This window comes from Podarcis liolepis, assembly GCF_965112155.1.
Source record: "Podarcis liolepis genome assembly, chromosome: 11".
Classification (NCBI taxonomy): Eukaryota; Metazoa; Chordata; class Lepidosauria; order Squamata; family Lacertidae; genus Podarcis; species Podarcis liolepis.
In genome coordinates, this window is record NC_139565.1 from 33,050,627 (window position 1) to 33,122,715 (window position 72,089).

A 72,089-nucleotide genomic window follows, 5' to 3' on the forward strand; every position below is an offset into this window, starting at 1 on the left:
AAACTGATCGTTGAAGTGTCTAAGGCAGAGTGAAAAGCCTCATTTACAGTTGACAATAAAGATTAAACAAATGAGGATATTCTCTGTGTGAAAAAATCTTTATTTCTTTTGCTTCTTTTGGGGGGAAAAATGTTGCTGAGAAACTGAAAGTTAATTGGCCATTACTTCCTCCAGGGCAAAGATCATGTTGCTTTGACTGTGATCTTAAGGTGGAAATCTTAAGGTAGAGTTGGGATTTATAAAGAGACTGAGCTGTTAATAACATCAAAAACATTCAGTATGGCAAATGTGTCTTTGGATCTCCCAGTGACTGTTGGTATTGTTTGACAGTTGATGGCTGAACAATTCCAGCATACCAGGCCATATCCATCAGCTTCAGCCAGCACAGCCTGTTGACATGGATTGGTGATGTAGTTCAACAACATCTGGAGCATTACAGATCACCCTGTTTTAATAATTTCAGAAAGTTATTAGCGTAAATATTATCCATGTAAGTTTCATGTATATTATACTATGGAGAATATTACAATGATCTTTTCTCCCCTTGTAATCCACTCCACATTTTATAATAAACATAATGCAACCATATGCCCATAAAAATAGTGGCTGCTTCACAGTCTGGCAATAAAAAAAAACCTATGGGTATCCGCTCTACATTATTTTGTACGATTTGTGTCATTAGCTCTCAATAGGTCTGTATAACCATGGCTTGTCTCTAACAATAGTGAAGGAAATACAAGTTCCATTAAGTTACAAGGCTGTCCCTCAAGTAGGGTTGTGATTTCCGTTTGGTGGGAAAATATAAAGTAACATAGAATTCGGACAGATTCTTTCTACTTGAATGTATTTCTTATAATAAAAGATGTAGAACCTGAAATCAAGATAACAAATATAATCCATTAAAAAAATCCATAGCTCATAAGCAAAGCTGTTGTGCTGTGATGAAAAATGCATTTCTTTTTCCCTGATATGAGTAATGTATTTGTTTATTATGTGGGCTGTGCAAGATTTATAGTATTCTTAACAATTCATTTTCCTGCTTTTTAAGTGCTCTGGGTTTCTGAAATGATGTAATAGGTAAGCACTTAGCAGCCATAACGATATTCTTAATGACTTTTTCGGGTGCTGGAATACTAATGCCTGAAGTGGATTAATAGCAAAGGCTGGTGAGTTTTGTCTGGTTCGCTTTTACTGAGGTCAATAGGTTTATATTTCATCCTGAACTTTACCTCAAAAGGTGTGCTATTTAAAACAAATTAAAAGTTCGTGGCTACTTACCCCATGACTCCAAGATAGAAGGTAGGAAACATTAGTGGGGAACACTAACATTTTTATAGGCTTGGAATGGGAGTAAGTGAATATTATTCTGCATGCAATGCCAGAGCAACAAAAAGTTGGCACAAGACACAGGATACTATTATACTGTCACTCGTTTTAGATGGGATTCAATCATATCCCAGAAAATTCAAGTGGTGCAGTTATAGCTGATCTGGAATTATTGCAAAACAAACCCACTCCCCCACCCCACCCCTTGCAAACTGAACTTTTTGCTATAAGAAATTAACAGAAAAATTCATTGGAAAGTGTGAGATAGCAGTTGCTTGATGCAACATTGTATAACCTTGCTATAAATTAATCAGGATGAATGTTCAATAAACAGGTCATCTGGAAGTGGTCGAAGATTCAACAGAGAGCCTAGCACTTAGTTTGACATTGGAATGGATTCTCTCAGAAGGGGGTAAACTCTCCTTCCTTGGAGGTTTTAAAGCAGAGGCTGAATGGCCATCTCTCATGGATACTTTAGTTGAGATGCCTGCATTGCAGGGGGTTGGAATAGATGATCCCCAAGGTCCCTCCCAGGGACGCGGGTGGTGGCACTGTGGGTTAAACCACAGAGCCTAGGACTTGCCGATCAGAAGGTTGGCGGTTCAAATCCCTGCAACGGGGTGAGCTCCCAATGCTCAGTCCCTGCTCCTGCCAACCTAGCAGTTCGAAAGCACCTCAAATTGCAAGTAGAATGGCTCCCTCGGCCAATAAAGTGAGATGAGCGCTGCAACCCCAGAGTCGGCCACGACTGGACCTAATGGCCAGGGGTCCCTTTACCTTTAAGGTCCCTCCCGACTCTACAATTCTATGATTCTAACCCTTTCTTATAACTATGCTGTGGAAGATCTTGCTCTTTGAATGAGGATGTCTGACAGTATAGTAGGCCTTGTCAATACTTCCTGTGGTTATTTCACATCGTGAGCATTGCTGTTTTACAGCGGACACCTTTGTAAGTGCTGAATTGTATGCTTGCCTATTCAAGAAGAACGTCTTTCACAATCAGTTGGGCACCAGAGCTGCATTCAAGGTTCCTGAGACTCTCTGTCTGAGGTATGCCCTTTCACGGACCCCCTCCTTTTGTTTATGTCAGCTATTCCTTTTCTTTAAAGCATAGCTAGAACCCTTTACCTGTCCCACTCACACTGATCATTTCGTGTGTAAGAAAACTCTCCCTCCACATTCCTGTTTCTGATTTATTTTATTTATTTTAGTTTTGGTCTGTTACTGAATAACCTCTGTGGGGTTATTTGCTCTTCTTCTTTAAAGTTTCCTTCCCTGTTTGTCAATTTATGTGCTAATAGCCTGCCTGTCAGCCCAAGATGGTAGTGACTAACAAATATACTGCCTGTTGCAACTGTGAACTTTCTCTTATTTTTTGCTTTTTATGACCCACATGTATTGTCTAGAATAAACTTCTTTTTTTCTCATTGTTTCTCATTGTTTCAATGGCTGAATGTTTAGTCGTCAAGGAAGGCTTGTTTAAAGAGCAATGAAAGGAATGGAACATCAAGGAGTAACTATTGGTAACTGCACCAACAAACATATAGTGGTACCTCAGGTTATAGACACTTCAGGTTACATACTCTGCTAACCTAGAAATAGTACCTCAGGTTAAGAACTTTGCTTCAGGATGAGAACAGAAATTGTGCAGCGGCAGTGGGAGGCCCCATTAGCTAAAGTGATACCTCAGGTTAAGAACAGTTTCAGGTTAAGAACGGACCTCCAGAACGAATTAAGTTCTTAACCCGAGGTATCACTGTATATGAACTTCAAGTAAATTACTCAGCACTGGACGATAATCCAGTGAATGTGTCAACGGAACTGTCTCTGAGTCCCTTGAAATGCATTGTTTGAAATTATATGATATGACATTAATGTTCTATCTGTAGAGTTCAAGCAGTGTTGGTTTATTCTTACATGCAAGACACAGTTTGATGCTGCAGTCTTGAAGAGAGTAATAAGTGTGAAAGACCTAAGCAGCAAGTCAATACTATTTTTAAGGTTTCTGGGAAATCACAGGCCAGTCAGCTCTTGATTTATAATGAGACTGCTTTATGTATTTGCTTTTCAAAATGTTTTCTGAAATGTGTGCCTTTATTTCTGGCCTAATTGATGTGGAGGTTTTATTTTTATTTTTTGTTTTTAAAAAATAAAAAGATAGCAGAAGGGGAGAATGAAAGGACACAGAGATAATGTAGCAGAGGATTAGAGGCTTTGACAGTGTCCTAATAACGAATGAGGGCAAAACAGCAACAACCTTCACAAGTGTTACAAAGGATCAATTCCTATCTATGCAAATAGGGATCTTGTAAGGAAAAATCAAATTCTTTCCCACTGAACATGCATTTTTAAATGCAGGGCTATTTAAGAAACATTTTTAAAAGATTACAATGAGTGATATGAAAACAAAAGTCACATTGTGTTTTGTTGGTCTGCTACATATGCCACCACCAATGTGTGAATACTTGATTGCACGGGGATGACTAGACTTAAAAGCTTTTTTCTTTATTTCTTTTTTTGCCTTACATACTCAATGTATTCTATTTCTAGAATGAAATCTTTATTCCCCAGTATTACTTGGTAACAAATGCTATTTTGTATTTTGTATTTTTATAAATAGTGGAGGGGAGGAAATCCTGGTCTGGAAGGAACATTTTCACCATTTGGTGTTTACAGAAATTAACATCCAAATAAGTGCTTGCCTTCTGGATCCTTCTCCTCACTAGCCTTGGAGCTTAAAGAAAACATTTCAGAAGAGGGAAGCATTTGATAATTTCACCACAATCCTTCCCTGCTTTCCCACAGTGTTTAGGGGGGAATCATTTTACGAAAAGTTAATGTTGTGCCTCGCTGGAAAACATAGAAATAACTGGCACTGATGCTTAGTAAGCACTAAGTTAAAGCTGGCTAGAAAGTATAATTACAAAATTACCACACAGAAACATGGCCCAAACAGTCTGCTTTTGGTCTTTGATTTTTCCCTAGTCTTTCCAGTTCTTTATAACACATACAGGGCCAGTCCAAGACACTTTGCTGCCTGAGGCAAAGGACAAGATGGTGGCTCTCTAGTGGCTGCTTAATTTTGCTTCAACACTAGTAAAGGAATAGAATCCTCCACTACATCTAAGGGCAGCCTACTAGTGGTCACGGGGATAGTACACACAGCTTTGTCTTCCAGTGGAGGGAACAGGTGGAAGGCTCAGAAGAAACAGCTGGAATGAATTCATAGCATCTGGCATTCGAGGCAATTATATCACTGGGCCTAATGGCAGAGCTGGCAATAAAAACCTGGGATGGACAGCTATCAGGAGTAGGGGTGGGAGAGCAATTTGATTTTATTTGCAAATCACACTTCTTGAAGCAATAGGTGAACTGAACCACAGCTACCCTTCAGAATTTACACTTTTCTGAATTTTGCGATGCAGTTTTCCAAACAATGTGCACAAAAATGCATATGTTAAGAAGAAGTGTGCACAAAATGCATGTAATAGTGAAAAAGATGTGCAAAAAATCCATTAAATTAGGGGAAATTGCTTGCAAAAGTGTGTATATGTGTTTGTTAAAGAAATTCTCATTAAATTTCTGTGGGTCTACTCTGAGTATGAATGAAATTGGATGCAACCCCAAGAAATGAATAAAGGCATGGACTAGAGTCTACATCATCACATTATTTAATGCTCTTTATTTCTACTGCATTTGTAAACTATATCCAGACAACTGCAGTTCTTGACATTGAAATTCTAACACTTGGATAGGTTGTGCCCTGGGGGTAGAATGCTCTGAATCAGGGGTTAGAGTCCAGAGTAGGACCTGGGATGGAGTTCTGCCATCTTAGCTGAGTTAAGCTGGCGTTTTCCGCAAAAGCTGTCTGATAAATAGAGTGGGAGGTTGAGGAGGTGATGGTGGGGACTTAGGCTTTTCTGCTTACTTTCCTAGAGATCTCCTAAAAAGGAAAATAATAATAATACTAGATTGATGTTTCAAGATATGGGAAGTAAAAGATCCAGTAGCATTCTGTGGGAGTGACTCTGTCCCTTCAGCACTGCCTCCAACATGCAATGGCAGAGTTGTGTAGTCAGGATGGGGGTAGTAGGCAAAGAGGTGAAAAATTGCATCGCAGCGGTCGGATTCCATTCTGTATACTATCATGCTGCTTATTTCTCTCTATATCAGGCAGTGCAAATCTTTTATGGAAGGCTGGTTTCTCATTTATTTGCTTGCATTTTGCGCACATCTAGTACCCAAATGGTTCCTGACATGAGATTTTGTGCTTTGAATTCTGTCTGCAGGAACAGTGCATGATGGAATGTCGAGAGATGCTGTGCAAAGAGATAAAACTTTATTACCACACATATCTAAAGTTAGTTAGGGAAGTCTGTCATGGCAAACTGAGTGGGAGTCTGAAGTTAATGAGCTGCTTTCAGCGTGATGGGCTTCTCTGAGAGAAGGCGAGCTTCTGCATAACAGTACCCTTGGAACAAAACAATCAGAGACGCAGTGGGAGGCATCATAATTAATAAGGGGCAACAAACACATTGCTGTTTAATCTAACATGACAATGCTGAACTGTAGACAGTAGCAGCATGGGACTTCATTTACAAAGACAGTCTATCATTTGGTCGCTCCAGAAAATTAGAAAGTATCAATCTCATCAGCAACTTTAAACGGTGCACAGCTGCCAAGACCCCAAACTATTTCAAAGTTATACAGAAAGATTTCAAAAAGGATAAAGAGGGTGGAATGGGGGAGGGAAGCGAGAAAGAGCAAAGCAATTTGTTTTGGTTCTTCCCTGCCAGGATATTTGTGTGTGTGTGTGTGGTTGGATCTGCTTTGAATTCATTCTAGTTGTGCACCTGCTTTGTGCATCAATTTGGATCTAGGTTTGATGAAATTGGCCCATAGGGTGCATGCATATCAAAGTGAAAGCTAAAATGCAAAGCAAATGTTAAATTGGCTCAAAGCAACTGCCACTGTACTCCAAACAAGCAGGAGGGCAAGATGAGAACAGTTTCCAAACCAAGCTTTTAAACAAGAAACATCTAATGTTTTATTTTAGCTGGCCTGCCTGCTGCTGTCTATGCCCTGGCATTTCAAAGGATGGAGTAGCTACTCAGAGATGACAACGGATCTCATGAGGGAAAGTAACATTTAAAAAAGAAAAACAAAGATGCCATCTTTTTTTTTTTAAGTATATTTTTATTAGTTGGAATCACATCATATCTTTAGAAAAATGTAAGGCCTTAACCACTTAAAAAGTGTGAAACATGACATATTTCATATGCAGTACTTCTAAGAAAAGAGTACAATCCCCTGATAAGTTCTCTTCTGCCAGCTCCACTGAAGTGAACAGAAGAGTCCTTAATAGTACTGTGTGAAAAAAATGTCCAGCATTTCTTTTAAAAATAATTGTCTAGCAATTAATGAGAAAAAGAAATTGCATTCATAAGTGAAGAACGGAGAGAGCTATTTTTGGTGAAATTCTCATGGTTCAGATGCAGGGCCATTTGATACACAAACCTTACTTTTGAGGCGGTTAAGAGATGTTTTCGAATGTGATTTCTTTCATTCTACAAACCATCTCACCAGTGCAGTGGGGAAGAAACAATGGCTTACTCCCACTTTTAGATCCATCTCTGCAAATAGCCAAGAAAACACCTTAAAAATAACCCATTGACTCCAATCAGTCTTGCGTCTATATTTATAGTTGGTTGTCATGTGTTGGAGAGGATGTAACAAACAAGGAACCTATTGGCACATGTGGTGATCTTGCAAACATGTGTATAAATGTCGAGAAGAGGTAATGAAGAAAATTTCTAAAATAATAGTTGTCTCTTTTATCAATTTATCAATAGTTAAATATGAACTTAATATGAAGATCATTTATCATTTTTTTATTTGTAGTTGCTAAAATGAAGATACTCCCCCTTCCTCTGTTTTAGCAGGTTTTTCAAAGTCTCCAAAGCCCTGCTGAAATTGTGGGTAGGGAATTCTTCATTTTAGAAGCACCTTGCAAGGTGCTTTGAAAACTCAAAATGTTTGATAGGCTTATGTTCATTATTTGTTTACTCACGGGATAGCACAGAATATAACATGCATTTATGGGTAAGGAAAACTCATTTTTTGGAGGAAGAAACTCTAGTAGTAATCCTTCTGCATCCTGCATCATATATTTGTGGAAGTGTCTAGATCATATTGTAGATTACATCACTGTGCTTCATTACAGTCTCAGAGAATCCCCAAGACTACAGTATCATACATGATTTGTACATGTGAAACAACCAACACAGATCAGACATTACAGAGGACACTTTCATAGCAACCCTGGTTTCTCACTGTGGGAGGTCACACAGTCAGTCAAGTAATATCCTTGCAGAGATGAATCAGGCCTCAGAACGAAAGCAATTCCTGGAGCAACTCTGACCTGCAATGTGCACACCCAAGGCTTTCTTGTCTAAAGCCTTCCTTTGATTTAAGGCCCCTTTCACTTGTAGGGCCTGGTGAATGAACTCCTTTCCTTTTGCAGAATAGTCTTTTAAATTCAATAGCGATTGGAGAAGGCTAATCTCCACTATAGCTATTTTGCAGCCGGGCTTTCAAGTACTAGATAGGTAATCTAGAATGATTCATACCCTCCTACAGCTGAGCATCACTTTTGTGATGAATGTGCAGGGAACAGCTTGATGCTCTGCCCTGATAATAAAGTTTTAGAACTGGTTTACAAATCTTTTACTTGAACTCAAGAAGCATAGTAATGTTAGACTTCCAAATAGATCACAATCAAATTAGATTTTGTGGCACAGACTGTTTTCCAGTAAAGTGTGTCCTGATGTAAACATCTCAAAAGACAAAAGCTTAGTCAGGATTTTAAAAAAAGAAAACCTGGCTTTTTTTTTTGTAAGGCATCACAAGTTATCCCATTTATACGTACCAAAACTGATAATGTAAAATTTAGGGGAAAGCCTATGGGTTACATGATTATGTTTCAACAAGATTAACCCGCAACAAAATGTTGTATTGTAGAATGTTTGTGTTCTTCCTGCAAACTCCACTCCATTCCCCTATCTCCCAATTCTCTGTTTTTTCACCCACAAAAGTCTGTATTCTTTTCCTTGTGATTACAGTTTTGAAACCCTTGGGATTTGTGTAGGGTTTACTCTTTAGCCTTATCTTCTCCTGAAGATATCCCACAAGGCACAGAGGTTTAGGATCAGAATTTTGGTTTTAAATGGGCTACCTCCCCAGGCTGACAAGCCCCATCTGTCCCTCACTTCCCTCTACAGCACGTGCAGAAACCACCTTCTTGAATCCTGGGATAGCACAGACAGGATAGCGTGAGTGTTTGGTCTCATCCACTCAGTCTGCCAGAGCCTGTCTTCACATGCAGGTGAAATCCCTAACTTGCTGGGGATTTGAGACCCATCAGCTACCCTCACCTGGTTTAGCCAGCCAGTTGAAGCCGTTTCCTTTAGTGTCACTGCATGCGGATAGCTTCTAGGAGCCACTGGCGAGATTTGTTTGGGGTGGCAATACCTCAGTTGGTTAGAGCATGCTGATGATGATGCAAAGGTTGCAAGTTCACTCCCCGTATGGGGCAGCTGCATATTTCTGCATTGCAGGAGGTTGGACTAGACTATCCTCAGGGTCCCTTCCAACACTACAATTCTGTGATTCTATGATTATAGGGTGGGGAGCAAAGATGGACAAACTACCCCCAAAGGAGCACAATGTGACCCCCACCAGAGGTACTACCCCCCCACTAACACCCCATACACAACACAACCTTACTAAGCATGTATAGAATATGCATAGTGGTACCTTGGGTTGCAAACAACTTGGGTTACAAACACTTCAGGTTACAGACTCCTCTATCCCAGAAGTAGTACCTCGGGTTAAGAACTTTATCTCAGGATGAGAACAGAAATCACACAATGTGGCACGGCAGTGGCGGGAGGCCCCATTAACTAAAGTGATACCTCAGGTTAAGAACGGTTTCAGGTTAAGAACGGACCTCCGGAACAAATTAAGTTTGTAACCAAAGGTACCACTGTACTTTAATGAGTAGCTTACAGAGGGAGTTATCTGCTTAGCTTCTATTGCAGTGTCTACAATGTGTGAAAGGTGTGTTAACAGCTCCAATTGTTTGCAGAAAAAAATGTCTCAAACAAATTGACACCCATCTAGGAATTCAAGCTGATAGAATGCTAATTTTAGCAACATGTTGGTGCTCTCATGCATATCAAAGATGTTAGTATCATAAAATAATATGACTATAAAAACAACACAGATGTTTGGGAATGTGAACTGACAAGTGTCATGCCCTTGCCAGATTATGATTCTAGCCATCTTGGGCTGTCAGCAGTTTGCTCTGTTTTGCCAAAGATTTGATATCATTCTTAATTTCTTTATTACTTCTTTTTATATTTTAAGTATGCACAATGCATTTCCAACTTTGTTAGCTGAAACAGATATTGTCAAGGTGTTCTTGTCATTAGTGTGGTGCTCGTTTTTTGAGAAATCTGTGGATAGTGTCCAGCAAAGGCATACTCAGAGTAGGCCCATGGAAATTATGGGTCTACTCTGAGGAGGACTCTGCACACTTAGTGTTTATATTGCTATGAGGAGCCACCACAGAGCTCAAACTTGATGCTCAGTTTCACTAGGGTTTGTTTATTTTATTTTCAAGTCCATAGTACTACTGGGGCTAAGTGTTAGGTTCATATTGCACCACTGCTATACTAACTGCATTAGTTTCTGGTTTGTTTCTATATTTTATGCAAAGTGCTGCATTTTTAGTCCTTTTCATGAATGTACACATCCCATATAAAGCAATACTTTAACACAGATCTGTTCACAACCACATACATGCACCCTGCTTGTTGAATGGCAATGGATATTGTAAACATACCAATGAATACTGGTTGTTTTTCTAAGAAATGTTTGTGTGATGCCGTCCACACTGTTCAGATTTGCCAGGTTTAAATGTGAAGATGAACTATTTCTACTAAATGCTAAATGCCCCTGTCTTCCTAATATGCTTGAAGGGTACAATCCAAAGGCCAGCTGAAGGGTCAAAGGAGACAGTGTAATTGCCTCTTCACTAACAGAGAGCCAGGCCTATCTGTGGAAGAGCATTTGTACCAACAGAGTCATGGAAGATTCTTGTGGTACAGATGGCCCATCTGTGATGTTTGGCAGTGGTGGGGGTCAAAAACAGGGCTTTCCACAGGCATGTCAAGGGCATGGGCTCACAGGATGCTATGCCCTGTTGTTTTCCACACACATTTTTACAAGGTGCCCCCAACTGGAACAATGGACAAAATTCTCCCCTCCCCTCCCCTCCCCTCCCCTAGCCTAGCCTCAGCAAACCTTAAATGACTAGAGACCCAAAATACCTGCTGGAGCATTTCTCTCTACATTGATCAGCCTGTGTTGAGATCTGCAGGAGAGGACCTTCTTACGGTCTTGACACTGAGAGAAACCCATAGTGTAGTAACATGGGAAAGAGCCTTCTCTGTGGTGGCCCCTTGGAGGTAGAGTTCCCTCCTCATTGTGGTACAAATGGAACATTTAATTATACTTTGGTGCCAGGCCTTTTGAGCAGAATTGTGAGATATAAAGTAGCAGCTGCCTGTTAGCTGTGTAATTGTATTGTTGCATTATGTTTTAATAGCTGGGATTTTTTTATGGTCTTATTTTAATTGAGACTGTGTTTATTTTACTCTTCGAACCAGCACAGAATCAGTAACTGATGAAGCATGAAATACAAATAAAAAACAAAAACACAACATAAGGAGGGGATCATTGTCTAAAACTAAGTAGTAAAGAGGTTGCTAAAATCTTCCGAATCCTTCTGCATGTGCACATCTTTCTCAATGTGCAGTTTCCAATCCAGCAAAGGAAATGCTCTCTGTGTACATTATGAATGTAATGGGGGGGTATCAATAAAAGAATAAAACATTTTTTAACTCTTCAGAGTTAATAAGCTGAAAGAACTTACCCAATCCTAAGAATCAGGCAATGCCTGTATTATAATACTGCACTTGTAATATATTTGGTTAAATTAACTTCCTGTGTCTACTTCTTGAATGGTCCACCTCACTTTGAACCCTGGCCTTGGCTAAGAATGGCTGGTATAGGTTCATCATCACTTGGCAGAAAGATGGCATCTGTTCCATTCAAATGATGTGTGCCATGCTGACTTTTGTTCTGAAACTCTGTGAGGTTAATTGAGTGGATATGAAGAATAAGCCAGGCTAAAATTGCCTGTGCTCTAACTTGCAAAGTGCTAATCCTCTGGACTTAATTTAAGGCTCTCCTATTTCGTGCATTAGAGTGAATCATGTCATAGGCAGTTTAAAGAAGGAAATACTAATAAAAAGACAACTTAATTTTAAAAAGTTGAATGGGAATGAGAATTTCAGTACAGCACATAGCATGGATTTCCTGTCGACCAGCAAGGATAAAGAACATAAAGCCAAACTGTTTATATTGCTATGCAGAAGTGAAACGAGTAGACGCTGCTTATCTCTAACGAATAAATTTGCAATTTTGTCTAACACAGAATGCACAATTTAACTTTTAAAATGTTTGGTGCCCCTCTCTTTTACTTGGGTAATGATATATTTTAAAATGATGTTCTCTGCACACACTCATTAAAGAAATGTGCATTTTTGTGTGATATGTAGTAAGTAATTACAGGGTACATTGGAATGATTGCTGCTGAATGTTATGCCTATTAGTAATCTTGTCAAGGAATAGACTTTACTAGAATAAATTAAACTTTAAATTCCAGCTAGAAATATCTTTAGGATTTTATTTTATAATTAAGGTGTTTAAGTTTAATTACTGGGTCGGGGGGGGGGACCTCCCTAAAATCCTGGACATGCAGGCTGCAAAGATGTGGCCAGCTGGCCATGTGCAACGCAATGACATGCCAAAGCTTTAGTCCTGAATGTGATATCAGATACACATGACTGGCTAGCTTCGGGATGAGGCAGGATTTTCTGTAAATACAATGTACCAAAGTGGTCATGTGTGGAAACCCTGAGGTGTAAAATCTGAATTGTTTTTCTTTTCAAGTATGATGAGCAATGCTGGATCAGACAAAGGCCTAGTTTGTCCAGCATTGTATTCCAATAGTGGCCAATCAGAGATCTATGGGAAGCCTATAAGCAGGATACATGAGTACAACAACGTTCTCTGACTATGTTCCAGATCCCCTAAGTGTCATTATTTTCCAGGGACAGTCCCAGATTTACAGAAGCTGTCCTGGTTTCTGATTTGATCCTGGAATATCCCACTTTTCCTTAGGATGTCCCTATTTTCATCAGAAAAATGTTGGAGAGTATGGAAGGCACCTGAAGTATTAGAAGACACCTGAAGGCAGCCCTGTTTCAAGAAGTTTTTAAATGTTTAATGTTTCATTTTTATATATATATGTTGGAAGCTGCCCAGAGTGGCTGGGGCAACCCTGACAGATTGGTGGGTATAAATGTTGTTGTTGTTGTTGTTGAATAGGATGTTCCTATTTTCATTGGAGAAATGTTGGAGGGTATGATGTTCTGTTAATACAGTGCTTAACAGAAGCAAACTATAAAGATCCCTGACCCAAGGATCTTACAGTCTGAATTACAGGTCAACAATTACAATCCCTCACATAGGACTGGCTCAGAAATGGGCTGAGTTATCTCCTCAAAGATGGGAAATATAAATCATTGTTTCTCCGAACCAATTAGATGTGTCTGAGGACAAGGCTAGCAATGGCTGCTAGCTATGATGACTGTATTATAAACTGCCTTGTGATCCTCAGATAAAAGGTGCTATAGAAATTTAATAAATAAATAATAAATAGTTTAGTCTGGTTCTACTGTCAGAGGCCTTCCTAGGAATCACAGCTGGGGAGATTTCTGTTATGCTTGGGTTCTGCTTTCAGGGTCCACAGAGGAATCTGGTTAGCCACTATGAAAACAGGATGTTTGGTCTCATCCAGTAGGGCTGCTCTTATGCCAGCACCACAACCCCAAAACCCTTCCCTTTAAAGGTGTGGTGATGGCAGGAACAGCAGGGACATGCAGGGAGTGGGGAAGATGGAAGCTGTTTCCTTCCCTAATCCCTCTCGGTGTCCTGGTATGCTGCATAGGAGTGCACCATGAAGCCTGGTGGTTCAAGGGAGATGTTATTCTTCTAAGTTGCCAGGATACTGAGGGGAAGGAAGAGGAAATTGGAAGACCAGAAAGGTGTCAGCACAAAAGTGTTCTGGGAGTAGATTCCAAGCATTGGGAGAAAGGGAAATTGGTGATTAGCTGTTTTCTCCACCACCACCTCCAGCGAAAAGTTCATACAATGGTAATATCGCAATTTACAAATGAGGCTAACATCACATAGCAGCATAGGACAATAGGTCCATCTAGCTCATTATTGTCTGCCCTAATAGCAGGAGTGTGGCTGTGACACACCATCACTGCTGCTTACCAGGAAGGTTCGGAAGGGTGGTGGTGGTGTTGAAGACTGACAGCAGCTCTCAAGGGTTTCTGACGGGATTATTTCCCAGTTTTCCTTAGAGATAAAATCAAATCAGAATGCAAAGCATGTGTTCTTCTACTGAGCTCTAGGCCCTCTCCTCATACGACTGAGTAGGAAAAGCCTGCATGAAAGCAGAAACTGTCTCAAAAGACTTTCAGCTGTGCTTTGGAGTAGCATAGAAAGGTTCCAGAAAAGGATCCTAATTTAATGACCACAGACATCTCGTGGCCTAATCCACTTGTTCATTAGATCTGGATTCCTTGTTCTAGTATCAGGACAAGGGATGACAGTTGTCCTGTCATCAGGCCTGTTATATAAATGTGGGAAGGTAATGGCAAAGCCTTTACCTGATCAGCTCATCTGTAATAATAATTATCTCAGGGTTAGGTTTTTTCCCCTGTGTAAAAAATTACTATTCATTTTTTAAAAAGAGATTGCAAGAGAAGTGATAATAAATGCACATTATACCAATGAATGGGAAAGACAAAGGCATTTTCTCTTGCTGATAATTTCTTAATCAGTGAATGCCATTCAATTTATCTATTATACCAGTTAGGAAATTGTCGGTTTGATATTCCTATGTATTCTGTCCTTCATGAGCAGGGCAGAAACAGTTTGTTGCAGCCTTTATATTATTATTTTTATCAGCAGCACAGCATGTGCTGACAAATTACATTGCCTTTCAAGTGCTAGCATTCATTAGATATGATTAGTAGATTTTTGATGTCATTGTGGCCTTGGTATCACATTAAGGAATAAGAAAAAAAAATCTAAATATCTAAATATGCAGAAAGTTAGACAGAAGATAGACTAACCATATTGAGTGAAAGAAGGTAGTTTTATAGGAGTCCCTCATAAATCATGGAGCAGGGGCTTAGGGGCACTCTGTTAACCCTAGCCAGACTCCTGAGATTTTTAGCCTGTATCAGTGAGTAGAAGGTTTTTGTTATCTCACAGTTGCACCCTTAAACTGATTGTTCTCATAATTGGGCCTGGAAAAGATAGAAAAGTAGTTACCTGGTATGAAAAAGATGATAATGTAGGTACCAAATGGGCCTCTTTGGAGAGGAAATTTTAAAAACAACAACAACAGGGTGCCACCACTGTGAAATCTTTCTATCTATATATCTCTGATCACTGCCAACTTTTACTGGTGGGGAGAGGACTCAATACATAGGCAGGTTGGGATGGGATGGGATGGGATATTCCTGATGGCCTCTGGGTCCTAAGCCATTGAGCACTTTGAATTATGCTGATCATGCTTCCAAGGAAAAAACTAGTATATCATTAAGTCACACAAATATATCTATGATAGCAGCACCTCCCACTTTAGTTCCATGAAGTTCCTCCTGGCCATTATTTTACATGTTACGAATAAATTGCTACTAATCTTTCACCTACTTCTGTTAAAATGTCAAGTGGTCTTCAACTAAGCTTTACGCATGAGTATATTCTAGAAATTAATGAAATGACTAAGTTAAATCCATTAATTTCAATCGGTCTGCCCTGAGAAAACCTTTGCTGGAGACCACTCTTAGTTGCAGATGATGAATTTACATTGGCATGCGCTTTTACTGTTAGGCTTCACTGTAGCAAGAATATTTTGGTGCTCAATTACTGCTGGAAGACCCAGAAATATTTCAGTAGAACAGCATTAGTTTTCTCCTTGCTGAAATGGCCTTGCAAATAGTGCAGGGGAGAAAGTACATTTCTGTTGAAGGTATTGCTGGAGTAAATGACCGCACTTTAAATAGTAGGGAATTGGAGGGTGGGAAACATGACCATTGCATACCATTACAATCAGTTTGATTCTCCTTATCCTTTTTTTAAAAGGTATGCTAAAGTGCCTTGATATTTTCAAGCTTTTCATCCATTTTGCTCAGACTGTAAAAATTCTTCAATAACTGGTTAAGAGAAGCAGAGAGAAATGGTTCTTGGATTAATGATGTTCCTGATATTCCTTGATGCTCCTTATTCTTTGAATTAATGAGATGGAACAAAGTGCTGGAGTCAGCAATAGGTGTAAATATTGTACATCAATCTGAAAGGAAGCTGAACAAGGCTTTGGAAAAGAGGGGAATACAAAGGTGTAATTATTCATTGTAATTTGATGTCAAAGTGATGTGCACTGGCTTGTATTTCCTTGGGTGGATCAGTTCTTTGCAGAGAACCAGGCTCTGTAAATACAGCTGTGATCTCATTCGCATCTTGGGTAGGGTGAATTATTATGTACTACTAATCTTAGAATAAATATACAATACTCTTTTTAAACTCATATTTGTATAAGTCTTTACAATACAATATATTTTTCTGTCCTCCCTAATCCCCTTTGTTAAATCCACAACAGTCCAACATTCATCCCAACAAGTTTTGCCAAACTGATTTTTTAAACAAAAACAACAGCAACAAATCATTCCCCCTTTAGTCTGTTTTATCAGATGTAAGATCTCTTTTTATTTACTGTATGGCATGCACCCTGAGCATTTGTTTGAATAAGTCCACAAATTAATCAAATCAAACTAGTAACAACAGCAATATGTAGCAGCACAGGAGGTGTGAAAGCAGCTCAGTTCTGCCACCAGAGTCAAGAGTCTACAATTAAAAAACAGTGTGCTGAATAGCCTTCTAAGCAACCTCTTAAACCCATCTAATCTCTGAGTCCCAATTGTTGGGATTGATTTGCATTGCCCCAAAATGGCCTGGAATGCCCAGAAAAGTTGTCACATTCAAAGGAATTATCAGATTGCTGTGGGGCATGGTCAGATCAATTTTCAATGCATGATGAATTACACATACATACACACTTTGCCACATACTACAATGGGACAAAGGCAATCATATGACTCTTCACCACATGACCATATGTACTGTGCCAAATGATCAGTTGTGTAACGTGACATTGTGGTTCCTGATAAAAATTAAATCAGGAAGGTGACCTCTTTCATAAGCTTCCTTCAGCTCAGTGGCAAATCCCAGTTTACTCTTTCAGGGAAACCTTGCTTTAGCGTTCTCTGTCTTTGTTTGTTGAAAAGGTCTTGACTACACACTACATTGCAGTTTACTGATGCTCAAACATACACTGTGTTGGTTCAAAGGGTTGACATTGTTATGACTGTCTTTCTCTCTAGCCCTGCTGCCAAATTTGAAGCAAATCTTATGTTTACATAATGGTGGATTATCCCATGCCAAATATTATCTCACAAGCTTTGTGGACATGGTTTTCTTACCAGGGTTTCCCCCAATGACTATGCTTACATTCTTAGAGAATCTATCAGATATAAAATAGTGAAAAAAATACTTTCCCCCATTTAACAGTACAGAGCTAGGTAATAAACAGAATATGAGCTACAGCTGCAATTTTAAAACTGAATATACTGTAGTCATTGTGGAATCCTGCCCTATCAAAATTATTGTTGTTGTTATAATTTATATACCTCCTGATACCTGGGGATCTAGGTACAAATGGGGTACAAATTATATAGGCTTAAGAAGTATGCTTAGTCTTGATAGCAAAATATCTGCTCTGACTAACTTTTTTGTGCAATCTGTGCACATTATAGCTTGGATCCAAAGGGTATCTTCCATTCATAGAAGGGGCTTTCATTCAGCAGAGAATTTCACACATTGAAGTGGGAGAGGGAATTTCACCAAGACCTTTTTTCCCTGCAGTTTTGGGAAGCACATGGGGAGAGAGGGGGAATGTTCTATTGCACAAGCAGAAATTCTTGTGATAACGGAATGAGTGCATTGGATAGCAACACATGTTATTATCCCCACACCCCCGCCTGGTAAGATGCCCCAAGAGTTGACGGACAAATGTTACCAGGGAAGGTTAGTGGGCATTTCACATGTGGAACACTAAATAAAAAATGATTGAAGTACATCCTTATTTTGAAATAGCTTGATACTTTGGCTAGACAAAGGGCAGCAACAAGCTGTAAAGCATTGCTGCAAGGCTATATTTCATTTTAAAATCTCTAATGAGAGACTTTCCACGTAGCATTACAAGACTAGTATAAAGTAGGTAGGAAACAATCTAACAGCATGCAAGACCATCACCTAGGCAAAAGTTGCCGTTTTGCTTTTATAGAGACCATTTGTCTGTCTTTAAATCAATTTGGAAATGTTGACAAGTTTAATGTGCCATTTTCCAGTGTTTCATATAGTAAATAATGCATAGTGGTTTAACTAGTTTACCTCAAAACTGATTCTATGCAATTAATTTACTATCTTTCTCTTTCAAATATTTGTTTTGCTTTGTTTTCATATTTATTGTATGCTATCTTTGACAAGAAATGAATGCCTCACATACCCTCCAACACTTCTCCAGTGAAAATAGGGATGTTCTATTCTACATCAGGAAGCTTCTCCTGTGTTGATCTTGCTGCAGACATAGATGCCATATACACATGGACATCTGTCAACCTGAGCCAATTCCAACTTCTCCACCACACCTACCTTCCACACAGGTAAATGAAATGAAATAACATTTTATCTGTAAGCTGCTTCAAGTCCCTCCTAGGGAAGAAGGCAGAATGATGATGATGAGATAATATTCAGGAACATACCAGAGTGTAAATCCTACTGAACTCAGTGGGACGGAGTAAAAATGCTTAGGTTTGCAGTGTAAGGCTGCACAGACTTTATCCAGTTATCTGGGAGTAAGGTCAATTGAATGCAGTGGGACTTACTTCTGAGTAGACAGTGTAATGTTCTATTTACAATAAAGGAATCAATACTCTGCGTGTTTCCAAAAAATTGCTGGCTGCTGAAGCATGGCAATTAAAGAATTTAAAGTGGATTCAAAATTATAGGAAGGGCTTTGTATGCCAGCATCACTGTTTCCTTCATTTGGTGCAGGTATTTTAATTTCAGTATAAACAGGACTTGTTTTTGCACAAGCCAACAAACAAATACATAACACTTTTAATTGTTATCTGAGAACCTGGAATAGATCTGGAGCCACAGCTTCTGCCTGCCTCTTTCATTGCCTGCCTTTCTTTTCCTTCCACAGCTGAGGGAACCAAGATTATTCTTCCTCTTTCTGTCTCCATGGTTCCGGTTTGCCTTGTGACCTACGGGGCCAATGGATATGCAGGGAGGTCCACTGTGCAGGGTTTCCTGCACCTTCCAGCAGGCAACTCTTTGCTATGCACAATCTTGTGTATATGTGCTACCTGTGGAACATAGCCCTCACATGAACTGCCATCATACTGTACTGTGTTGTGCTCAGCGGGATCAGCACAATATAATTCCAACTTTTTGGTTGTTTTAGATGAGAAGTCAAAATGTTACCTGGTCTCTCACCATTTCCCCAAGACCTCTGGGGGATGTATATTCACCGCAGATCCATGTGAATCCACCACTAGCAGAAAAATAAATTATTCAATTCATATTTTGCACATTGCAAGCTTCAATAAAGGCCCAGCGAAGGAGATGCTGAAAACTGACTTAAAATCGTCTTCACTGTTTTGTCTGTTTTTATTGCCTCTGAAAGAATGACCTGTCTGAAAATTAAAATTGAAATTTGTCAGCCCAGCACTAATTAATTTATATGGTGAATATCTGATCAATCTGTTTCAGAAATGCTAGGATTATTATGAAATATAATTTGTACTACTTCTCAAATCTTTCTCTCAGCATAAGGAAGATGATTTGGTTGCCATGGGTACCAGTGAGAACAGTCAAGATGGAGAGGGAAAAAGAGAGAGATAAATTAAAACTGATAATATTTAGGTTATATAGTGACCTCAGATATATATTTTTCTGTAAATAACAATGACACCATAACCTAAGAACTTTAAGGCTAGATTGAAATCTTTCCCCATTTCTTAACCTATTTATTCCTCTACAGCAAAGCTATCCTGCTTAATTTGCCTGTAAGCATAATTGGTTGTGCCCAGTGTTACTCCTACCCAGAGTAGGCCTATTCATTTCCCTTCATCTCAGTGGGTCTACTATGAGTAGAACTTTGTTAGACGCAGCCCAATAATTCTACATTGATATCCCACTTCAGAGAGGATCTGCAAACAAAAGTATGCCTGTTGTCATGAAGTGGTTGGATGAAGAGGAGTGGTAGGAGGCACCGGCTCAGAGTCAGGAGATTGGTGGTGGGATGCATATGAGTGGTCAGAGGGAGAAGACAGAGCAGACTGGGAAGAGGAGATGTCATAAGGTGAAGAGGTCACTGAGTTTAGTGAACAAGAAGAGGCAGTGGCAGAAAGCAGTCCAGAATCAGAGACAATAGTAGAGGCAGAGAGGAAAGATGCAAAATGAGGCATGCTGCTGCATCCTGCTACAACCAGCTCACCTCCCCCCTGGTCTTGCAGGACCAGGAGAGGTATGAAGAGGGCGGACCAGATACAGACACATTGAAGGAGTCTCAGATTGCTTGGGAAGGACCTGGAGGGGAGGAGGCTTAGGCAACTATGGGAAGGCGAGGACCTTCTGAGCTGTTTGTTTCTTCCAATAAAGAGTTAACTTCACTGACACTGCATGAGGTATTACTGGCCTTTTCGTGTCACCTGCCTCTGTCACCTGCATACATTTCCTAGCTGGATGAAAAAAGCATCCAAAAGTGAGTTCTGGGTGCTGGTTCATTCTCCAATCTCACATCCATCTCTCCAAAGAACAGCTGATTGGTGCTATTACTGACTGCTTAATGCCTACTGAGTACACAAAATGAATCATCTCAAGGGAGCAAAAACAGCAAAGAAAGAGAATTGTATTTCTCCATATAATCTTTAAAGTAAGCAATAGCATTCACATACAGTGACTCACTAACATTGACTAACAGCAATATTTAACTATCCAAGAACCTGCAGTTATATAATACAGATAGTTGTGAGGCTATTTTTATTTACTTTATCTTATTCAGGTTGATATTGCTTTATATTTCAACAGAAATACCTAGGCAGTTTAAATACCGCTCCCAAAAAATACAGCGCAGAGTGATTGAGTTGTCACCATTGTCTCACCAATGAGTACAAAAGGCTGTGCCCAACAACCCACAATTTGAAAGGTAGGGTGGTAAAAGTTGTGCTTAAAGCTTTTGCCACTTCACCAGTCCAGAACTGGTAGGGACTGGCAGGCTCCAAAGAGTGTGTGGCAGAGACAGGGGACCAGGGGAGTGATCCAGGAAGAGAGGATAGGTGATTTATGAGGTGTGACCTCACCTGTAAGGCAGGAGCCTGGGAGGGAGGAGAGTCAGGGCACTCTGAGGCAGAGGAAGGCAGACAAAATGTGATGGAGAAAGAAGGGATGGTTCAGGCAAGGGACACGCCAGAAGATTCCCCACCTTCCCCTGCCCCACTGTTTCCAAGAACCACAAGGGGCTTGAAAACAGAAGAGCAGGAGAAGCCTCCAGTTGTGGGCACACAATCTTTCAGAGAAGGGTATATAAACTGGAAGAGGGCCCCTCCCCCACTGTTTAACTATTTCATAGGGCTCAGACCTGTGGACCACTGCCTAGAGGCTAAAAGCATATGGGTGTGTGTATCAGGAGGACCGCGGAAGTTGCTGTTAAGTGTTTCTCATGCCAATAAGAAGTTAACTATCGGATGTGTGTTTCTTCCTTATCTGGGATGGGCAGTGGCAATAATACTATCTAAGCTCCTTTCTCCCCACAGGATTCCAAATGTGTGCTTGTGATGCCAGACAAAATTGTACAGGGCTCTAAGTTTAAGAAGAAACAAATGAACTTTCCTCTGAGCATCAGATGAATTTGTCTTATTCTGGAGGACAGTTTGCCTCAGTCACTGGACAACTTTCCATTACAGCCTCCTTCTTTAACTTTGCCTCGTTTGGTTGCATCATTACCGAGAGCCACAGAAACGCAACTACAAATTGTTCCCAGCTTTCAATTCAGTGAATATCTAATTTGGTGAGGGGCGTAGCTGAAGATAGGGAAGACATAATTTGTGGATCACTTGAAATATGGAGCACACATTAATTTAATTTTGATTTGCATTCACATTTTGTTCTGACAATTGACATTTTAAAAGTCTGGAATTGTTGATCAACAGAAGAAGAAAAATCAATACATGCTTCAACAGGGTTGTTTTTTTTCCATATCAGAGATGAATTTGAACAGTTTCATTTATAATAGAAATGTCCATTTGGAGCAGACAGTGAGCAAAAGAGCAACAGAAGACCTGCATTTTTACTTACCAGAAAAGTCAACTTATGATTACATTCAGCTTTTTCAAATGATTCTTTGATAGAAGCCACTGAGTATTTTGCTGGATTTGAATATCAGAGGTGGAAGTTCAAATTCCATCTCAGCTAAGAAATCACAAGGCGATCTTTGTAGACTGCCATTAATAACCAGTGTCTTGTCCGCAAACATTTTTGAAATGAGTTAAAGTCCAACCTTTTCCTGCCCAGATCCTAAAACATTAGGGTTAATGTAGCAGATGACTATCAAAAAGAGGCATGGGAAATAATGGTGGGTGGGTGGGTATGACAAGTACAGAGAAAGGCTTACCATATCTTTTTTGAAAACCATCCTTCCCTACACACACACACACACACAATACCATAGCAAAGATTATATATAATTACATAATACTTATTCTTCAGAAGAGACAGTTGCACTTAAAAAAAAGTAGTATTCAGATGAAAGCAACCCAGCTAATTTGAAACAGTTAAATATAATTCTGAAATACCAACTTACTGGAAGACCAGCTGTTCTCCTCTTTCCCCACAAGTGTCAAGATATGATTACTTCTGTAAGATAGTCATTATTGCAAAGCTTGAAAAGAAATTAGGAAGAGGGGCTGTCAGTACATTTCATAGCAAGTCAAAAGATGAGTCAGCCAGAGAAAATAAGAGATGTTGCAAAGGCAGGAATAGTAGTAGTTCTTTACAGCTCTAGAATCCCCAAGTTAAATAAGAACTTAGGAAAGCTCTGCTGGATCAGGTAAAAGGCGTGTCTAGTTCAGCACCCTGTTTCCGCACTGGTCAATCAGGCCTGAGTGCAACAGCACCCTCCACATTTGCAATTTCCAAAAATTGGTTTTCAAAGGCATAATGCCTCCAAAGGTGGATGTAGAACATAGCCATCATGATTACCAGCTGTTGATAGGCTTTTTCTCCATTAAATCTAAGCTTAACTATGAATTTCATAAATTAGTGGCTGTATTTGCATTCTTTTTCTTTTTTAAAAAAGTTCCTATTGCTGATAATGGGAGCATTCCCATTATTGGTAATTGCTGTGGGGTGGGTGAGGAGGCAAGTATTATGTAGCCTTATTAGACTTTACCGACTGGTGGGGTCTGCGTTGCTCCCGGGAGGGAGGAAGGAAGTCAAATGACACTGAGGTTGATTCAGAGAAAGAGTTTATTCTGCTCTCCAGATAGCAGAAGGCACTTGCGTGGTCAGTCCACAGCAAGTCCAAAGAAATGAGAAAATTCATGCAGTATATATATCTTCCAGGCACCCTCTCCCCCCCCCCTTCTCCAGGAATCCAGCCACGTCAGCTTATACACGCAAGTTGACATCACAGATGTTCCTGCTCCTTACTCTTAACCATAAAAGGGTTTTCCTCTTCCTGTACTCTTGACCATAAAAGGGTGTTCCTGTTCCTATTCCTGTACTCTTATCTTGGAGCAAGAGGTCACCAACTCCTGGCACCATTCCCGGACTAGGTCTGTGCATCAGAGTGTGGTCAGGATGTAAGATAAGACCCAGACATGCCATCCCTGCTCCACTGGAACAGCCAAGGCCATCTATTGCTGTCACGGACTGATAAAGGAGAGGGCTTTGAGCGCAGCTGGCTTTCTGTTTATACATTGGCTCACAAGCTGAAGTTAATGCATTTTAGAAATGCTCCCTTAAAGGAGGAAAAATGTGGATTTTGGGTCCCATTTCAGACTGCACAGAAACCCATTTCTTCAATTAAACTTCTCCTCTCCATGCACTGTGATCCTGATCCAGATTTAGACCTATGCTTAATTCTGAGCAGGAAAAAAAGCACATACATAGCTATGTAGTAAACATAGTGTGTTATTTGACTCTTGTGTGCTGATGCAGTAAATGACCATTGGTGTGGCTGTGTAAGGTAACTTCAGGTTTTCAAATTTTATCTTGTCTTGCTAGCGTAGCCCCATTATGAAATTCCATAGAATTAAAACCTACAGATGCAAGAACTGAAATAAAATACACAACTGTTAACAGTTAATATTTGATCATACATAAGCACCTTTTTACACAAATAACCAAACTTTGTGTATTTTTTTTTAATGTGAGATGAGATCACTTCCAGATCTTGCAACAATAACTGGGAGTAATTTTAGCTCCCAAATCTTATATTTATCCAAGTAGAACTGCATTTTCAGAAGCTGTGTTTTACCCAACATTTTACCTTGATCTTTTATGGGCTTAAAGCTCATAAGTGTGTCAAACGGTTATTAAGTGGCCATGTGGCTTTAGCAATATTATGCTACCTTTAACCCTTAGAGACCAATAAAGAGGGTATGACCTTTATTTCTTGCAGGTGCCAAGTATGCTCTTATCATCTCCAGGCTAAAGTAGTTTATTGCACCTATCTTAAGTCAACCCAAGAAGAGCTATTGGGAGCCATAGGGTAAGATTAAAGGCAAATTGAAAAAGTGCAATGCTTCAGCAGCATTGGTGACAAGCACTAACACCAAAAATGCTGTCAAAAAGATGGACTTTGACCTTGTCTCTGCCACAACAGTTAATATCAACTACTCAATAAGATGCTCTTATTGTTAGGCCTTGGAGATAATCCATTCAAATCTCCCAATAGTCTATTTTCAGTGAAAGTGTACCAGGGAGGAGACATTGGACTCCCTCGTTGATCAATCACAGTCTGAACTAGTGGCTGAACTAGTGGCCATTCCTGGTGAGTGAATTTGCTTCAGCCATTCTTTGGGAGCACTTCTGTCAGTTGGGCTGGGCTTTTGCCTGCTAGCCAAAGCAGCAGGTTGAAGAATTCCTTCACAAGTAGATACACCCATAAGGAAACACCCCAAAAGGCTTTCTGTGGAAAGCGAGGATGCTTTTTCACATGCAATTATCCTCTCATTTTGACTATGTCGGACCTGCTCCTGAGGAAATTTGCAGTGTTCTTCTTGGCAATTTTTCCCATGTACAGAACATGTGAGATGTCATGGAAACCATATGACTCAGGTGCAAGTACACCTTGACCAAATGCCAACTCAATATAATCCTCAGTTCTAGGTGTCACTATAGGGCTAGGTAACTCACTTTTTGTGTTTGTCTGTCTTTCTTCTTTTCAACTCATAAATGGCATCCTGATTGGACTTTCAGACTCTAAATGTTTATCCAGTAACTCATAATTGGACAATTTGCATAACACTTGCCTACATTGAATTGTAATACGTAGCATCCTTGTCTAAAGTGCACCTGGTAAAACTCACTAACAGTTATGATTGGAATGATTACTATCTCACTCTTCAGTGCCATGGCTTTGGAATCAAATATAGGGAGAAAGCAAATTGATTTAAATTGCAGTCAAAATGACCCAAACACCTTTCTTTAAAATATGGTTAAAATGGCTCACTAATTCATATTCATATTCTTACAGAACTGGAGGATTTCTAGGTTAGAATTATTTTGTTTTATTTATTTTTATTAAACACATTTATACATGATATGTATTGCCATAGCATAGAAGATTATTGTTATCTTGAGGAGATTAGGGCTCTGTGTAGCAATCTCCCCTCTCATGCCCTGATAATGCCTAGAAACCCTGTGGGCATGGGATTTCTACTGGTTATTTCTATTTATTCCCTGTTATTTCATAAAACTGTAGTTTATCATAGTTATAGTGAGACAGCACTATGTGGGAATTGTAACCTAAGCTTCCACAAGGATCTCACGCTACCAGCCAGAATAGGGAGTGCTGGTTAGGGTTTGGCACAAGAGCTGCTGAAACAGCAATTCAGAAAAAAAGGAACAATGTGAGCTTACATACATGCGCGCACACAGACACAACACCACCAGTTCCCTTTCTATCTGCAGTTGTGCTACATCTCAAGCCGCATTTTAAAACTCACCCATGTTTTTAAATAGTACAGTAGTCTGGGACCTGGCAATTGTTGATGGGTGGAGCAGCTGCCAAAATGGAGACTTGTCCTGAGAGTGTGCATGCGTACCTCTGAGTCTGTGTATCAATGAACTGTGGGAAATCTGAATGAGTGAAAAAGTCACTTCGTAAAAAACACAGGTAGATAGCAAACTTTAATTGCCCCTTTCCCCCTTTGTATTGTCAGCACTCCATCTGAAAATCCAAAGCAAAGTCGCTTCTGCTGAATTAGATTGTCCCACCATATTGCAGTGGACAGACTTCACGGATAAATCCTGATGAGGACATAACAGCATGACACGGCCCATGTGTCCTATTATTCATTCAAACATGAGCTCAGAAATATACTGCCTGATGAGTTCGTAGATGTCCACGTAGAGCAATGAAAGTTTGCAATTCCAAAGGGACAAGGAGATGAGCAATTGAATGGGAGATGAAGTCAATTTCCCTCTCCTCCACAACAAAACTACAATTATTTGAAAGGGGGAGGGGAGGGAATACAATTTCACTCTGCTGCTGTCAATGCACAAGGGGATAAAAGGGAGATGGGAAGCCTTCTGTCCATGCAGATGCTGCTGGACTCTTAATAACTCCCAGCAGCTTCAGCCAGCATGACCAATAGTCAGAGCTGATGGAAATTGTAGCCTAATGACATTTGGAGGGCTATATGTTCTCCAGTCCTAGACTTTATTTATCAGTCATTTCTGAATTTCTCTCTTCTAAGGTGGATATAAAACTAGATCAATTGTGGTGTGTGTGTGTGTGTGTGTGTGTGTGTGTGTGTGTGATAGCTTCAGTCAAAATTCTCTCCAAAGCCACCTTTACATCTAACAGGTTTTTACTGCCATAGCCAAACGGATTGATCAGAAAATGGCAATTTGTGCCGTAGGATATAGAAGAAAAGTAATGGACTGTAACCTTTTGCTGATCTTTACAAAGAAAAATATTCTGCTGGGAAACTACAGTGCTTATACATCTAACTAGATCAGAGATCTAGAACAGGATATTTCAACCTTTGCCATCACTTTTCTCCTTGTGGATAGAAAGAAAACTCAAAAATAGATAAATTGAAGGGAACAGGAACAAAATGTTCTTTTTTCTTATTTCTCTTTGTTGTCCATGACACTCTCATGGAAAGGATCACAGAATCTCAAGGGAGGGCAATATCATGGTTTGAAATAAACATTGAACTTGGAAGTCCAAATGAAGTCTTTGTCTGGATTCCATAGCTATCGTGTTTGTTCTGATACCTTAGTCTTCAGAAGGCCTTTTCCCCAGTAGTGACTGGTTGTTTCATGCATTTATATTTATATCTTATAGAATCCATAATACAGATGTTTAAAAATCTCAGACCTGGTCAAGTTCAAAAGCAACATTTTAAAAAGGTGAGATTACCGTACTTTGCAGTTAATTTTAATTATAGGTTTTTCTGCATGTGTATCTATAGCTATATATGAACCCACCTTATTTCTTATAAAGGCAAGTCTGTGACAAATCAACAAGCTTAATCTCACTGATATTCAAACCAAGCTGCAAGGCTCCGTAATGCAGTTATATAAGCAAATTGCAGACTGTCTTAATAGACTTTTAATGAACATAAGCCAGTTTGGCACTCATATATGCAAGGTATTCAATAAAATGGTAAGCATGGCTGAAAACATCTTATTATTAGATGTCATGTTTGGAGCGGCTGGGACCTTTCGCTTTAAAGAATCTAAACAATTATTATCAATTCAGAAAGAAAATGTCCATGCAAAGTTAATTCAAATGTCTCTTAAAATTAAATTGGGATTCAATCTGGCAACTTGATCAATCTCCATGTTGCAAACTGGAACTTGTAGTTCATTATGTGTAGTTAATCACTGGGGAAAGAGAGAGAGGCTTCTTTCCAATGAAGAAATAGAATTAATGAGCAAATAAAGACCAAACTCATTTTTCCCTATCTGATGCAAGCCAGTGCTTCCAATTTTTAAAATGAGTGTGGATCAAAATTTAAATTATTAGAGCATGGTTCCAAATTATAGTTTCCCTGGCTAATTATTCATTTCTTTCTTGCCTGTGAATTAGATGATTTTAACTTTTAAAAATTAGGCAATGAAAGGCATTCTATTCTGGTACTTTATATGCACAATCCCTGTTTCCAAAAGCTCCTAATTTATAAACACAAATAAGGACTGAGAACTGGTAAGATCAATGTGAATTTTTCAGGCAGTTCTTATAGTGAACCTAGGCATTGCAGCACACACTGAAAGGCAGAGTCCAAGTGCCACTTATGGTGGAGCCATGCATACTGACATGGTTTATGCATGTAATGCTGAACCAAACTGGGTTGGTGGGACCATGCCAGAGAGGAACTCACAGTTGCTTTATTCCTCTCTAATCCTTTTTGCTACTGCACTAAGTTAAGCCAAGGTGAAGTTTTCTGCTCACAAACCATGAGCTGTAGCCAAGGTTTGTTCTTTGTGTGATTTGTGAACCAGGCTACTGGTGGCACTAAACAGCAGTTCAACAGTTGTGCAGTGGATGTACTTTATCCTAGACTACTGTGTGTGGCAGACTTACTAAAGGGGTGGGGGGGTCAGTAGTTTAACAGCAACGCTCAGCACTGTGTGGTTCTCCAGGCTAGCAAGAAACAAGGGAAGGAAGTGTTCCTGATACTTCAAGAAGTAAGGGTCATAATTTCATACATGTGTGAATTTACTGCTATTCTCAACCACAAGCAACCTGAGTGTTTTGCTTTAGGCTGGAAACAGAGAACTGCTGGAAGGTAGGGTAAGAATAAACTTCTATATGAATGCAGCCTTAGCAGGATTCCAGACGTTTCAAGTTCAAAAACAAAGGTCAGCACCAAAGATGTTTTATATTGTTGGTTGTTTGCTGCTGCCTGGCAATTGCCCACAAGTTTCTGAGAATAGTAATTGTTTTGATGGATTGTTTTAGATGCTACCAAAAGCAGATGCGCAAAGCAGTAACCCTGTGAATGCAAACAGGTTCATAATTTTGTATGGACAAGGGAATCTGCCACTGTTACAAGTATTTCATGGCTCCAAAGGAAAAATATTGCTTATTATAATCATAGTAATTGTGAGGATATGTAACTGGGAAAAGGAAGTTAAAGCTTACATCAGTAGGATCCTTTGGGGGCTTTGTAATTTATTTTAAGATTAAGCGCAGCCAAGCAAAAATTGAGGCTCGGCACAATCTATGCAAGAACAAGTGTTGTTTCCTGCTGCTAAAATATTTAAGCATCACTCATGTTATCCATACCTATGTAGCTCAGCATTTCTCTTTGTTCGTCCAGACTTTTGCAGTTTTTCTATTAAATCTTACCCTAGTAGATAAGCAGATCTCTCTTTTTTTCTGCAAAAGCCCTATTTTATTAAATGACTTATTCTACAAATTTCACCCTATGGTTTGTTAAGTGTTCATGCATACAGATAGCGTTTCATGCATGGAAAAATATTAAAATATGAATCCAGACATTCTTGGGCAGAATTATAATTATTCTGTAAATCTGCATGGACAGGGACTGTCAGAAGGAAGAGAAGAGAGGTGGTAGGGCTGTTGGTGCGCTGCTAATGCACCAGTGGAGCCAACCCAGTTCTCCTGCCAGTGCATTCACACTATGCTGAACTTACTGTAACCTACCTGCAAGCTTAATGGGAGGTGAGCTGCTTCTGATTTCACATAGTCATATGAAAGAACTGTGTTGTAAAATCATTCCATTGGGATGCAGTAGAGTTGGGGACAGGAAACAGGGTCACTGTTGGTCCTGCTGAGAGGTGAGCTGCCTTTGTCTCTTCCACTCCCTCAACTGCCACTTTCCAATAGCAATTCCACCAGGCTGCAGCAGAGGGAGAGCTGGTAAGCAAGACCACGCCACAGAATATCTTTTTGGCTCCTTGTGTTCTGAATTGTTCCCACCCCAGCTGTCCATTATAAGATCTGGTGCCAGAGTTAGCTTTTTTTCAGTCTTCTTCCCTTCCCTTCCCTTCCCTTCCCCTCCCCACCCCACCACCATTTTTTGTGATGTATCTTCAAACCTGGAAGTAGGGTATATCTAGGCTTTAATGCTTTGTAAGCCACTTTGGAATCCTTTTCATATGAAATGTAAGGTGATTTTTTTTCTTACAAAAAGCAACATTTGATTTCAAATTGATTTCAAATTGCCTTATCTAGAAATATATATATATTGCTAAACAGATGCATAGTATGTGACCATGCATAGTATGTGACCATGCCTTGTGACTCTTTAGGGATAAAATTGTGTAGTGATATCTGTCCTATAAAATATATTGTAATATTGTCACAACTGCTTATGACCCATCACCTTATTTTGCAACATTGATTAAACTACATGATTAATAGGCTAGACTTTTATCTAGCCTATCCTTTGATGGGCTCAGTTTGAAATGATCACATTTGGTAATTCCAGAAGGGAAGATTGCACTTACTGATAGAAAATATATTAACTTATCTGCTTTGAACGTCTGCATGTAATTTATGTCATAACAAAGGAATATGATGACACTTACTCCATCAATGATGCTATCATGCTTATCACACTCAACATACAAGGAACTATCCTGCTGAAGCTACTTAAGTGTTTGATGTGCTTCTACTGCTAAATTATTTCATACACATTCATTGTATGATAATGAATAGCCGCCTCCCAATCTGCAGTTTTAAGCTTTATGGTCAGTAAATTACAGTGAAAGTCATCTATTCTTCTATCTGTCAAAACACTCCCATGCCCAATGGATCATGAAAACTTAAAGCATTTCTTTCTTTTTTCTTTCTTTCTAATATTCTCAACTGTGCAGTGGGAAATGAAGTAATCTGTCACAAGTTGATTTAAAACTATATTCAAATTTCAAGTTAGAAGGTTAACTTTGAAGCAGATTCAAACTGGGTGAATGTTCCCATTTCCCAAAGTCACTCCAAACTGGTGGAGATTTCCAAGGCTGCACATATTAATGTAGATAATCATCAGTGGTTGCTGGACTTTTAAAAAATAGGAGCAGCAAGAATGAGGAAGACTTTTCATTTTAACTTTAGCTACTCACATAGTCTGATCGTCTGGGGTTTTGAGAACAAGCTGATGAGAATTGAAATAGCCCTCCTAGGTTTACAAGTAGGAGCAGGAAGGAATCAGGAAGAAATTTGATTCAGTTTGCATTTAAAGGTGAACTTACCTATTTTCTCTTTCTGAAACAATATATGAACTGAAATACACCCATCCTTTGGAATTTGCACTGCTGTGAATTTTGCCATGCAGTTCTCCACAAGGGTAATGTACACAGAAACACTAAGGGACAGTGTGCATAATATTATGCATATTAGTGGCTTGCTGCCATCATCCTGGCAGTGGCTTCACTGGTGCTTAATGGGACAGCGTGTAATGTTGGCATGGTCAGGGCTTTTAGGGTCTGCCAATATGCCGGCCCCACACAATTACCATAAGCAGCAGTGACATCACTGTCGGGAAGCAGTCAACCCACTACACCACTCACTCTTGGAGTGGGAGGTGTATAACTATGAATGGCATAGAGACAGTGAACAGGGAGTTTCCTTGTTCATAATACTAAACTAAGAATGGAATTTGCAAACATAAGTTGTAGTGAAGGCTGCTAACCTGGATGGTTTTAAAAGAACAATTAGACAAATTCAAGGATGCTAAGGCTAGCAATGGCTTCTAAAAATGAGGACTATATACTAGGTTAATGATCAGAGCACCATCCTCTGAATATTACTTGCACAACAACAGAAGAGGCCTATTGCACTGATGTCCTGTTTGTCAGCCACCCATAGGCATCTTGTTGGCCAGTGCAGGAACATAAAACTGGTGTACATAGGCCTGATCAGTTGAGGCTCTTTCTATGGGTCCTGCTTGACCCCACAAGAGCCCCTCCTCCTGACTTCTGCCTCTGATTAACCTAACCACCTGAAACCTATTTGAATTCTCATTACTTGCACAAAGGCTGGGTCATTCAGTTATATATCTTGGGTTAGGAAGGGGTGAGTCTTCTGGAGGAAGAACTCAAAGCACAAAGCCCCTGCTTTTGAATATGGTGACCCCAATGTGAGTCAGGCAAATCCTTCCTTTAAGCTTGTCCTGACCTGGCCTTGCACCCTGACTCCATTATTGCAGCGAGATGCGGGGAAATCTGGCAGAAGTAGCTCACCAGAGGGGTTTGACCTTCCTTGCTAGTTTCCCAGAAGGTTAACAGGAGGGAGATTGTGAGGAACGAGGCAGCAGAGAGAGGTCAGTGCTCTGCAGACACATTGGCAGGAGCACCAAATTGCCATCATTGGTGCATTTGCAACACACCAACCTTCCCAATGCCCCCTTGCTTTCCCTCTTGTTGGGGTGCTAGCTTAGTGGTAGCTCCCCACCCACTGAGGCACTGTCTGACTTTCCTGCATTGAGCAGAATGTTTGAAGGGTGTGCACCTGAACACATTGATTGTGCAAAAGTCGGGAGTGTGGGGCAGGGCTGCATACATGGGGCAGTTGAAGGAGTGCCAGTGCCTTGTCCCCCTACTCGCTTTTTGTCTTCACATATTCAGACTGAAGAGAGCTTGTGAAAAACAAATGATAAAATGGCTGCATCGGTGAGGGCAAGCAAAATTGGAGAGGAACAACAGCAGCCATAAGTCACCCTCTAGCTGAGACCAATTACATTCAGGCCCCTGTTATATATCTTGAGTCTACATACCTCCCCAAACTAGAGCCATAAGATTTAAATTGAAGCATTTTAATAAAGTGCAACTTTGTGGAATAATACTACAAAGGCACAGAAGGAAAAGCAGGCATAGTTGTAAAGCACGAAAGAAATATAGGTAGGGAGCTGACATAATGAGGAGAATGCAGATAATGGAACCGTGACAGAAAACATTAGAAGCTCTGCAAGAGGACAGTGGGAAGAAGTCAATCTATTATTATTCTATTAGCAAATGGCTAACTTCTTAACTAGATGCCAAGTTTAAAAGGACAAGGGAAATGTTATTCATTCGGTCCTGCAGCATAATCTGAGCCTACTAGACTGAGAAGAGCAGAATGGAAACTCTGTCAGGGGTTGGGCAGCACAATTTGTTTAATATTAACTCTGGGCAAGACAGGCATTTAGTAAGTATTTAGTACTCAAAGCAAGTCAGCTCTAGGCTGAAAGCGAACATCTGGGGTGATTATTGAGGCATTCAAATTATCACAGGTAAATGATGGGCTCATTAGAAACGCCGAGATATATCTTGAAGATGACAACATGTTCAACAGGTCTTTTTATGACTTGGACCATCTTTTAATATTGATATTGATGATGATCGTGGTAGTGATTAAAAGTGGCTAAGCTTTGCAGAGAGACACCATAAGACACTCGTGGCAGACCCTTCCCACAGCAGATCCTTTGTTTTCTCTCTCTCTCTCTCTCTCTCTCTCTCTATATATATATATATATATATGAAAACTGCTCCAGAGTGTGGGGAGGGCACATGAGAGGAAGTGTGAGAGGTGATGTTGGAGGAAGGAGATTGATTGATTGATTGATTGATTGATTGATTGAAGTTCTATTCCAATCTTCATTTGGATCACAAGGTGGTTTACAATATAAAAACACAAAAATACATAACATAGTAACAAACAATAACAATAACCTCCCCACAGATCAAAAAGTCATAGATTGTTTAATTAGTCTAATAATGATAATAATGACTATTACTCCTATTTTAACTGTTTATTTTTAATTCAGTGGAAATGCATCTTTTAAAAATAAACAAATAAAAGAAAACCAAAATGCACATCATGGACATGGTAGATATATAAAAGGGGGAGAAAGCATAAATATAGATTTTACAATACAATACTGAATATGCACATATTTATTTATTTATAAACCAATGAAAGAGCATTAACATATAATTCTAAGGAAAAGAAAATGGGACAAATGAGGTAAATCATGGATATGGAAAAACGGATGGGGGAAATACTAGTTAAATATTTGTTGTTGTTTAGTCGTTTCTGACTCTCCGTGACCCCATGGACCAGAGCACACGAGGCACTCCTGTCTTCCACTGCCTCCAGCAGTTTAGTCAAACTCATGCTGATAGCTTCGAGAACACTGTCCAACCATCTCATCCTCTGTTGTCCCCTTCTCCTTGTGCCCTCCATCTTTCCCAACATCAGGGTCTTTTCCAGGGAGTCTTCTCTTCTCATGAGGTGGCCAAAGTATTGGAGTCTCAGCTTCAGGATCTGTCCTTCCAGTGAGCACTCAGGGCTGATTTCCTTAAGAATGGATAGGTTTGATCTTCTTGCAGTCCATGGGACTCTCAAGAGTCTCCTCCAGCACCATAATTCAAAAGCATCAATTCTTTGGCGATCAGCCTTCTTTATGGTCCAGCTCTCACTTCCGTACATCACTAAGTTAAAGATAGGGGCAATTATTAAGATACATAATAAAAGTTCCATCAAATACCTGCATAAGGAAGGACAAATTGACAAAAGATGTACTCCCACAGGAGCTTCTGCTGGATCCCCGTTCCCTCTGTGAAGGGAAGGAGACTTTCCATTCAAGGAGTACTGGTTAAGATCCAGTATTTATGTTGAATACAAAAACACTGAAGTCTGGGTGAAGTACCACTGGGCTTACCACAGCGGCAACACCACAGTAAACAAATAGAAGGAAAGGATGCTTCTGCCATTACTATTATGCATGTATTTCCAGTACGTTGGTTTTGTTCAAGTTATATAGGACTAAATGTGCCTACATCTTGTTTCAAGTCACTGGGAGCTTTTCTTTGCATAGTTCTGCAGGGTCGCAAGTGCTAGGGCCACTAAATAGTATTGGCTTTTCTGCTTGGAGGTAGGACTTTCCATTGGTGTGCTTCCATGCCAGAGAACCACTGCAGACTGCTGATGCTGTAAAACCCAAGCATATGAATTCTGGTTCAGACCTTCTTTGGATCTACTCCAATCCACTCAGCTACCAATAACAGGACCAAATAACTTGATTTCAATTTTAGAAAGCTTATATTGGTCGTTCATTGAGCATGTTACCAGATGTTTCTAATTGTTTCAGCATGGCAAAGAGCCAAACCCTTAATCACACTGAATTTGTGTGAACTCGAATTAATCAAATGCTATCATCCCTCTCCCTCCCACATTCATTGCTCTGGGGATTCTCCCTCCTTTCCAGGGCCAATTTGGGTGTGTGTGTGCAGGGGGGAGTGCAGTGTAGAGAGGAGAGGTACAGGAAGTCCCATTGTGCAAGTTCTGGCACAGGGCTTCTGCTTACAGGGTGAATCCACTCATATAGATATATTTAATGTATATAATGCAGTATTGCTGCTGTTGAATATCAAGAATGCCTCCTCCTCCTCCTCCTCCTCCTCCTCCTCCTCCTCCTTCTTCTTCTTCTTCTTCTTCTTCTTCTTCTTCTTCTTCTTCTTCTTCTTCTTCTTCTTCTTCTATATTCCAATTGTTAATCATATGGCTCCACTCAGACTAAACACTGAATTAACGTGCTCGATAAGAATCTTTTGAAAAGCCTATTTTGTAAATGTCTGCTAGATCATCCTAAAGGGGCTATTAGATGCCTATTAAACTGTAAATCAAATGTTCAACAACAAACAGGCAGGTCTTTTTACTAACAGTCAAGGAAGTGTAAGCCACTGAATTGCATACAAGTCTTTTATTAAGTCTGATGACCCTTCCTGTTGAATAAGAAAAATACACATTTCTGACTACATATTCATGGGTACTATAAATCAATGTCTGAAAGAATTTCAGAGACCCTGGTAGGTGTATTCCAGCACATCAGTTGCTTTAAATTCAAATGATGTACATCTTAATGGGTACTTTTAATGCTTAGATATTATTTTGTTCAAAAAAATGCAGAAGTTCTGGTGTGCATGTGAGAAATTTTAACTGTTATGCAAAGCCTTTGTGTTAGCAGCTTTGGAAAGGAATATTTCACAGAATGCTCCCATAACTTGGGAACAAAGCTGTTGTTTTGGAGACAGTTCCAAATGAGCTGTGCCAAGCTATAATGCTGCAATTTTAATGAGACCAATGTATTGGCACACAAACTGCAAGAAGGAAATCCAGCCTACAGAATTCTAATTTCTGGTACAAGAGATCTGAAAAATAAAAAGTAGATCTTATGTTTGTTTTGTTGCTCCTTTAAAAAATATATGCATAATTGTTGTTGTTGTTAAATTCTGTATCTTCCAAGCACTTATTAAGCGATGTATACATTCTGGATTAACATTGTGACAAAGAACCTGTTTTGTTTTGGCTTCTTTGTTTCTTAACAGTTCTAGTGTCAAATGTAAGGTTAAATCTTCTGCAAAGGACCATAGCATTATTTCTACTGGGAAACTAATGTAGTTCATGGAGCGTGTGTGTCTGTGTGTGTGTGTGTGTGTGTGTGTGTGTGTTGGGGAATGGAATCTGAATCTGACACCCTTGTTAGAGCCAAAGACTGAAATATTAATATGTAGCTGCTGTAACTAGACAGCATTCAACGTCATACAGTGACAATATGGGCACACAGCTGTTTGTATATTCTGGATGAAATGGTTGGTAATGGAAAAGGACTGAAATGCCAAAGAAACTCTGTTTTCTTCTAAACAGATGAATCTGGGACATAATGGGTGGACACCAGTGATCTGTTTCAAGGAACAGCTTGCTGATGTAACTAATTAGTAATTTAAAATATCTGTAGGAATAGTTGAAAAGCTCTATACATACTTGAGGTGACCCAGATATGACCACAATGGCAATTCAGAGGCTCACATCCATGTTCCACTCACATAGAGATAACATTTGCAATAACTGGTGCTTCAATATAGGGGCAGAATCACAAGCTGTAGTCCTCTAGATGTCTTTATACATTTTGGGGTAAAATGTTTAGAAATGAATACATTGAGATAACATATATATTTATATACACATTTGTAAATTGATTTTTTAAATAAAAAAAATGTTATTGTCCAAAGGCACTTATGAACGAACACTTGTGAAATAGGCACAAACTATAAATAGACTGATATCTCCATCTTTAACCTTTATGCAAGCATCCCTTTGTTGAATGGTGCTTCCACTTGCAAATTATTATTATTATTATTATTATTAGTAGTAGTAGTAGTAGTAGTATCCTGTCATCTGACTGGGTTGCATCAGCACCTCACGGTGGCTTCCAACAAATATAAAAGCATAATAAAACATTAAAAACTTCCCTATACTATATGTAAAGTGCTGCCTTCAGGTGTCTTCTAAAAGTCATATAGTTTCCTTGACATCTGATGGAGGGTGTTCCACAGGGCAGGTGCCACTACTGAGAAGGCTCTCTGCCTGGTTCCCTGTTACTTTACTTCTCACAGTGAGGAAACTGCCAGAAGACCCTTGGAGGTGGACCTCAGTGTCCAGGCTGAACGATGGGGGTGGAGAAGTTTCTTCAGGTATACAGGGCCAAGGCTGTTTAGGGCTTTAAAGCTATACCTCACAATGTCACTTGTTAGGGAACAACAATGACTTTGGCTTTCATGTCTTGCATCTGGCTGGAGTCTGTAAACAGAGGGTGTTGGACTAGATAAAGTATTGGTTTAACCCATCAAGGTTCTGCTTTTACACTTACATTCAGCATTGTAGTAAATGGAGAAGACTTTGTGAACAAAGGAACCCCAGTTACTTTAACACTCTGCAGTTACAGAACACAGTAAGCTATATTTCTTTCATTTGCAGATGTTTCCTTTTTTCAAAAGGGTCAAGTCTTCTAGTAACTTGGTCATGAAAAACTTTCCCCTTGTCTTACATAACCATCAAATTAGGACAAATAATAAGTCAATAGCTATAACATCAGACATATTATGCATGTGGGTGCCTTATCTTAATTGCTGCATCTGGGCTGAACTGTGACTTCGTTTAGCCTTTCATTGGAGCCTAATTAGTAAAATTCATTGGGCAGGAAGAACTCTGGAGCAAATACAAGGAACTATTTTCAAAGACCTTATTAGTATATCAGAGGGCTTAGGTGGCAACAGCCTCTTAAGGGCAAGTGGACTTTCATCTACACATTTCTCAAGCTTCATAATTAATACATTAAAAATGAGTTCTGCTTTCAACTAATGTGGGATTTCTGTTTCTTTTAAAGCATTGACTTGTCATTTAACTAGGCACAGTCTCCTCTAAAGGCACCTGTAAGAACAGTGTCAAGGCTATAAATCAATCCTGTCATAAGGCAAAGGGATTACTCTGTTATTTTCCTTCTCCTTGGGTTGTTGTTTTTAACAATTTCTGTAAATATTTGAGCATGTGCTCAATAATTAATATCAAAATGTCCTTCAAAAAAGCAAGCCAAATAACAGGGCTAGACAAAATGTCTCCATCACAAAGCTTGAAGCTTTATTTTGTGTAACATAAAATGCAAAGTATTGATCCCTTTGAGTCGTGGTAGTCTGCTAAAGGTCAGGTATTGACCCTTCAGAGTTTGTGGCAGCCCAATTTCCTTGCAAGGAAACATACTTGTAAACAGCTGTTTATAGGAAACCAGTCATTTAAGTGTGTTCCTTATTCCCTCAGGTGATGCTCTCTGCAACCCTGAAGTGAGGTTCATACTGCATCCCACAGGAGTTTGCACAGCATCTAGAAGCCAATACCAAAGTTTTGGGGCATGTAAACAAAGCCTGGAGCGTTGAAATCTCAAATATCTGTGGACTGAGAAATCCTATGGAATACATATAAGGACCATCAATCAATAGCTAACTGCTGGTTTTTTAAACAAAAAGCCTTCAGCAACTTGCTTTGGTGTATTGTTAACATAGAATCTGAAATCCCAGTCAATGATGTTTCTGTAAGCAATAATGTAAGACCACAATCACACCAAGAAAATTCAGTACACTAACCAGAAATATATCATTTTGGGGAGCTGTAGTCTAGAAAACAATGCATAATGTGGTTTAGAAGAAGCACCAATCTATACTTCTATATGAGGTTGGAGCAGTGTCATATTTTTGTGGTGTAGTGGTTAGAGTGTCGGACTAGGACCTGCAAGACCAAGGTTCAAATCCCCACTCAACCATGAAGCTCACTGCAGTCTAACAGGGTTGTTGTGAGGATACAATGGGGAAGGGGAGAAATATGTACACCAACATGCTCCTTGAAGAAAAGGTGGGATAAAAATGCAATAAAGGGGGGGAAAGGGGATATCCAACCCATTTGTGTTGGATTCTGTAATTTCTCAAGTACCCACACCCCAGATATCTTCAGCTACTACATACCCTCTAACATTTCTCCAATTAAAATGTTGTTGCTTAGTTGTCTTAGTTGTGTTCGACTCTCCGTGAGCCCATGAACCAGAGCTTGCCTTGGAAACTCTCACTTTCTTCTCAAAGTTTCTCCTTTTTTATGTCCATTGAGTTTTCTTGGCAAAATGCTGGAGTGGTTTGCCAGTTCCTCCTCCAGGTGGATCACATTTAGTCAAAACTCTCAGCTATGATCTGTCCATCTTGGGTGGCCCTGCACGGCATAGCTCATAGCTTCTCTGAGTTATTCAAGCCCCTTTGCCACGGCAAGGCAGTGATCCATGAAGGGGCTCCAATTAAAATAGGGAAGTCCTATTCAATGATAATGATAACAATCATTTTATTTAAACTCCACCCATCTGACTGGGTTGTCCCAGCCACTCCGGGCAGCTTCCAACATATATAAAAACATAATAAATATTAAAAACTTCCCTATACAAGGCTGCCTTCATATATCTTCTAAATGTTGTATAGTTACTTATCTCCTTGGCTCGGGAGTTGCATAACTCCAACCTCTCCAACATTTCTCTGATGGAAATAGGGACGTCCTACAATAACCTTCAACATTTTTCGGATGAAAATGGGGACATCCTAAGGAAAAGTGGGACATTCCAGGGTCAAATCAGAAACTAGGACCACTTCTGTAAATCTAGAACTGTTCCTGGAATATAGGGGCACTTGGAGAGTCTGCTACCATCAATAACCTGGTTCCAATGCCTGCCTCAAATCTTTCATATTGCACTCTTCCCTCATTCCAGGTAATTAGTGTCGGGCCACTGATTCAGACATCTGTGCTCATTTGTGATGGAAGACACAATGCTGTGGCACATACCACCAGCTGCTGATCTGATCTGAGTGGGTGATTGGCTGCCAGCCAGCCTGTTTTAGTGTTGCTTTCAGGTTGGCCTGTTTTGAAGGGGGAGAGACTGCCAGCTGCAGCACCGCCAACAGGAGATGCAGTGTGTGTGATCCACACTGGAAAGGGAGCCACTAACGGCAGCTTGCCACTCATTCTGCCTAGGGAAAAAACTGGACTTGGACGTGGCTGAATGCCAAAGTGTTTGCACACTTGGCATGCACAGACATCACATTCGTTAGAGCTGCTTGGAATACACCAAGCACACATCCCCATTTATCCTTTATAGACCTGCCCAAGTGCCTGATAATATAATTCCCTCTGTTGTTTACTGCAACCCTTGGAAGTGTGAGTTGCAGGACTATGTCACATAATATGGAAGCCAAAAGCAGGCCTGCAAGAAGGAAGCAAGGGAGGAAGAAGCCACACCCACACCATACACTAAAAGCACTCTGATACCACCCTAAGCAGCCATGTCTTCCCACAAAGAATCATGGGAACTGTCATTTTTAAGGGTGCTGAGAATTGTCAAGAGATTTCTATTTCCCTCATAGAGCTCCAATCCCCAAACAATCAATCTGTCTTTGTAGTTATGTGAGAGATATATGGAATCTACTAGCAATTCTCAGCACTCTAAAAATAAACAAAATCCACAGTTCCCATGATTCCTTGGGGGAAGCCATGGCTTCTTAACTTCATAGTGCTTTAAATGCATGGTGCAGATGTGAAGAGAGAGAGAGGTTGCCAGTTAAAGATAGAATCAGACCATCTGTTGCTGCAAAGAAAGGAAAAACAATCCCTGCAGAATAAAATGGTAGTTGTCAAGGATTGCACATACTCTGAGTCATAAGTGCTCCAGATCAATTCTGTGAAATGTTGCTTTGTAGCTTAATGAACTATAAAGTTTATTGCTGTTAATTATATCACTATTGTGCAAACCCCAAACCTGCTGCAAATTCCATCAGCAGCAGCATCAACCACCATCAAGATCAATACCCCAATTTGGATTCCTGATTTTCCACCGCTAGTAGAGATGATTAATTAATCTGTGTATCACACAATTTAATTTAATGGATTTTAAAAATGGACAAATTTGGGTCATGGGGAATGGATATCAGTTTCATGGTTCAAAGAACAGCATTAATGGAATTCAATTAATGTATTAAAATTGATAAGTAATTGGAAAAGGTTGACCGCCTGGTGGGCAAATTGTCCACTTCTCACCACTTATATGAGGAGAGCAACTAGGAAGGCACACAGTGATGTAATGGTCATTTTGGACATTCTTTCTCTTTCTCTCTCTCTGTTATGATTCCCATGTGTGTCCTGAATACATGTGAACTATTGTGTGAGAAGGTCTCACATAATGGGGCTCATATTTTTCTCTGAGATCCATATGCTGAAACTACGTTCTGAGTTGCCCAAGTGCAAACTGATGCAACACAGATGCATAAATATTGCCTAGTAGGGCTCACTATTAGGCCAGAACTTATTTCAAGTACGTAAGAGCACAAGAAGAGCTCTTCTGGATCAGGCCAGTGCTCCCTCTAGTCCATCAAGTGGTGTACAGGGACAAACAATCTCCAATAGTGGAATTATAACACTACCATTGATAGCCTTATTCTTCATGAATTGTTCTATTCATCTTTTGCAGGTTGGTGGCAATGGCGACTTTTTGTGGGAGTGAAATACAGTTTTCAGTATGTGCTGTGTGAATAAATACTTCCTTTTCTCCGTCCTGAATTTTCCTGTGTTCAGCTTCGCTGCATGTCCTAATGAAGAGAAGAAGAAACGGTTTTCTCTCTCCACTTTCTCTGCACCATGCACATTTTTTTTTTACTCTTTCTTGCCATTTCTCTAAACTGAAAAGCCTCAGTTATTGCAACCTTTCCTCACAGTGTAGCCACTCTATCCCCTTGATCATTTTGGCTGCCCTTTTTTGAACCTTTTTGAGTTCTACAATATTTTGAGGCGAGGTGACCAGAATTGTGTGCAGTATTCAAAGCGTGGTCATGTCATAGTTATATGAAGTAGATTTTTGAAAAGGCTCAGGAACAGATCCCTTCACACAGTTGTGGCAAGGAATATCTTCCAATGGTCCAGAGAAAAAGCATTTAGTTCTGTATTTATTTCTTATTTTCCCTTCAAGAAGCCTATCATCATACACAGATTTGGCTGGCAGATAGTGGTGGGCTCAAGGTCATCCAAAAAGTTGCACGACTGCAGTGGCGTAGTGTGGGGGGTGCAGGGGGGGCCGGCCGCACCGGGTGCAACATCTGGGGGTTAGGGTTAGGGGGCGCAAATCCACGGGTTAGGGGGCGCAAATTACTTGCCTTGTCCCGGGTGCTGACAACCCACGCTACGCCACTGCACGACTGAACAGAGATTTAAACACAAGTCTCCTAATTTGGCACAAAAAGGGGGTGAGAAGCTTTTTAAATATATCAGGAAACACATTGTATCAGGGGAAATCTACCAGGATGCATACCAGAGGGGAGTAGGACTAAATGCAAAAGTGGGTGGGATATAGGGATAGGCCATTTTCTTTCTGCTCTGCCCCTGACTACCATCCTCTTCATTCTCATCCTTGTGTTTGTCTGTTTGTCTTTCTCCTTTTTTCCTTTTGCCCTTACCCCTGAAAACCCCCTGCTCTGGTAATTAGGCTTGGGTGCCTGTGTCCTCTTTTCTATAAGTATGAATGTCATGTGGGTAGCAATTTGGTGGGAGTGGCAGCAGTTGAGGAAAAAAGAAACATTTGCCTAAATAGAAGTAAAATGGTGAGCAGCTGTGATATAAGGAAGATGGCTTCCCTCATTCTGGGTGGGATCACCTTCTCCTGGAAGTAATAGGTTCACAGCTTATAAGGGCTTGTGGACTGCTCCTGAATGTCAGCTTAAAGGTGCAATTGAGCTATTTTGGTTTTTTCCTTATGGTGTTCTTTTTCACTTGATTAATGTCTCCTTAGGGATGCGGGTGGCGCTGTGGGTTAAAGCACAGAGCCTAGGACTTGCCGATCAGAAGGTCAGCAACGAGGTGAGCTCCCATTGCTCGGTCCCTGCTCCTGCCAACCTAGCAGTTCGAAAGCATGTCAAAGTGCAAGTAGATAAATAGGTACTGCTCCGGCAGGAAGATAAATGGCGTTTCCATGCGCTGCTCTGGTTCGCCAGAAGCGCCTTAGTCATGCTGGCCACATGACCCGGAAGCTGTACGCTGGCTCCCTCAGCCAATAAAGCGAGATGAGCACCACAACCACAGAGTCGGTCACGACTGGACCTAATGGTCAGGGGTCCGTTTACCTTTTAATGTCTCCTTGCAGTTGGGATGAGGAAATTCAGGAAATAGTGAGGAGGACTGCATCATACCATTCCAACATTTTCTTCCATGTAGGGAGGAAACTTTTGATAAACAGGTACACCCAGGCTGCTTTCAATGTGGCAAGGTTGGCTTCACATAATGCACTGCCATTTAGAGAAAACCAAACAGGCCAGGGACAGGTTACTTTGAAAATTCCTTAGTCCCATCCAACCCTGTCCAGGCTTTGAAATCAGTCTCAGAGGTGTTGCGTTCAGTGCTGTTGTGTAGTGTTTGACAAGTGAGTCCGATGAACAGGGCATTTTTGCCATGACTGTGGAACACTCTTTTAGCCTTGGTCCATCAGACATCCTCTAGGCTCCTTTTCTGAAAACACATCTTTAACTTTTGACAGTTAATTATAAAAATGGCTCAGTTTTTAGTATTAATTAAAATGTATCGGGCCTTTGAACTGCTGTTGATTTTTAATGTGATTATTTTAATTGTGTTTTATGCTGTATTATGTATATTTTGTTGCGAGCTGTTCCAATTATGAAAGCAGAAGAGTAGAATATAAATAATAATGTCATCAGCATCAACAGCAAATGCTGTAAAGTCTCAGAAGAGAGCATGAATGACAGCTGGGGAAGTTTACAACCCACTGCTCTGTAATCTTACAAAACCTTCATATCACATAATTTGCTTCATCACCCTGGTTTGAGCATTGCACTAGTCTCCCCATCAAATGTTTATGAAATCTCAAGAAGACAGAAAATAGCAACAAACACTTATGAAATAGAACATGTTTATTATGTATGCTTCATATAATATGCCATAAAATACTTGAAAAGTATGGGCTGAATCATGGAAATTGTTGAATATTATCCATTTGTATGTATCCCAGTGCCCCAGCATGCAACAAATAATATGCTAAATGGGTAAATCATGATACATGGTTGTGACCACTGCAATGTCCCTTCAGCTTCTGGCAGCTACATGGACCAACAACAGAAACCAACAACAGAGTTTCATTGTTCTGCTGCACCAATGCAGTTCAACCTCAGCGGCTGAAATATGAACCCAGGAGGAAAACAACATCTTAACTAGCCATCCTCTTCTGAAACCTCAGCCCTCCAGATGCAGTGCAGTGTAAATATAATGGAGACTGAATTAAATCGTATTGTAGTGGCTTCTAAGCAGCAAGCACTTAGAGTGTAACTAATTAACACCTTGGGCTACAGTAGCTTAGAAGAACAGATGAGTTCTCAGGTAATGAGTGTGCTTGAGGAAAATTCTGACATTTAGAGATGATGAGTTTAGTCTGACTTTGCCAGTTCATCTTTTCAAAACCTGTTCTTTAAAGAAAAGGAACAACCACAGGTTTCCAGCATATGCTCACACAGAGGCACAAATTGTTTGAGACACAATTCACAAGGCAACATCTGGGCTGAATCTATATTTCCTCATTGGGCAAATGAGAAATTTGTATCTATATTTCCCCATTTTATTACTGTATCAGTTCAGATGAGTCCTGTAACCTGGGTTGGGTCAATCCTCAACAAATGTACAGGCAGGCAATGAGATGACTTCACCACCCATTCAGCTTTCATTCCAGATTATGCTCCTATATGGCTCTAACTCACCTGTTGGTATGCAAAGGCTCTCACACGAATTCCCACTTGGAACATATCTGCACTTTAGATCTCAAGCTGCTCCTAAATGGCTTGGAATTGATTCAATAGTCCTGGCTTCCTCCCAAGAATCCTTTGTGTGGTAGTTTTCTGAGAGTACTAAGAATGAAGTGTGACAGAGAGTCAGGGCCGGATTTAGGTTTGATGAGGCCCTAAATTACTGAAGAGAATGGGGCCCTTTATATGTCCAGCTGTCCTTTGTCAACAACAAATTGTCACTGTTTTTTGTGTTGAATATATAGTAAAATTCATGTTAAATTGCTGTTTTAGGGGTTGTTTTTAAAAGTCTGGAACGGATTAATCCATTTTGCATTACTTTCTATGGGAAAGCACACCTTGGTTTTGGAACGCTTTGGTTTTGCAACAGACTTGCAAACGGAACGGATTAAGTTTGAGAACCAAGGTACCACTGTATATAGAAATGAGCAAACCAGTGATATTTTAGGGAGTAGGCTAGCAGGCGGGGCCCATTACTTACATCATAGGAGCCTACACAACACAAAACACTGTTGCTATATGTAGGTTTTATTTTATTAGTTTTTTTATCTTATATTTTGGAAATGTACATTCAGGTTTTTTTCCCTTTAAATCTTTTTTAAGAGAGTGGGGCCCTAAGCTATAGCTTGTTTAGCTTATACGTAAATCCAGCACTGCAGAGAGTGAAGATGTGAAGAGTGAAGAATGGAGACAGAAAGTGAGGATGGAGACAGCTATTCCAAAATATTCTGAGTTCTGGTTTGCATTTGCTTCACTTCAAGGAACTAGTTCCTAAGCACAAAATGTGTGTTCAAACCACATCTGCCATACTTAGGATATATGACCACAGTTCTATGTGCACTGACCTGAAAGCAAGTCCCACTGAACTCAAGAGGACTTACTTCCACCCACACGTAGCATAAAGAGGTGAAACACTTGTTTGTGAGTTAATTGGGACCATAAGTTGATTAGCATAAGGAAAGGACATCTGCAGTGAAATCTGTGCAGGAACATGCTGGCTAAAGCAGGAACCACCTAGTAGACTCTTCCCACTGTCTTGCCGAGGGTGAGCATAACCCTGTTTGGAGTTGCAACCAGTGCTCTGACTGCTTCCGGCCCTTCTGGCCACATATTTCCAGTAGTGGATAGCATGACGGGGTAGCGGTGCTCACCTTACCTCCAGCTGATTATGTTACTGGTGCTTCCTAGGAGGTAGAGAGGGTGACAAGGTCAGCATGGTGCCAAGCACCAGCAGAGCCAGTCTGGTGCTCCTACCAGTGACTGTGCTGACCTTGCTGCCATCTTTCCCTCTGCCACCTGGTAAGCAGCAGCGGCATGACTCACAGACGGTCATGTGAGCACCATGGCCTCACCTCACCACCCACCACTGCATATTTCTAGTACTGAGGTAGGCCTCATGAGTTACAACTGCTGTAAGCCCCAAAATTCTGGTTGTGTGACTCAGACAAGCACCAAAAAGATTTCTTTCCCTGCTCTGAGGTTCCAAAACCCTCAGTAAAGAAGAAGAAGTATCTTTATTATGTCCATAGGCCAGCATAAACTAAGAGCATGTACATACATAAGTATGTATAGGCAATAGGGCAACTATAGAAGTAGGGGCTACAAAACCCTCAGTAAAGGTCTAGAACAGTGTTTCCTCAAACTTGGGTCACCAGTTGTTGTTGGACTACAACTCCCATCATCCCTGACCACTGGTCCTGCTGGCTAGGGATGATGGGAGTTGTAGTCTAACAACAGCTGGAGACCCAAGTATGAGGAAACACTGTTCTAGAAAATCCACCCTTCATTTTCTTGGTGCCGCCAGACACACATGGGACACACTGTGCTTATACAGTGGTACCTCGGGCTACATACGCTTCAGGTTACATACGCTTCAGGTTACAGACTCCGCTAACCCAGAAATAGTAACTCGGGTTAAGAACTTTGCTTCAGGATGAGAACAGAAATCGTGCTCCAGCGGTGCAGCAGCAATGGGAGGCCCCATTAGCTAAAGTGGTGTTTCAGGTTAAGAACAGACCTCTGGAACGAATTAAGTACTTAACCCGAGGTACAACTGTATGTCTTAATTTCCCACACTGTCATGTTTTTCTGACTGGATTGCCTATGCTATTCATTGGCACCTCCTAATCCACTAATTGCAGAGCAGACAAAACAAACAAACTGTGAGCCATTTGTCAATCTGGGTAATGAGGAATTTACTTATTCACTCATTCCATTCATGAGCCGCTTAATAAAAATATTCTCTAGGCAACATGCAGAATAAACACAATAAAAAACAAGAGATAAAATAACTCAGCAATAAAACCAAGCAAGCAATGATACAGTGATAAAATCCAGAACTAAAAGTCAACTCACAAGATGCACGCAAGTCAGTCCCTGGCAACCACTTCATTCAAAATAGCAAGAGGGCTCAGCAAGCCCACCAAAGCTAAACATCCAAGCAAGTCAATCACCATCACTCTGTAAGGACTAAAATAGTTTATATGAAACAGTGGTAGGATAATATTAAAGTATGTTTTACAGTAGTAGCCTGGGAGAAGAGGACAGCATTTGACAGAGCGAGGGGCTTCACTGTCAAGAAATCCCTTATAGACACCCTCATTTTGAAAATGGACTTTGAGAACGGACCCCAGGTCTAGGTAGCTACATAGGGGAAGAGATTTTCCTTTAAGAGCTGTAGACCCAAATCATATGGGTTTCTTTCCAAATTAAAAATTAGTGCTATGCCAAAATCTGCCCTCCAGTTCCATGAAAGTTTTCTTCCCCTAAAGAAGAGGCTTCCATTCTTCTGCTTTGTTCTTGGGGCACTTTAGAATTGCTTTAGAATTTTGGTGTGTTAGGAATAAACAAAACAAACATCACAGTTCACATTCAGAATGCAATGAACATGACTACAACAATCTTAATTTACACAGACATATATGTATTTTCATTTTTTGTGAGCATTTTCCAGCAATGCAAAGTTGTTAAAGAAAGCAAAAAAGAGATAGAAAAATCTCTTTTGGAAATGTACATTAAAAGATGGTGAACTCTTCCACATGTGGTGGACTTGCAAAAAAATGAAAAACTTTTGGGACCTGATTTATAACGAAATGAAAAAAACTGTTTAAATATACATTCCCAAAGAAACCAGAGGCTTTCCTGCTAGAGATAATAGGAGATGAAGTAAAAAAAGAGGATTGTATGTTATTTATGCATGCTACGACTGCCGCTAGGATTCTCATGGCCCAGAAATGGAAATCCCAGGAGATCCCAACGTTAGTGGAGTGGCAAGTGAAGATGTTTGAATATGCGGAGTTGGCGAAAATGACTAATAAGATTAGACATCAGAAAGTGACAAAGTTCGAAGAGGAGTGGAATAAATTTGTTGTATATATACACGGAATAATTGTAGAAGTTTAAAAACTGTAGCAGGATTAACTTAAATCTTGTGATGTAGGAAGAATCTGTAGCAGTAGGTATTAATGTGTGAAAGCCGAAGCAGAGAAAGAAGGAAGTCTGAGCGCAACAAAGCACAGTGTAAATAAGAAAACACTAAGATGCTGGATGCAAGAGTTTATGTTTAAGTGGACTTTGTTTTTGGAAATGTGACTTATGTTCTTTTTTGAGTTTGCTTTTGAAAACTTAATAAAAAGTATTTTTTTAGAAAAACTTTGCACTTTAAAAAATAACATATTACCTTAGTAGATCACCTGTCCTGATACTGCAGGTAAAATACTAAGCCATCATGACCAGTAGCCTTACATGAATTTGTCCTTTTCAAAGTCATCCAAGATGGTCAATCCATATGGTTTGGGCTAGGAAATTCCATAGTTTGTGCTGTGTGAAGCCGTAATTCCTTCAGTCTGTCTTTCCCTGTTCCAGTTAGTAGCTTCTCGCTTTCTGGTATTTGTGTTTAATTTTAATGAAAAGAAAATTAAAATCCAAGATCTTTCAGTGCTTTATGTTGTTTGGTCCTTAGCTGTGGGTGACTTTTACCCTTGCTTGGTCTTTGTATTCAGCAGTGACACATAAATTGGATACACTTCTTCCACTGATTCATTTATTTTCAGGATGGATCCTCTAAGGCCTTCTTCTCATTTAGCTCCCTCGCCTGTGAAGTAGGCAAAATGATTCATGGCTTGATAACAATGATTAATGCTGTGATGTCACATGTGGTCTTGTAAGGCTCTCATCTCTACTGACAGGAAGCATGGTGTTGAGTAAATAAGGCTCTTTTAAAAGTAGGGTGTTGGGTGGTGAACCTATCTGGAGAAAATGCTGATTCTTTCTCCCTGCCTTCTGAAAAAAAAAAAAATCTACCTGAAAGTCAACATGTTAAAAAGATGAGGGTCTGACAGCTCTGTACTATGCGTTTAGGTAACTTTCATTTATTAAAGCTGCACAGAGGAACCAAGTTGTTCTGCATATTTTTCTAAGCTAGTTTTGGCAAGGATATACTGAATTACTAATTTTTTATCCACATTTCTTCAGAAGTAGCAATGGAAGGTATTCCTTATGCTCTCCATATCTTCATTTACTGTGTCTCTAAGGAATTGCCATTATTCCAGATTCTTCATAACATAGGGATGTAGTAGCAACTTAGCTCTTAAAATGCACTATTTGTTGAATACTGACAATGACCGCTCCCCACTTAAAACGGGGGGCGCCCTTTGCACGGGCGCGTGCAGCCCCTAGATCTGGAGCGCCCCAACAGCATAGGCTTGGCTTTGCCTTCCCTCAGGTGGGATACCTGGAGGTCTCCGCCTACCTCAGTCAGTTGTCCAATCCCACCTGGGGGAAGCGTTGCCAAGGAGACCAGGCCAGGTAGGGGAGGGATTACCTGCCCACACAATAGAGGGAGGATCTTACCTAGGAATCCTCACTTGGCTCCAGAGCTTCTCCCACCCTACCCACCCTCAGTTAATGTCTTATTTTGCAGGTTAACTTTTCTTCACAGGTTTTGCAGGTTAATGTTTCTTCACAGGTATGCGGGCGCTGCTACGTTAAGGTCGCTGTTAAAGGGCCGGAAAGGAATTTCCCTGCATTGGCAGGTTTCGCCTTTCCCGTAGCAAAACGTCACAACTTTGGCGGTATCAGGCCTTGGGCGGAATCCTTTTGTCCATCTTCCTCTTGCGGCGGCGATACCAGGGTTCCCCGTTAAAGGGGTTTTCTGAAGGGAGGCTTTGGCCGTACACCGAAAGGTCGTCATTGCTCTCTCCTGCGGCGGCGGCATTACGGGGGCGGCCATCTCTGCTTGAACATATGTTCTCCAGAGCCGGCCCATCCCCCCCCACACACACTGGATAACCCTGATGCTCCCTAGGTCCCCGGCTGGGGACTAGGGAGGGAGAACGCCCAATGCCTGAGCCAAGGTCTACCCACATTTGAAATTTAATAAAGTTGTGGCCAATTTAATCCCATAGCACGTTGTCTTGAGTCGTTATTCCACATGACGGGGGGACCGTGCAAGATCTGGGGACTCCGCCTGTCCGCGCAATAAGCAATAACCAATCTTTATCACATATTTGCCTTGTATAAAGAATACTTTTAAATGTCAGCAGTTATATGCTAAACACACTTACTAGGCAGTAAACACTGTTTAAACACTGCTGGAATTGCTCTGGAGCTAATACACATAGGATTATGATGGCCAGTTGCAAAACCATCCACAATTACTAAGAAGTTCCACTGAGCTTACTTCTGAGTAAACATGCTTAGGATCACTATTGCAAACATGCAATAGAATCACACAGCATAAAGCCAGACATTCTTCTACCATTATACACCCATTGAGTTGTATTCAATGTTATTCCTACTGGAAATAGACTCATTTAAATTAACGGACATCACTAACTTAGGTTCATTAATTTCATCAGGTCAAGTTCAGTATGAGTTTAATTCAAGGATTGGTGAATCTGTCAAGTTTGGTTTTTCTCAGTTTCTTCTTTCCACACCATTTTTTTAACTTCATTTCTCTGCTTTTCTAAATCAGTTTGTGGTTATTATTATTATTTTAAAAACAAATCCTCATTCAGTAGCATTTCAGTGTATTCATAATATACACATCTTTGTTTGCAATTTTGCTCAATATACATATTTTTGCAAAACAATCTTCTATTATATAATGATGTTTTGGGATGCTGTTTTCATTAATGTATGCAGTTCTGTACATGTTGCTTGGCTGACAAACTCAGGAGAAGTGCGAATTTCTGTGGAAGGCTGTGTTTTCATTGCACAATTTTTCTAAGGTTCACCTATAAATGCAAACTGATCAAATTTCTCCCTCATCACTAGATACAGCCTACAGTTGCTGTTCTTTCACTCAGTAAGTAATTTGGTATTTTACATGGGGAAACGGTTTTATGGAGGTGGGACTAAATTAAGCTACAGTTAGTTGCATCTGCAGGAAAAAATGTTATTTCAATCTAAGACTGGAACTATAACTCACATATAAATTACTGATGTTACACTGCATCTGGATGGAGGTGGTTTTTGTTCAGTACTCTCTCTCTCTCTCTCTCTCTCTCTCTCTCTCTCTCTGTGTGTGTGTGTATTGGCATATATAAAACATGTATATGATATATAGGGATGGACCCTGCCCCTCTCAAATGCTCAGGTAAAATAGGCTGGCAGGTAAGTAGAGAATTTCAATGTACGCAATACTTTATAGCAAGCTCATCCTCATTCATGCTGTTGAAAAAGTCCTCAAGATAGAATATAAGTCTGTTTAAAAAATCCACACAGGAATAGAGCAAGACATAGATTAAGAAATCCAGAGACTAACACAGGATGGGACAGAGTGGAACAGATTTGTCCATCCCTACAAGTAACATTAAAAACTTTTTTCAGTGATCTCCACTAAGTATATGAGGATCTACTAGACAATTTAGTCCTTAAATCACGAAAATGTGTGTGTGTGGTTACATATTAAGAGATAAGCATATAATATCACTAATTTTAGTTTTATTTCAAATAAAATAGTGTGTCACTTGAGTGCAGGGGAAAAATCAGAAAGGAGCAAAACAAAAACACAGTAATTAAATGTTTGTTTGCATGTAGTAGAAGTTATAAATTGAGGATCCTGCTTACAGTACATTGTACTGAACATAGTTTTACATGACTTCATGCGATTTTAAGAACATCAACCTAATCAGTGCAGCAGTACCCAACAGAGTTGAATAAAAAATAGGGCAAGTCAATGATTTTTCAAAGTTTTCTTGGGTTTTAGTACAGGCACAGCATGAATTGATTTGACACAGGCTGATTTAAGATGTGTATCCACCTAGTAGAATTTACTATTTTATGAACAGGAGACCATAATGCAGCAGATGGTCTGGTTTGGAGAGCAGTCTACTGGGATCTCTTGGGCTATGCCTGAACAGTTTTCTGTGTATTTCACAATGTCTGTCATTCCATGATGTGTCTTTGGTAGTCAAAGTCTTCACCAGGTTAAGGATAAGAAGAATTTTTTAGTAAAAGAAGAAAGAAATTGAAGGTTTTCAACAGATGCATCCATGATCAAAATTTGTTGCTATTAATAATGCAACAGGGGGAAAATTAGAGACGTGATAAACCTGCCCCTTTATTTCTTCTCAGTTTTCAGCAGTTTCGTGCCCTGGTGTTGAGTATCTATTGAGTTTCCAAACAACTTCTGCACATACATGCATCTTCCATGACCACTGAAAAATGATTCCTGATATACACATCCCTGTCCTTTCATGCATGATCGTTTACAGCAGTCCTGGAAAATGGAACACCAATCAGGCATTACCTAGCTTATTTATTTGTTTTATTTATTTCCTTTATATACAACTTTTATCTTCCCAGGATCTCAAGATGTCACATGGTTCTCCTCCTCATTTCACCCTCACAACAATTTATGTGAGGTTAAGACATAGTGAAAGGGACGAGGTTGGCGCTGTGGGTTAAACCACAGAGCCTAGGACTTGCCGATCAGAAGGTTGGCGGTTTGAATCGCCGCAATGGGGTGAGCTCCCATTGCTCGGTCCCTGCTCCTGCCCACCTAGCAGTCTGAAAGCACGTCAAAGTGCAAGTAGATAAATAGGTACCGCTCTGGCGGGAAGGTAAAAGGCATTTCCGTGTGCTGTTCTGGTTCGCCAGGAGCGGCTTAGTCATTCTGGCCACATGACCCAGAAGGTGTACGTCGGCTCCCTCGGCCAGTAAAGTGAGATGAGTGCTGCAACCCCAGAGTCGGTCACAACTGGACCTAATGGTCAGGGGTCCCTTTACCTTTACCTTTTAAGACATAGCGACTGGCCCAAGGTCGCCCACTGAGCTTCACAGCTGAATGGGGATTTGAACCTTGTTCTCCCAGGTCCTAGTCCAACACTCTAACCATTGCACCACACTGGCTCATGTGGTTGCACTTATGTTGAAGGATCAGGCACAGCTTGGTGAGGAGGAAGGCCTGCTGCTGAATCTATCATTGGAGAATCAAATGCCTTCAGTGGTTTGGTGTGCACGTTTCCAGCTACAGCCATTCCTGGATCATAATAGCTATATCATAGTAATCCATTGTATTTATTTACTTTAAAGCATTTATGTACCGCAAATATCTCTTATTCGTGCTCTATTAACCTGTCAGTTGGATTACCGTAATGTGCTATATATTGAAGATTGTCTCAAAGCTGCAGCTAGCACAAAATATGACCACTAGAACACTTACTGGGTCAGCAAGGTGAAATAATATTACACTAGTTTTGAAGACTCTGCACTGGCTGCCAGTATATTACTGGACTCACATCAAGGTGTTGACTTTAAAGCCCTGTATGATCTGGGACCCGGGAACCTGAAGGAGTGCCCATAGCAGTCTGCTTTTGTTGTAAGTTCTGCAGGAGACGCCTTTCCTATAGTCCCAACAATGGGGAAAGGTGGCCCCCCAAAACTGACTGAGGCTTGGAAAACCCACATCTCATGAGATTTCACGCACTCACTTTTTGCAGTGACAGGCAAGTAACAGTCCTTGCAAGATTTCTTCTGCAGTAGCTTATTGCATTTGGACAGCTCCCTCAGCACTACCATAGACTGTTGGATATTATTGCCATCTCCTACACTGTGAAGTCACCTGCCCCTTCCTGTAGAAGCAATTCCTTGAAGGTAGCAGAACACATATTGAAACCTGGCTTATTTATTTTTTAAAGTTATTGACATTTATCTAGAAACAAACAAAGAAAAAGGAATTGTAAAAATAAAGGTATTGTACAACCTTACCACTACTACCAAGAAAGCCTTCTCTGACCTCACAGGCTGGTTATGATGATCTGAAAGACCAGGGCAGGTCCATGTGGGAGCCACCAGCTTCTGTGGTAAACAATTGTTCTCCCACATTCTCTGTAATTTATTCAAAAATATCTAAAAGCTGCCATTTTAGCACTGGCCTCCAAGCTCCCATTAATTTTTCCTCTGGGTTCAAAAATCAAATCCTCCCTACCTGTTTTGTATATTATGGAACTAAAGCTTATTGATTAACTAATATTAGTACTCTACAAATATTTCCATCTTTCCTAGTCATTATAGCATATTAGAAGCTGGTTATAAGTGAAGAGCATATCCTAGAACTAATAGCAATAGCTTAAAAGCTCAGAATGAAAATCTTTCATATTTAAAGTATAAATGATGGTGTGCAGAACAGAACATTAGGCCACTGAAGCTTAAAATGAATAGGAAGGAACATAAACAAAAAATGCCCAACTTCAGGATGAAAGCTTAATGAGATACAACTGTAGTAAGTGAGGTTACTGCCAAGCACCACACATAATCAACGTATTATATATGCTAGGTTACCTGGTCTTGAAAATAGTCACTAACGGTTTAACACTTCAATCATAACTACATTTACTTGAAAGAATGTCCCATTGATTTCACTGAAACTTACTTCCAATTAGGACTGAAGCATTAGAAATGTTTTATTTACTAAGTCTCTCGTGCATCTTGACATTTTCAGCTTCTGAAACGCCTTTGTTTTGTTTTTTGTTTCTGACCTTTCGCTAAATATCATATTTTGCATTGTATTTTGATAACTCAATAACTCTTTTTAAAAGAAGAAATCCTACCTGTTTGGGCATTGAAGAGGTCTGCCAAAAGACTGAGACCAAACAATTTAATTTGATTTACCGATAATTCTATTCGTCCTTTTATAGATTTGAACGTGTAAAGCTTCCAGAATAGCATTCTGCTTTATTGTGGTAAAATTGTACTCAGAAGTAAACTTTTTTCCCTCTTGCCAGTGCTTTTGACATCACATATTTTATTTGCTTGCTTGCTTGTTTGTTTGTTTGAATACTATTTATTTCATTGCCCTTTTGATTTATATTTAAGTTATACCCACTGGAATTAAGCCCCATTGTACCTAATGAGACTTACTTATGAGTAGACATGTATAGGATTGTCCTGCTAGGCTGCAAAATTATGCATACTAAGTGGGAGTGAGCCTGACTGAGCTCAATCTGATTTCTACTGAGCTAAACATGCATGGAATTGCTTGGTAAATGAGATTCAATTTCAAAGCAAATCTCTGTTGCTTGTGACCAAAGGTAGTTTTTACAACAACAAAGACCCAACATATACTGATAAGATATAAATAATTTTGCATTTAGTAGATAGATACACACACAGAGACACATGCAATAAAGAGAATAAAAAGTCCCTCCAGGGGAACAGAGGACATCATTCATATTCCTAATTTAACTGGTCATTTATTTATTTTTACAATTTCCCTCTATTCTCTGAAGATATTTCCTGTTAAATCTTCTAGCTTCTGTAGCAAATTGTTCCATTTGGTACATAATAAACATACTCATGTATGGCAACAGAACTCAGATTAGTGCATTACAGGACCAGGTCCTATAAAACAAATCCCTTTGCGGGATTATAATAAAGGGGCAGGTATAAAATATAGTGTGTCCAGGGAACACACACAGTGTAGATGATCTAAACTTTAGGTGCTAAACAAGGCATAGGCAAACTCGGCCCTCCAGATGTTTTGAGACTACAGTTCCCATCATCCCTGACCACTGGTCCTCTTAGTTCAGGATGATGGGAGTTGTAGTCCCAAAACATCTGGAGGGCCGAGTTTGCCTATGTCTGTGCTAAAAGGAAATTAGAACACCATCCATTTGCATAAGCCAACAGTATTGTGAGGAAATTTGGACATGTGAATGTCTTCCTTAAAAAGAAAAGGTTAAAGAAATATGAATCACAATGATCGTCACATCTGAAATAAGCATACCATCTGGAAATATGAGTAGATCAACTGAATAGATCAAATTGAATTAACTGTAAGAAAGTGTAAAGTGATACACATTGGGGCAAAAAATCTTGATTTCACTAATGGGGTCTGAAGTGGCAGTGACTGCCGAGGGACGAGACCTTGGGGTCAGTGAAGATGTTGCTGCAGTGTGCGGCAGCTGTGAAAAAGGCAAATTCTGTGTTAGAGGTGATTAGAAAAGGGAGTAAAAATAGAACTGTCAATATTATATTGCTTATACAAGTCTTGTAGTGTGACTGCATGTACGATACTGTGTATAGTTCTGGTCCCCTCAGTTCCAGAAGGATATTGTGTCAGTGTTTGAAAAAGAAAAGGTTCTGACCTTTTTAATCCTTTGCCTAGTCCTCAGACCTTAGTTGGCACAAAAGAGTCTTTGAGAAAGAGTATTCTTGCAGAGTATTGCTGCTTTTATTCTTAAAAAGTCTTCTTCTCCAACCATGACCGACAGCTTTTACACACACCAAACGCAACCAGCATTCTACCATCCAACTAACCCACACTCTAACATTGACCACTCTATATATACAGGTACAATTTGGTGAAAGGTTGCATGAGTCATTGTAGGCCACTGACTCATGCTGACTTAGTTCTTTTAGCATTAAAGAAACAGCGGCCAGTTTTTAGCTGTGACATATTGTACAGCTGGAAAAGGTTCATAAAAGAGCAACAAAAATTATCCTGAGGTTGGAGCTCCTAGAATCATAGAATTGTGGATCGAGGGCCCCGACCCCGCTAAGTGAAATAAATACACATGGACACGTGGTATAAGGTTAATGGGCAAGAAAAGGCCACAACTTTATTGATTACAGCAGTGAAAAGGTATTGGCTTAGGCATTGGATGACTATAGGTGGTGGGTTTATTCAACAGTAGGTGGAGCCTGTTGATGCTCATCCAACTATAGGCTCACCCCCTGATGTCACCGAGGGTCGTGCCATGGCCTCCCGCCAAGCAGGCATTGGACGGAATACACGACCGCCAGATTCCTTTAACGGAATAACCCACGGTAGATAGCATAGGCGATGGCCACACCTAGCCCTTGACACAGCACGACACATGAATCCAATGCCTAACCTACCCACCAATACCACAAAAGTTGTGACGATTGCTACGAGGTAGGCGAAAAAACCAAAAAGCCTAATGCCAAATGGAAAAATTCCTACCAGGCCCCCCAGACAACCGGGGCAACCAACCTAAGGTCCATAGCAAGGCCAAAAACCTAGACCCTGAGCTAAATGGGAGTGGAGGGTGGGTGACTCGCTGCAGGACGACGAGGACTGAGGGGGAGGAGAAGGTAAGGAGGGGCAGGGGCTAAGGCCCCTGCCAGGGCGGAGTCTGGGCTCCCGCCCACAACCACTCCCCTCTCTTGCAGGGAGGAGAGTCTTTATAGCATCGGAAGGGACCCTGAGGGTCATTCAGCCCAACTCCCTACAAAGTAGGAATCCTGCCTACAGCCATCCCTGGGTGGGCTTGATCCAACATCCTTCTGGTTAACAGCCAGATACACTAACCCATTGCACCACCTAATGACTTCTACAAGAAAAGGTGACAACATTTAGGCTTTTTAGTCTAGAAACAGGGGCGGGGCAAAAAAATCACAGGCAGGAGAAGCCTGTGAGCATGGGATTCGGCGGGCACTTTTTGCGCGTCCCCTACTCATGGGGAAACCCAGTTTCGGGGGTCCGGAGCAACGTGGGGTGAGCGGCGCGGTGCTTCAAATCATCTGCTTCTTCCACGGAGTGAAGCCGCATAGCTGTTGCTGGAGAGCGCTGACCTTTTCCTGTGGACAATTTGACTTTAATGTAATTACCCGTGAGTAGAGCTGAAGCAGGAGAATTGGATTTTTAAACGTTTAATTTGGTATCGTAACGGGGAGGTTCAAAACAGGAAGTCCGCCTTCCCCTTTTGTACATAGACTGAGGCAATGAGGCTGCAAGCTGGAGTCTTGGAAAGCCTTTTGTAAAAGACTAAATTTCCATCGGCAAAGAACATTAAACCCCCCCTTGGAGGCAGGAGAAGAGGGGGGGGAGTTGCGGACTGAGTATGCCTGTGGGAGAGAGCGAAGAGAGCTAAAATACCGACGCTCTGACCCTGGAAACGGGCTGCTAGCAGGACTTACGTCTTTTGGAACGTTCATTGACAACGTTTAGAACGTTCATTGACAGCTAGTTAAATAAGAGAAATACATTGTTTCTACTGTCTCCGGCTGCTTTTAAAAAGGAGTAAAAGTAACTGAAAATTGAAACTAACTTTGGATTGTTTAAATTGTGTTTAAAAGAGGATATTATTGACTATTACAAATAGAAACTGTTTCCCCCTAGTGGAAGCCTTTGAAACTGGTTGCTTTACAAGAGCTGGGCTAGGGGAATTTCCAGCTGCAAGATAAAAAACTGTGAGACTCTGGGACTGACCTTGAATCTTTTAAGTGCTATGGCAAATGGAAAGGGAAAAACAGACCAGTCAACTGCTGACAAAACATTAAGGTCTGGGAGGACTTGGCAACAACCCAGGAGAGGTTCACCATCAGCCCCCCCCCTGCTTCTTCTGCTGCTGCCTTTGCACCAGTACACTCAAAACCAAGAGGAATGTCAACAGAAGAGGCCTTAGTGGCTGCATTATATAAGATAAATGATTCACTGGAACAGCTTAACAAGAAAATAGACGTGATAAATGTGAAAGTGGATGTTTCAACTACTAAAATCAACTTAAATACAGAAAGTATAAATAATACCAATACAGAAACCACCCAGAAATTGATACAGGAATCTACTTTGATACCACAAACTGCGGAGGAAGCCAGGGAGAAAGCTGTTGCTGCTGAATGTAAAGTAACACAACTGGAGAGAGAGAGAGTCCCAGCCCTACAGAGGCAATTTGATGAACATAAGTTGACGCTTGCTATGATTGAACTTAAAGAAAAACAGACGAATCTGAGGATTAGAGTTCACCTTTGGTGGACATGCCCAAGGATTAAGACACTCTGGGAGATGATTTATAACGAAATGAAAAAGGTATTTAAATATATCCTTCTGAAGAAACCAGAGGCCTTTCTCCTGGGCATGGTCGGCCAATTGATGTTAAAGAAGGATAGAACTTTTTTTACGTATGCAACAACAGCAGCAAGAATACTCATCGTGAAGTATTGGAAGACACAAGATTTACCCACCCGGGAAGAATGGTAGATGAAGTTGATGGACTATATGGAACTGGCGGAAATGACTGGCAGAAATCCGAGACCAGGGAGAAGAGTGGGTGGAAGAAGACTGGAAAAAGTTTAAAGACTATTTATAGAAATACTGTAAAATTAATGAATGTTAGAAGAATGTTGGAATGAAGTTATATGGCTTTAGTAGAAATGTTATAAGGAATTAAGTATAAATAGATTAATAGAATATTAAAGGAAAAAATAAGGTTAGAATGTGTTAAGATAATTATAGGATAGAAAAGAGAGGAAGATGGAAAGGAATTGCTGAAACAATTAACAGAAGTGGAATACAACAAGGGAGGTGTGAGGAGGTCGTTGAAATAAGTGAATGAAAGATAAGATATTGAAATTGTTTGATGTGTTTTAAAATTGTTTTTGTTTTGTTTTGTCAGTTTAATGTGTTAGTGTTATGTAGTGTTTGTGTATTGTATTGTATTGTTCTTTTTTATTGTTCTTTTTTCTGTGTAGTGTTTAAATTGTTGAAAAAGTAATAAATATTATTTTTTAAAAAAAAATAGAAACAAGGGGCAGGGGCAGGGATATGACAGAGATGGTGGAAGAAAGAGCAGATTATAAGTGAATGAATATATAGGATTATGAATGTTGTGGAGAAAGAAGATGGAGTCCACATTAGGGGTGGAAAACCTTAATTTCTGAAGAGCAAAGAGGTGCAGGAAGGAATTTATCCCTGCCAACAGAGAAAACGGCAACGTTCATCATAACTGAACAGCATTTAGTGTGTGTGTAGCTGGGAAGGAGGATATGTTTATATTCCTGCTGCAGGAAATTAAACAGTATGGAAGCACTTCCTCTGTTGAAATAGCTCACACTTTTTGGAACTCCTTACATTTGTGCAGTGTTACCATGGACTTGGCTGGGAAATATTGGTTTGAAAGAAGAGTGAAAGTTCTCATGATAAATTTATTTATTTATTTATAGTGTTCCCATCTATATAAAAAAAAACTTTTTTACCTCACTCTATTTTTACCTCACTCTCTGCCAAAAATGGAAAAAAGACACACACCCCAAATACACACATACACAGCACAATATGCCATACAACAATCAAATCACATAAAATATTGTGACTGTACAAAGTGGAACCTTTCCAAATAGTGTCATAATGGTTCTTTAAAATATCTGGTGTTCAGCATACTTTATAATAAAAACTATGCTTCAAAAAATGATAACCTGAAAACTTGATTTAAGTCATAAGGCAAGAAATGCACAGAGCATTTCTGAATGCCTAAAATGCCTCAAGCAGAATTATAAATCAGTAATTCCCCAGGAGTGAGCTCCTGGGTTTCCTTAATGCCATACTGAACTGTATTTAACATATAAATCCAAAAGAAATCATCATACCTGTGTAGCATTTGGCATTCTTCGTTTTGTATTTTAGATTTATAGGCACAGCCATGACATCAGTAACAGCAAACACAAATATTCTAATGGTGCCCAAAATGTTTAAAAACAGTGCACAGTAATAAGAGAAAATAAACCAAAAATGAAAGTATCTGTATTGACCAATGAGGGAAGGGGGGAGATAAATTAGAAACAGCATCACCATCATACTTTTATTAAGAGGACCAGCTGTACATTTCAAAGCAGTGAGGTAGATTTCCAACTTCATAGAACTCTCTGTAGGACTTGGTATTAAAAGTTTTACTGAGCTACAACAGTTTGCCTGTGTCCTTGTTAACTCTGCTAAATCTCTCAGCAGCTTTTGCACCATGGTATCCTTCCGGTGCAGAATTCAGTGGACAAGTTGCTCACCAGGACTAGATGGTTTGAGCATATAAAAGGCCAATCCTGGCCCAGCTGCACATGCTGCCAGTTTGTTTCTGGACCCAATTCAAAGTGCTGGCTTTGACCTATAAAGCCTTAGGCTTAGAACCACAGTATCTCAAGGACTGTTGAAATGCAACTTGATATTTCTTTTATTGCCTACCTGAAGCCAAAAAGAACCCCTTCCCCTTGGGATGACACTACCTAAAGTGGGAGGCCTCCAATTGTCTAAGTGGAATCTACTGGCAGTGGCTTCTGACCCGGCAAAGACATAAAAGACAGCCAGTGCTTGAATCTTCACACAGAAGCTGTCAGACAGATGGTCCATATAGGTTGGTATTGTCTCTACACTGCCTGGCAGTGGCTCTCCAGGATTTTAGACCTGGTTCTCCCTAGCTTGATTAGAACAAATCCCTTCAATGACAGAAACCAAAAGTAAATGAAAATGAAAAAAGGATGGTAGTCCTTATATTGATAGTTCTTTCAGCTTGATTTGGTTGATAGCTCTTACTGATGAGCGGGATAAAAAGTTGGTTTCTTTTGTGATAAAGATACCAACTTCTTGAAGGCTGCTGTCAAGAGAAGCCTTTTATGTATCCATGTTATAGTAATAAAGTTGAAATAGTAGCAGATAAAACAAAGATTGGAAAGAAGAACTCATATATGTATATATTTTTTCAACAGTGTATTGAAACATTTTTTTGACAGTTGGGGCATGTAAACATATCCATTATCACAGTTTATTCATTTTAAAAAGAAATAAACAGAACTGTTTAACATATCCTTGACCATTTGCCACAGTGACTAGAAATGATGGAAGTTCGAGCCCAACAACTTCTTAACCACCCCTGATTTGAGAGCTGACATAATTTAAGCTGCAACATTATAACTACTTACCTAGGAGTAGACTCCATTAAACTCAGTAGGATTTATTTCTGAGTAGACATGTATAGAAGTGTGTTGTTATTAAATTGCCATAGTTCACATGTAATCACTGACCAAAGGTGCTGAAACTCGTCATTCATTGCTTCTTAGTTTGGAATCACTAATAATTCCACAAGTATTTTTATATCTGGAAAGAAAGAGATGAATGATAATGAAATTTTGTAAAGTGTGCAGCCGTAACATTTTCAAATTATATTTTCCATCCTGGGTGAAGCAGGCGTCCACAGAAACACTGTAAACATGCACATACGCTTGTTATTTCAATGATATTCACACCCCAATAGTTAAAGGTGACTTGACATTTTCATTACAATTCCTTATTTTTATGTGGTTGCATCTAGGCAGTGGGGGGAAATATTGCAGGCATATATATTTCACCATCTGAATGCAAGGTTATTATTTTGCTGAATTATAAGGCTAAAGCATCTAGCGTTGGAGATGGAATTCAAAAAGTAGAGGCAGTCCAATAACAGTAAGAGCCCAGATGACTCTAAGGGGCAACATATCTCCAGACGCTCAGTTAGCAGAGTAGCAAGGGGAAGACCATAACATAAGGCAGAGGGACTAAGCACAGAGAGAATGCATTTCATTACTGTAGATGGGGCAATAAAGGAGAAGCTGGTTTTTGTTCTGGGAGACAGGAAGAGCATGGGGCTTGCAAGAGATCAGATCACAGATCAGTGGCTAAGCGTATGCTTTGCAAGCAGAAGATCCCAGATTCAGACACCAGTATCTCCAGTTAAAGGAATCAGGTAGAAGATGATGTAGAATACTTCACCTGCCAGATTTTGAAGGCCGTTGGCAGTAGATTTTTTTTTTTTAATGAATCCATATTATAGTAATACAGCAATGAAGTTGGAAAGCTGTTGCCAGCCAGAGTAGATAAATACTCTGACCTGGAGAAATTAAATGAAATGGTTCCTGCTCCCACCTCACCTCAGAAAATGTCTCTGCCTACAAATAGGATGGAGGATTTCAATAAACAATTTGTGCATAACTCTAGTCTGACCTGTTCCTATTTTACCTGTTGCCCATTTTTGCAAAGCAGGTTTCCCCCACCTAATGTAACACATTTTTGTATGTTATTTTCATCAATGTGTGCATTTTTATACACACTTCACTCCCAGTATACATTACTTGTCTGGAGAACTGCATCGCAAAAAATGAAAAATGTGAATTTTGAAGGATGGCTGTGTTTTGGTCTGCATATTGTTTCAGAATGTATGAATTGGGTAGGTTTGCCTTTCAATGCAAGCTGAATAGAGTCTCTCCCCACATCACTACAGATCACTGGTCCATTTAGCTCAGATTTGCCTATGCTGATGAGAATCAGGGTTCCAGAAAAGCATCTTTCGGGCCATATCTGAATGGCGGGTATTAAACATGGGACCTTGCATTTCCATACTGCTCAACTGTCCTGATTTAAGTGGGACATCCTGGGGTTTTTTTTGGGGGGGGGTGTTGTGCCCTCATGCAAGTCACATGACTCACATGGGAGTATTTCCCCAAAAGACAAGTGTCTTTTCCTCTGGAGCATATTGTAGGGTATGCACTTTCTCCTCATTATTCTGGGTTGAGTCTAATTTTGCATTATGTCAGCCACTTGGAAGCTTCTCCTCCATATCCTGGCATATTCCTTGTAGCATCTGCATATAATGGGATATTCCCTTCCATTTCATCCTTCCTCTCATCTCCCAGGCTCCATGATGCTTGGCTTTTACACCGCAAACTAAAATAGTCATCCCAGGCCTGTGCTTTAACCAACTTTCTAAAATCCATCTGAAACGATCTCTCCTCATCCATTCTGCAAACAAGAGAGGATATTGGTCTCCCACACATTCTGGAGGGTCCTGATTCTTACCAAGCCAGAAATACAAAATCCCCACCAGAACCTTTGCCAGATTTCTGCATGTATTGCAAATAGTAATTCAATATTGATTTGCAGATGCTAGCCATGTTAAACACTTCCTTATTTTATTACTATTTTAAGCAGATCCAGTCGTTGTACATGGATATTAAAATGAGCTAATTGCTATTCATTTTGCAAGCCTTCTGCAGTGTCTATAAAATTAATGATTTTTTTAAAGCTATGCTATCATCCAAGTTTATTGTGCACAGATTATTATAGATAAACTTTTGACAATAAGAGAATACTCAACTCTGGTATTGGAGTCAAAAGTATGTCTTATTTTGTTATTTATACTTTAAAACCACCTTGATATTCACAATCTGTAAAACTACAGTTTTCTTCAGGGAAATTTATACTACTGCATTATGACACAGGCTCTAGTGGCTTGTTTGATAAAGCTCCACTGACATTAATAGGAGTTGTGGGTTCTTTGCTCTACATCCCTGGAAATGAGGTCATACTACTTTTTTTATAGCTTTCCGATTTCCCCCCTTTCATTGCTTTTCTCTCTCTGCTACTTACGAGTATTGAGCTAACAATTTTAAGCCAAATTCCCTCAGGCTCGCTAACCTCCAAAAAGCAAAAGCATACAAATCTTAGCTAGGAATATATCTTCAGGAAAATGGTTCATTGTTCCACCCACGCAAGCACTATTCTAATGTCAGTCTCAGATTTGTAGAATACTTGAGATGTGATAGTGTTCGAGATGTGACAATGTTGGAAACAATTGTAGAAGAAAAACGACTCAGATGGATGAAACATACTTCAGGGGGCAGATAATTTAAAAGCTCTTCTTAATCAGTCTTGGACATAAGAAGTGCAGCAATGTCTATTACACAACCTCTCTAGACAGCTCTCTTGTTGACTGATCTCATTGTTCCAATATTGTACTTAGAATGCTGCGGTCTCAGAAGCTTTACAGTAACAATATCTAATTGGCAAGTATCGTCAGTGGGCCCAATACCTTGCTTTCTAGTTATCCAGCAGAGAGAATATGCTGGAAATTGTCTTACAGAAACATGCAGCGAATCTAGAAGTAAGCAGTATTCTTAAAAGATTTGAGCCCACTTCATGAATTATAAACACAAAGAGGATTTACACATGGAAAATGGTAGCAGAGATGTGTGCCCAACCCCATTCCTAGTGACTGGATGTTAGGCATGGACATCTAAGCCAAGGAAGCCTCTATGAGCATAGGCTTATACATGATCTAGAACCCTGTGCAGTCAGGGTTCCAGTTCTCATTTAAGCCTTCATGTTTCATGGTCTACATACATAATCTTCCCTTGCCTCAGGACTGGCCCAAGACATTTTGGAGCCTGAGGCAAACCACAATATGGCACATGCACACACACACACACACACACACACACAGCCTATCAGGGAAAAGGGGGTGAGTGAATATCTACATCAGGAACAAGATGGCGGGGCAGGAATAAAGATCTCCATTGGGATCTGCTGCCCCTTTGGATCTATCAGTCCAAGGCTGTTGCCTCACTTTGCCTCATGGGTGGGCCGGCTCTGCTCTGCCTAATGCAAGGATGTGATGTGTGGGATCTAGGAAACCATGAAATAGAACAGGAATGCCCAGCAGTGTGGCTCCACTGACTCTTCCAATGTGCAGATCCTCTTCACTTGCATGCAGGAGCCTTTGGCCAGTCCCTCTCTTTCTTTGGCATCGTCATGTGAAACAATAGCAAGTAGCAGCTAACCTTTTTATCTGATGTGCCATGACTGAATCCAGATGATGAGATAGTGATTCTGTTGTTCATTGCAATACACTGAGATACACCTCTTGTCTACTGAGATAGCATCAACCTGGCCTGGGGTGCTAAAGCAGTATGCAGGAGTGTTGGCCTGATTCTGCCCCCAGCTTCTGTGCAGAATTGCCACAAACCTTTGCTACCTATGTCAATTATTAATTAAGGAGTGGTAATTCATTGGAGCTGGAAAAAATAATGATTTGATTTCTTATTTGCCCTTCACCACAAGGTCTTATGACAGCAATTTAAAAATGCATTTTTTAAAAAAATAAAATTAAAACCAATAAAATCAAAAGAATAGGATGAGCACTAATATATCTATCTATCTTGAGTACTGACAGGTATTGAAACATAAATCCATTCAGTGAGTTTATAGCCAAGCTGAGACTATGTTTCTTTCTTCCTTTCAGATTTCCCTTATCCAAATCATTTCAAGTTAAATAACTGTTAGGTTATTATTGTTATTAAAATTCTTAATTGCATTCATTGTTACGACTGGGTGACAGCTTGCCACTCTGATAAATACAATGACAGCTTTTCTACATTACAGACATTTGAAATGGGCTGGCAGCGTGCCGTTGCAGGTTGCTTTTATGATGAATGAAATGCTTTCCAAAGCTGATAACACTTTGCAATCTGAAAATAGAATAAAAGGGTGTTACTTTAACCAAGATCTTATCCAAATGTTTTGCTGAAACGAGCAATATTTTATTTGATGTTGATGGTTGCCTGATACACAATTTTTAAAAAGAGCAATTTCTCCTTTTGCAAACTAAAAAGTAAAATATTTCTTAACTTGGAATACAAGGTATATGTCCCTAGGGATTATGCTACAAGTAGTACAGTGCATCATGATAAGGGACTGTAGTTTTTTTTTAAAAAAAAAACAAATATGGCTCAGTCTTGGATAAGCCCTGGTGGCTCAGTCTTGGATAAGCCCTGGTGTTATACATTTGAGATAGCTATACAGCACAGTGGTCTTCAGGGTGCAAACTGGACACTGGACATAAACCTTTAAGGGTCCCTCTGGGCATCATTTTAATTACAGACGTACGAACTTAAGAAAAGTGGGATCAGGCCAATAACCCATCTAGTCCAGCATCTTCCTCTCCTCACAGGGGTCACCTAGATGCCTGTGAGGAATCCACAAATGGCACCCGAGCACTACAACACTCTCCCCTCCCATGGTTTCCAGCAGCTGGTATTTAGATGGCTTATTTTGAATAGGGGCATGCAGAGCATAGCCATTGTGATAGCCTTAACCTCAGTGAATTTGACCAATCCTTTTTTAAAGCCATCCAAGTTGGTAGCCATTACTGCTTCTTGTGGGAGCAAGTGACATGGTGCAACTGCTTCTTCTTGCCTAAGTGCAGAACCTGACAATTGTCCCTAGTGGAAATCATTTTGTTAGTTTGGGCCCCATTCTCCAATCTGTTAAAGACATATTGAATCCTGATTCTGTTTTCTGTAGTACCCCTTCCAGTTTGGTTTCATCTGTAAATTTGATGAGCAGCCCTTGAAGCTTCCATAGGTCCATCCAACTCAGTTATGTCTACAAGGACTGGAAGCACCTCTCACTGGTTTCAGGAAGGAGTCTCTCCCAGCTCTGCCTGGAGATGCCAGGGATTGAATCATGCAAGGCAGATAATAATAATAATAATAATAATAATAATAATAATAGTAATAATAATAATAATAATAATAATAATAATAATAATAATAATTTATTATTTATACCCCGCCCATCTGGCTGGGTCTCTCAGCCACCCTAGGCAGCTTCCAACAAAGTATTAAAATACAGTGGTCTGTTAAACATTAAAAGCTTCCCTAAACAAGGCTGCCTTCAGATGTGTTCTAAAAGTCTGGTAGTTGACATCTGGTGGGAGGGCATTCCACAGGGCTGGCTCCACTACTGAGAAGACCCTCTGCCTGGTTCCCTGTAACTTGGCTTCTTGCAGTGAGGGAGCTGCCAGAAGGCCCTCGGCGCTGGACCTCAGTGTCCGGGCAGAAAGATGAGGGTGGAGACGCTCCTTCAGGTATACTGGACCAAGGCAGATGCCCTTCCACTGAGCTACAGCCCTTATCCTGACATCCCCATGTCTGTAGTAGTATTCCCACAGCCTCCAATTCTTTATATCATCTATTGCCTCCTATTATTATTATTATTATTATTATTATTATTATTATTATTCCAAAAATTTCCTAGTTGCTGTACAAAGATTAAAAAACAACACAGTCCCTGCCCACAGACTTCCAGTCTAGTAGAAATTATGCAAAGGGAAAGAGGGGATGTAAAACAGGAAAACAAGCAAATTCTGGTACAATTCCTTTACATAAACGTTTAATGATCAGGTAGAGCAGCTACTGAGTAGAGGAATGGTCTCTTCCGACGAGGGAAGAAGCCAAATGACAGGTGAAACAAGCCAATCATGTTGTCTAACCTCTCCGTCTGTAATAATGGCGGGGAGAGTGATCAAAAGAGGAAGGGGGTTTCCCTGGATCATTGGCCATGATAGCAAATTTGCTATTGGTTAACTCTGAACATTTTTTTTTATCATTCATTTCTAGTTAAAGTGGACATGAGAAGAATGTTCATAGATTTCACTATGCTCACCTTGGCACCTTTTTACTTTGAGGAGTGATAGATAACTTTAATTAGTTATTTGAAAAAGTAATTAGAAATTACGTATATGGTTACACTCCATAATTATTAGCAGTTAAGGAAATGTATCTAGTTCAAAGCCTCTCTGGATAAGCATAAAGCAAATTACAAGGCTTAATCACTGTGATATTCTTTCCAGGGCTGCCTCTCTCTTTATTTCTAAAAGGTCTTAGGAGTTATAAAATTAATCTGCCATACATTTCATGGAACCTGTTCCAGAAGCCAAAAGTTCTCCCATTAAATGTTTCAAGTGGAATCCTGATCTCATTTAATGTGGGGATAAGTTCAGTTCTGCGAGTATAATGAAATGGAGTTAGATCACCTGTGGCATATGAAACCAATTCCTGATATTTGATTCTAGAGTGTTTCAAGCGACTCTTCTACGGGTGCCCCGCATCTAGCATCCTTGTGGCAAAAATGCAAATGTGAGCTCATAATTGTATGCACTGTGCTGTATTTTATGGCTCTATCTTATCTGTCAAAATATTAAACCTTTGTTCACATAATTAGCTCCTTCACTCAATCAATCCTCATGGTGACCTTAGTGAAAGGCAATTTGTGTATTCTAAATTGGAAATGCTAATAAGATATCAAAAGGAGGAATTTGCTTGTTGGTTTAATGAAGCCATAGCGTGACACTTTTTTTATTAAAAAAAAACTATATTAAAGAAAGACATAGCAACTGGGAGAAGGGAAGCGTTCATTAGCTTATTGAAGCGGGAAGCAAAAATATTTTGTTAGTTTAGTTACGCTTCAGTCCTAGAATCTTGTGCAATACGATTTATACTTTGTAGATACTGGTCAGTGGATCCTGATCCCTCAGTACCTGTTTGGTTGCCTCTTACTGACACACTAAGTGGCCGCCTGTCAGGGATTCTTTAGCTGTGGTTCCTGCATTGCAGTTCTATAATTCTATGATTATAATTCTCATGGCTTTCTTCCAGCCAGATCTGATGGGCAAATAGAAGAGTGCTGCCCACTTCAGACTCTGTTTGTGAGCTTCCCAGGGAAATCTACATAAGAACATAAAAGGAGCCCCACTAGATCAGACCAAAGGCCCATCTAGTCCAGTATCCTTCTTCTCACACTGGCCAATCAGATACATGTGGAAAGCCCACTAGCATGAATAGCACTCTCTTGCTCATGACAGTTAGTTTTCAGAGTGTATTATATCTAATACTGAAAGCAACATACAGCCATTATGACTAGCAGTCACCTTTGGAGACAATTTCAAAATTAGCTGCAAGGTGTTCATGTTTTCTCTCAGTGAAGAGGTAGCCAGCATGGTGTCCTCTGTATTTTTTTTGGACTACAACTCCCATCATGCTCAGCCAGCATGGCCAATGGTTAAGGATGATGGGAGTTGTAGTCTGTAGACATGGAGAGCACCACGTTGGCTACCCCTGAAATAGAAGGAGACTTCAGTAATATCCACAATACAGAGGTACAGAAAGGCAAGAATATTAGTACTTTATAGGTTTTTATTTTATTTCCAGGAAAAAACCCCAGAGACAATAGAATTACTATTCATCATTTTTATCTTTCTTCTTTGTGCATTATTCCCTAGATAATTATGTCAGCATTGACTGCATTTAAATTTCTATTAAGTACTTCATCCTTATCGACCATACCTATCTTCAGAAATGACAAATGGTTGCTACTGAAAATGGAATAAAAATAAGCAAATTAGTAATTGTGCATTTTAATGAATGGCTGCAAACTCTGCCCTTCGTGATGGTGGAAGAAAGGTACATGCACATCTTAACAGCAATAAAAACAATATTCCTGCCTGTCTGTACTTTGTTGCAGTTCAATTGCACTCCAGCAAATTCAAGTTACACAACTTGGTACTCTTGCACAAGTACACTTCCAAGAACAAATGACTTTTTTCAGAAAGGAAAAGGCACTGGAAAGTGTGGGATACTAATTGCTTTATGGGATGTCATATAACCTCTCCACAAATAAATTGAAGGTTGGGTGACATATCATTCCCAACACTTGAATTTAATGTGTGAGCTCAATAAACAGGTCAGCTGGGAAGTGACCTGAGTTCTAGGTTCAGTTTGGGCTCAGAGAAAAAACTTAAGATCAGTTGTCCTAAACTTTCTCCCAGTGTTGGGCTCTTCCTATCTATCTATATATATGATGTAACCATGGAGGATGCAAATATTTCTGTTTGATAAATATTCTTGTGATGATGATTAATTACATTCCAAAACTTCTACACATTTACAAAGTGGGCAATTAGATATCCAACACTTCTATCTTTGCTGCAAGATGAATAAATTAGTTTATGAATAGTGACAGGATCAGTTAAGTGTAAGAAACCTCTATATTACTTCATATCACTCACCAAAGACTTTGGAACATTTGCTTTCATCTGAGGAATTTTAGCGTTTCAACAGATTTTTTTTATTGCCATGTGCAGTCGGGCACAGCACTGCAAATAGATTTCAAAGTTTCACCATCTAGTTATCTTTTAGTGCCTTTGTACAGCAGAGAATAATTTTACTGATATTAAAAGTGCCAAGTGATGTCTGAATTAAAGGACTTTAAAAATAATTAGAACCCACTGCTTTTGAGCATGTGTATAGGCTGCTTCCCATGGTTAATTTCCTTCCTCACAAGTGAGATGGCATATATAAACTGGACTATCCACATTACAGGTGAGCCAAAACAGACACTACCTCCTTAATTTACCACCCCATTCAGGGCCAGCCCTACTACAGTGGTACCCCGCAAGACGAACGCCTCAGAAGACGAAAAACTCGCTAGACGAAGGAGTTTTTCATTTTCTTAGCCGCTTTGCAAGACGCATTTCCCTATGGGCTTGCTTCGCAAAACGAAGCTTGCCCCGCAAGCTCCGGGGATAGCGGGGAAGTGCAGCGCGCCTTCCCCTCTGTCCCCGGAGATTGCGGGGCAGGCAACGGGGAGAAGCAATCTTCTCCCCGCCGCCCCTTGCTTTAAACAGGTCCGGGGACAGAGGGGAAGGCGCGCAGCGCTTCCCCTCTGTCCCCGGACGGTCTCCATAGGAACGCATTGATTGATTTTCAATGCATTCCTATGGGAAACCGTGCTTCGCAAGATGAAAAACTGACAAGAAGAAAAAACTTGCGGAACGAATTAATTTCGTCTTGCGAGGCACCACTGTATTAGGCAGCCACCGCAAGTGACAAATTTTGGTGGGTGATTACAAGAACCTTCTGGCTGTTCCTCCTGAGCCAATCTCCACTGTTAGATGACAGAGCTGTCCTTGGTTTTCTAAACTGGACAGACAGCTGCCACAGGTACATTGGGTGCCATTAGTATCAGGCTTCTGATAGGGGACAGTCATCTTGTCCTTCATGTTATTCAACAAATTGTCTTGTGCCAGCCCTGACCCCCAGCTGCATGTGTTGAATTGAGTAGGTCCCTTTCAGTTCTGCTTTTGTTTCATTATGGTTCAGGGTTCACACCATGAAATGACAGTTTCAGCAGAGAAGAGCTTGCAATTGTCCAT